Below are 72,089 nucleotides of genomic sequence, written 5' to 3'. Positions count from 1 at the left end.
TGAATGCTATTTATCTGGCAGAGAATTTAAGTACTTTTAAATATTCTATTTGTTAAACAGATATTCTGAAAATTGAAATTCAAATACTTGTTGTTAAAAACATAAAAATATCAGGGTCTTCAAAGTTTTGGTAAGTATATAGTAATTCTAAAATAAGTACATCTGAAAAAATTGCAATAATAAATACATCTGAAAATTTTGGACTTCAAGTAATTATTTTCATACTGATAAAGAACCAAACACGTCTATTGAATAAAAAAATACTACATTACATAATATACAGGTATCATTTTAATGCAAATTTCATCAAAGATATTTCCAATGGGATTGATTTGTACTTTTTACTTCTAATTAAAATCTAAAAAGTTTGCAATGAAGAGACTGATTAATTCTAATACTGGTGTAATACTATATTTATCCCACAGAGGGCTCATGTGTTCAAATATGAAAAGTTTGGATCTTCAACTGTCTTGTAAAACAGATCCTTAGTCTCAGTAGCATTTTGACTCATATTGCAAATTACATGAAAAATATGCTAAATGTTACCAAATTCTTGCACCTCCCTAATCATGAAGGAGGAAAATATTTCTGAACATAAAATGCAGGTATAATACTCTTAGACAAACTCTTTTCCCATAATATTGTCTTCTATGTATGATTACGTCTTGTGTTCTGAAGGTGTGTTTGAGGAAGGAGTTCTGCCTTAAATGGGTGTATTTCGTTGTGTAGTTCATGGCCTCAGCTCAGGGTTATTAAAAGGGCTGAAACTCTTCTAAACAAAACATAAAGAGGCATACTGGCAGCCGATCCAAAATGTGACTGTATAACAAACCATTTACAGCTTATTAAACTGGAGAGATGAACACTAATAGAGAGAGAAGGCATCAGTTGTAATGGAGATGAGAAAACATTCCTGCACAGAAGAATCGGTGGGGGGTTCAGGCTCAAGTGTCGTCTGGTCTGTTTCATGCTGTCGGATGTGCTTCTTCTTCAGCCTGTAGGCCTGTGACCTTTGACCTATCCTCAAAACCGCTGCCACGTGACAGAGATACAGACCTTGATTCCAAGGAAACAGTCAACAAACATCAGTAAATGTTAAAATTTCATTTCACACTCCACTTCTACGTTGTTGTTTTTTAACAGTGTGGAATTTTTCAGGAATCATTCGAGTCTCTATAATAATAATTGTACACTACCATTCAAAAATTGGTCAAATTTTAAATGTTTTTAAATGTGTATATTTACCAAGGCTGCATTTATTTCATAAACTGTGAAATATTATTACAGTTTTTCTATTTGAATATATTTTAAATTAAACTTATTTCTGTGATAGAAAGCTGAATTTTCACCATCATTACTGTGTCACATGATCCTTGAGAAATACTTGCTATTATTATAAATGCTAAAAACTTTTTATTTTTGAGGAAAGCATGATACCTTTTTTCAGGATTCTAGAAAGTCCAAAAGATCAGCTTTTATCTGAAATAGAAATCTTCTGTAACGTTATAAACTGACTTGCCTTAAAAGTGAGTTTGGATGTAGTCATTTAGCCGAACTATGTGACTATGTATTTAATTCCAGTCTTCTCTCTCCATCATAACAACACATAGCCAGTGTGACCTTCCTGTAACCGGAACATTATCCAGACACCGACTAACACCATTCCAAACCTTTCCCTGTTTTAAAATACCTTCGGTTTGAATTATGCTTGCTTTGGCACCTCCGTATCAAGAGCCAAAGTATATTTATCAAAAGTCTGACAGTCTCACATTATTCCAGGAAATAGAGATTTGCTGCGTTTGTGCTTCATACAGTGTAGTGTTTGGCACGATCACGAATTGGAAACCCTCAGTCGATAATTTAGAAAGTGTTACAAAAGTTAAATTATGCATCACTGTTTTCAAAAAGCATTTCTTGAGCAGCAAATCAGCATATTAGAATGATTTCTGAAGGCTGACACTGAAGACTGTAAAATTCAGCTTTGCATTACATTTCAAAATATATGCAATTAGAAAACAGTTATTAATAGTTCACGATACTTCTGTTTTTACTGTATTTAAAAAAATAATAATACAGCTTTGGTGAGCATATATATATATACCAATAACAAAAGACCTACTACGACATAAAAAAAACAGTTATGGATGAAAATGATCTTTCTGAGATGCTTTTCATTATCTCCTGGTATATTTGCTTGGATTAAACTCTCTGAGGTGTGTGTGACGTGCAAAAGAATATAAGCCCGTCTCTCACTGCCATGTTTCCTTCATTAGTTCAGCCTGAGTGAGACTCAAACAGCAGAACTGAGTGATAGTGAGACATTTTACAGAGATGCGAGAAATGTGAGAACATTTTGTAATGCTTACTTTTGAGGTATAATATTTTTTGTACAGTTTGTAGAATGACTAAAACGAGGATCTCAAACTTGGCTGTTACGCGGTCAAGCTAAAACAAGAAACTTATGACATTTTCACCTTCTTACATTTAATCTTAAAACTGTGGGGCGTACGACTATCGTGGCTGTCTGAAGTTTTTTGGTCTTGTTTTCTGCCTCTCTTCAAAGTAGAACAGAACTCAATAGAAGGAAGCTAGAGGCACAATAAACCCTTTTGAAAATGAACTTTTTTTTTGCATGGCCTTTCTTGAAATGAAAGTTATGCAACAGGACACAATGTATCCCAGCTCTCCCACTGAGATGTGTGTCAGTTTACATTGATTCCAGTTACATAAGTGAATGCTTACTTTGAAATTCTACACTGCAAATTACAGTGTTTTAAAGTATAAACATCTTTGTATGTGCCAAAAAAGTATGATGCCACCTTTACATTTAGGATAGTATATAATGAATTGTATACTGAGCAACTGCTACACCCTAAGTAGAAACTTCATGATAACGTGCCGTTTGAGTGCTGGTAAATACAGTAATTTAGCTAAGGCATGAGCTTTACAGGTCTTCACAGAGATTTTTCAGAGAAAATGTCTCTCTTTTAGAGATAAAATGAGCATTTCTCTCTAACGTGGAGGTTGAATTGCATACAGAGATAAATAAATAAACTACTGCTTGAAAGTTGTCACACGGTTCTTCAGGAATCATTCTAATATGCTGATTTGCTGCTCAAGAAACATTTCTTCTTATTATCAATGTTGAAAACTGTTTTTATTTTTTGTGGAAACCATGATACATTTTTCCAAGATTCTTTAATGAATAGAAAGTTGACAAGAACGGCATTAATTTGAAATAGAAATCTTTTGTAACATTATAAATGTATTTACTTGTCACATTTGATCAATTTAATGCATTCTTGCTGAATAAAAGTATTTTTTTTTAAATCTCACTTACCCACAGCTTTAAAAAAAATATATTAAGCAGCACAGCTGTTTTTAACATTGATAATAATAACAGATATTTTCTGAGCAGCAAATCAGCATATTAGAATGATTTCTGAAGGATCATGTGACACTGAAGACTGTAGTAATGATGCTGAAAATTCAGCTTTGCATCACAGGAATAAATTACATTTTAAAATATATAAAAAAATAAAAAAGTTATTTAAAACTGAAAATATTTCACAATATTTCGTTTACTGTATTTTGATCAAATGCAACCTTATTAAGCATAGGAGACGTGAAAATTCTGTCAAAAAAATTAAAATTCTGTCATTAATTACTCACATCATGTTAAACCCATAAGACCTCCGTTCATCTTCGGAACACAAATTAAGATATTTTTGATGGAATCTGAGAGCTCTCTGACCCTCTGACCTTGATCGTGTAAGGACCTTTGCTGTCTTTGGGAGAGCTCACGGGATGCATCAAAAATATCTTAATTTGTGTTCTGAAGATGAACGGAGGTTTTACGGGTTTGAAACGACATGAGGGGGAGTAATTAATGACAGAATTTTCATTTCTGGGTGAACTAACCCTTTAAGAAAACATGAATAGCTTGATGATTCCAAACTTTTGACCAGTAGTAGTGTATCACCTCAGCATGTATAACCATAGACCAATGAAACATAAGGGCCTTTCGCACTGCTTTAGTTCCAGAACTATAAGTGCAGTACTAAAGTACTGGGACGATTTTGGGACAAACTGTTTCCCAGTACCATTTAAAGGGTTGCATTCGCACCGACAGTGGGTACTAAGAAGTAACATAAGCCAGTCGACAGCGACGTTATTTGTACGTGGTGTTCAACAACGTAAACAAAGAAGAACAATGTTAACAACAGGAGGATGGAGGATGCTGTGATAGGAGCTGTGTTTTTGTTGTGTCTCACGGGTTTCACAATAATGGACATGGAATTTCGACGTATACGCCAAGTAATTGAAAGAACGGAAAGGAGGACTAAGAATCTCTAACGACAACTTGCAGTGCTACATTTCATTGAGGCTGATAGAAGCACAAAACGCCGTAGACAAAGTCTTCAGGTAAATGCCGTTTATAAATGCTCTCAGTATGATACAATGTTTACATAGTATATGTTTACACAGTGTTTTAAATCATGGCGGGTGAGGGCGTTTTCGTACGCGTTTAGCCAATCAGCGCACACTTACATCACGGATAGTTCCTAGAACTGTTTTAGACCCTACTCGGAAGTAGGAGCTAATTTAGTTCCTCATGTAGTTCCTGGAACTAAAACCGTTCCTAGTTCCCGCGGTGCGAACACGCCAAAAAGTGGGTAGTTCCACAGTTAGTTCGGGTACTATGAAAAGGTTCCTGCGGTGCGAAAGGCCCTATTATCAACCAACCAACAAGTTAGCACAAGTATTACAGGGATGCAGCATGAACGAAGAGGCTGACGAATTCAGTGTTTGGGGGCGGAACTATGTTTTTTTAACCAATGACAAACAGTGGAAGTGTTCAGGAAACCTGTTTGAAAACAGTCAGTGGTTGATTTTATAATAACTTTATTTGGCAGAAATAGAAAGAGTAGGATACTAGTATGCTTCACCTTTAGTGTACATTCAGTCAAAGAGTAGAGAATAAGTACAGCTATCTTAAGGCCAGTTGCTCAATTCAATTTCTGTGGACTTCTGCAGAAGCAGATTCCATGGAAAGTTTGAAACCTGAATGAAAAAGCATAATTTTCAAGGAAAAAGCTGAATTATGTTGCAGCTGTCTGGCACTTAGACACAGACTCTTCAGTATTGCTGCAAACAAACCTTGTACAGGACAAAGTTTGTCTTTAGGCTGTTAGCTTTTACGACCATGTAGAGCATGACCCTCTGCCTCAGTCCAGTGGCTTTATTTATGGCCGTGTTCTTTGTTTTCTCATAGGAATGTTGAGAATGCTACAGGCTACTCTCTCTCTGTCCCAACAAGACACAAACTAATAGTACTGGCATCTCCTTTTTGACACAATCTCACCCACAGCCACTCCTACTACAGGACACAATCTGAGGAATGCAAGATGCTAACAAGACAAGTCAATTTCTCTTTGTTTTTCTCCATATCCCTCATTTTTTGCTGTCCACCTACTGTTACATACTCATCTGCTACAGTATCTGACTGGTTTTATTATTTAACAATGAACCGATACACATCAAACATCATAAAGGGATCATTCAGTATGGTAAATCGGGGCAAGTTGTGACGCTTTTTACTCCAGTGAATATTTCTCTAGTTCCAGTTGGGAACAGAATTGGGACAACAGTTCCAGTTGTCCCAATTCTGAAATAACTAAAAAGAAAAACCAATCAAACAAAAATAATAAACTAAATAAGAGGGTTGTTTATTCATTTATTTATTTCATATTTAGCTTCACAACGTAAAAACATTTATGCTGTAGGTATTTGCCTTTAAGGTTTGGTAGTGTGGTTAATGAAACTGTCAGTATAAATATATCTGTGCGTGAAGGACATTGTGATGGAACATCATATATGCTTGCAGAAATGTACACATTATCACAGACTTTTGTATGATGTTGTGGATTGACAACAGTACACAAAAAAAACCTAATTTGATCTTCATGTACAACATCAAAATCTATGCATGCTTAAATTTAACTTAAAAGGCACAGTGGCTGTGTGTCAATCCCATTATTTTTGCAAAACAAGGTGTGCAAGACACTCCGAAGCTAAAGACAAAAAACTTACTCAGGGAAAGAAAGTTCAGCCTCTTCAGCTCAGTATTGCCATGTTATGTTTATGGGCTCAAGACAAACAGATTCCCTTTTATTTCTCAATAAAAATTACTTTCTAAGACACCGGCTTATTCATGATATTGAGTACATCATCCAAAATGGATGGGCCCAAGTCAAGTTTGAGAGAGAAAAGGGATCCTGTGATTTGAGTGAGTGACTCCTGTGAGTGGCTTTTGCTTTTGGAGATTTCAAAGTCCGAATCACATAGACGACCCTCTTCAACACCGCTATCTCTATCCACCCAGTCGCCCTTGATGCCGAACATCTCCTGTTCATACTCAAAGACCGAATCGCCATTGTTACCATTGTTAAAGTTCCCATTGGCATCAGCGTTCCCGTTAACAAAGACGGACAAAAATGTTTCAAGCTCATTTTCACTGCTGTGTATCTTCTTCTTTACAAGTGATTTCTCAGACATTTCAGTACGGTCGATTGAAGGTTCTTCCTCCTCTGGGACAGGGCTGGGGTCGCTCCTGAAGGCAGTGAGGGACTGAAGCAGGGTCTCCATCTGCAGGATTTCCAGATCTTCATAACCGGTTGGAGGAGTAGATGGCTCAGACAGGCGATCCTGGGTCATGGGAAAGACGGTGGTGGAAATCAAAGGTAGAGTCAGTGCTTGGCAGCCCCCGATGGTTGGGAGCGAGATTGCATTCTTCAGGACCGGCGATGGAGTTTCAATGCAAGATGCATCGGAGGCGCTATTAGCTCTTGTGAACTCCCCATGGATGCCATATTGAGGTCGAATGTGACCACCTTTCCCTGGTAGAAGCTCAAAATTTCCTTGCAGGAATGACATGTCACCGAAGGCATCGCCCTTTCCGATGTGGATAGTGTGTCGAAAGTCCCCGAGAGGTGGGCTGATCATATCCGGGGATAAAATATCCCTCAGACGGCATTTCTTTCCCTTCTTACTGTAGTTGGATTTCAGGTACATGGGCGTTTTGGCAGGCATCCCTGCTATAGAGTCCAGCAGTTATGGAGAGGAACGGGGAACGCTCTGGAAGTTCAGATCTCCTCGGTCGTGCGATAAACTTGCTGGAGTCTCGCAAAGGAGAAGTGCAGGGGTTACATTCTCAAAGAGCAGCTGTTTTAAATGCGTCCTCAATCTTCACTGAAGATAATCCAGCTCAAATGTTTGGATTAATGTCCTTTACCTGGATAGATGGAGAAATAATTTACTTTTCTTTGTACTCAGCATCAAAAACCTTTGTTGTGGTCAAAGTAAATGTTACATGTATCTTAAGCACGTACATAAGAGATCAAAGAAAATATTATCACTGTCTGAAACATCTTTTGGAGATGCTACAGACAGGTAATAGATAGATGATATATAGATAAATACAGTAGATAGATACATAGACAGACCGACAGATAAGTGATACATAAAAAAAAATCACAATAGGGATTTTGAAAAAAAAGCTAACTCAAGTTAATACAATAACAAATATTTTTTTTTTTGTAAATCAAGAATAATGAGAAGATCTGTTGTTGTTACTCATTTCAAAATGTTTTGATTAACGCCACATGAGACAAGAAGCTTTAAAGATAAAGAAAGGATTTCTAGAGATAAAGTAGAAATTGACAGAGTTTTAGAGTAGCTTTAGAGAGAGAAGGGCAGGAATAAACAGATAGGAGAGAGAGAAGGGTAACCACAGATCATAAGAGGGAGAGAGACTTCTTGCCCATTTATGGACATATTTCCTTTTGAGAGGTCTTTAAACACTGACCCTCACTGACAGACTGCAAACAATCACTAAAGCAACGACTGGGCCACAGCTAGCCAAATATGTATGACTGAAAAAACATCCACATTCCCTCGGCAGCAGAGCCCAACGTTCTCTCGCTCCTTTAAGACCCGCTGCACTAAACCGTTTGAGACCTGGGGCCATTTTCATTTCAAGAGAGAACATTTTGTGAAAATGTAAATATGCACCATATTCCAAACTTACTTCAAACTTCTGGAATATTTTAGATTTTTCTTGTAATGAATGTTGAAGTATCATGTGACTGATTGGTTGACAAATGTTCCAAGGTATGTAATTATTTTGCAGGAAATGCATGGCTAAAGTAGTTTCAGACAGGTCTTGACCACAATACATGTCTGTATCACTTAACCAAATGATTTAAGTTATTTAAAGGGTTCTTACAGTCAGCAACAGCAAAAGAACCAAACCCCACAAAGACACTGACCACGCACATTTTTTCCACAAAATTACTTTAGATTATCAGATCCACATCCCCTGAAGATCCTGGTTAGAGACAGCCAGGGAGGACACTGTTTACAAAACACTAGAAATTCCATTTCCTAGGAATACATGACTCCCCTGTGGTAACGTCCTAACAAATCACACAGCTGATAAACAACAGGAGTACGATGAAAGTGAGCTGCAGTATGGTCCTTGACAATGATGCTAGTCTGATTGAGTCTGGATAAATGGTATTATTCTGGTCATCTTACAGTCTTTGTGTTTTCTTATGTGTGCGTCTTTTTGCACCAGCTCAGAGGTCGCCTTGAGGGTTCATAGGGCTTTAAAAGCATTTTTGGACACTGATTCAGCGAAACACAAATAAACCTCAGTGAACGGAAATCTATTTTTAAATGTGACAAGCATCATCGGGATGGCTGAAGAATGTGTGGCTGCATGAGTGTGTCAGTGATAGAGGAAAACATGTGTGTGAGTGCAGAAGGAATGCTGCATTGCTTCTGGTGTCAGAGCTGTTATTGTCCCCAAATATGCCTTCTTTTCACTAGGCTACTTTCTCTCTCTCTCTCTCTCTCTCTTTTTTTTTGTAAAACCATATCCAGTAACCAGATCTCTGTACTTTATTCTTCAAATCAAAGCAGTGTTACTATTGCTAACTAAAATAATTTTTCAGTAATTCAATTTTTAAAATTCGTGTTAAGTTTTAGTAATTGTGTTGTGTGTTTCTGTCATTTATTAGTTTCAGCATTATTAGTTTTTTTAATAAAATGTGTATATAGTTTTTATTATTTTTATTTCAGTTTTAGTTGTAATGCTTTTAGTGCATTAAGATATACTAAAGGAATAACTAGCTGACTTCAAATAATTTAAATTTTATAATTTATTTCAGATAAAGTTTATTTCAAGCAACAAATAATAATAATTATAATAGTTATAATGTCTTATATTATTATTATTAAAATATCAATATAATATAAAAACCCTGATAAAAATATAGCTAATGATAAGAGTAAATTCATGAGAAGTAAAAAATTAAACTAAATTTCTAATTTATACTGAAAATATAAGAATAAAAGCAAATATAATATATTAATAAATACTATCATAGTTTATAAATAATATGAAATTAACACTTTATATAATTATTAATTAAGGTTTTGTTGCGGTTACATAAAAAGCAGCATCTAGAAATGTGCTTGTTTGGTTACACTGATGAAAATGTTCACATAAATCCTGCTGTCATGGGATGATCAAAGCAAGCAGGTGTGCAAACCCCTGGACCGGGTGAAATAAATCTCAAAGGAAGTCCAAGTAATACTTAGTGTAGGTTAAAGGGTTAGGGTTTAAGGTTAAAGCTATGGTTAGTCTTCACCTAAAACCCCAGCAGGTGTGAGAAGTCTTTGAATAAATTGTTCAATGCCATGACTTGTTGAACAATAACAAACAATGCCATTCACTTCAACAGCCAGCCGCTGAGGCTTAGAAGTATGGCAGCTGCCTCTCACACCCTCTTGATATGGCTTTATCTCAGGGCCACATCCTGCCTTCATTTTAGATCTGGAATGAGTCCAGGGGCAAATGTTGCACTTCCAAGTGCCCTGACGCCCCTGTAAAATGTCGAGATGGATCTGTCTGCCCCCTTTCCCTGGGGGACCGTATCATCACACACCCCTCAGAAGTGCATGTCAGCAGGCTGGCAGCATGTCTCCCTTCTGGCAGACTGAATAAGTCGAAGCCTGAGCTCCATCCAGCAAAGACACAAAATGGAAGTGAATTGAGACTAAGACAAAATTAGACAGAATAAGGTGGATTAAATGGCGATTCCTAACAAAAATTAAAATTCTGTCACCCACCCTCGTGTCTTTCTTCTGCAAGACAGACACAAAATATATTTTGAAGAATGTTGGAAACTAAACAACATTGGACTCCATTGATTAACATTATATCATACAGTTTTGGATGGACGAGGTGAGCAAATAATAGAATATTCAGTTTTGGGTGGACTATCCCTTTAAGGTTGAACTAAATGGAATTACTGAGACAAAATGAGACTGAATAAGAAAACAAAATGAGCCTGACGTGCCAGAATGAGAAAAAAATAGACTCAATGTCCTTGAACAAACCAGACTGAGATTGAACTTGGCAGAATAAATGAGACATATTGAGAGAATATTTAGAGTCCACTCAAAAATGAAAATTCTGTCAGAAAGTAATTCATACGGTTTTAGAATGACATGAAGGTGATAAAATGATGACAGAATTTTCTTTTTTTGTGGACTATCCCTTTATGACTGAACTAGATGGAATTAATGAGATGGAATGAGACTGAATAAGAAAAAAATGAGACAGAATGTCACTGAATGAGACTAAGAAACAAGTCACATTAACACTGAACTGGGTAGAATAAATGAGAATGAATATGACCAAATGTGATACAAGACTCAAGGCGCTGGAATGAGACTGAATGCGGCAGAATGAGACTGAACAAGATGGAATGAGACAAAATTAAAAGAAAGAACAATGAAGCAAAAAAGAGTCCAAATGGGGTGAGAGGTGAGAGCAGGGGCTACAGCAGTCTGAAGACGGATATCATTGCTGCTGGCACTCAGGAAATAACTCACGTGTGAGTATGTGGGTCACATTATTATTAGAGCAAGTGCGAGCAGTGATCTAAACAAGTGCAATGATGCTATTCCCACTGTACACAGAAATGTGTTAAGACACTCTTCAGCCCCGCAACTGCGCCAATTTTGATTCTCCCTCTGACCTATTTTAGCGATAGCCTTTTTTGGCTGAAACCCTGACCACCTGGTCCTGTCTAAGTAGTTGCTGTTGCTGCTGATGCTGTATCTAAAGCACATCTGCATCATTTGGATGTTTTTGGCAGTTTCTTTTTACAGGTGCAATATCCTAGAACTTGCATGGCTAGATCATCTGGGTCGGTCAAGCTCTCCTCTCTTGGGTGGTTCGGGTTTTTCCTCCTTTCTTGGGTGTTTTAGGCCTAAGCTTTCAATCTTTTCAAATTCCTCCGACCACAAACGACCCTGTTGGACAATGTTCTAAATGATTAAAGACAATACCACAGTCGGCCCAATTTGAGGTTTCCAGTGTGTTACATAAAGCAACCCTTAATTACACTCTGCTGCTGCTTTTGGAAGAACCAGGGTGGAGCGAGGTCTCTTTCGCCTCAACTTCATGCTTTTTACACCCTACTATCCACCTCCAAGGTTTCTGTTCTCAAGCTGCTGTTGTCTTTGGCTTTCCTGCGTTCAAGAATCGAGTTGACGTTCCAAGTTCTGTTGGACAGAGGAATGTATCTGAGGAATTTCAGAAGCTCTTTTCTGGTCAAGCAGTTGAGTATGTGCTTGAAGAACAGAGAGGAATCAGGTGTCGGGTTGCTTTGAGCTTGTTTTGTGGTTTGTGGGAATTTGCTCGACATATTCTGCAGTACAAAATCTCATGTCGTAATGACAGCCATGTGCATGAGTGGAAAGGGGTTTCACAAGCCTAACCAGCAAATAGCAGCCACATGGATCATGAATACAACAATTTTTCGATCTTACGTCATCTACAATCTTAAAATTGAAGGTTTCAAAAGGGGGATTTTGCAGCAATGCCAACAATGCCTTAAAAATAAAGGGTCTTCATTGGCATTAATGGTTCCATGAACACTAAGAACTGTTCACTGAAAGGTTCTTTGGGGAACCCAAAATGGTTCTTCATTGGCATCTATGCAAAAAGCCCCTTTTTGTGGAATGGAAAGATTCCACTGATGTTAAAGGTTCTTCATGGAACTAACGTACAGATGCCAATAAAGAACCTTTATTATAAGAGGTTGTACTCAAGAAACATACCCTTAAGAAAATACTATTTGTATGTAATTTAAATAATCATTTGTTATCATGCACATATTCCTGGCAAAAATCATCAGTATCTAGTTTTACCTGCTCCTGTGTCTTTGCAGATGAATGTCCCTCTTTTCTTCACTCTGTGGTTGTCGTTCCGGAGGTGCCTTGACCCAAACTGTTAGTCAGCTTCTGGGTGGTGCAGTGTGTTGGCGTTTTCGTCTTCTCTCTCACTCCCTCTCTCTCTTTCTGCCCTTGAGGGTTTACTTCTCACAGGCAGGACGTCTGCTGGACAGCTGTTTCAGAATTCCTCCTCTGAAGCGTTGCGGCGTGTCTCCGCTTTGCTTTGCTCCTCCTTTCTCCTCCTGCAGCACCTGTCCCTGCCTGTCTGCAGACGGCGGTGTTGAAATCCAATTCTCTCGTCTTCTGCAATCCCGACCCGCCTGACCTGCGACAGTATTTCCTGGAGAAACAGACAGCACTCGCTCAAGGGAGGAGGAGAATTAATGTGGAGTGTGGAGTCTCTCCTACTGTGCTTCCCAGCTGCTGAGCTGCTGAACGTCAAAGTCCTTCCCTTCCAAAGCAGAGTGGAAGAAATATAAGTCCCTCTCTCACTCTCTCTGTTCGTCTTGTCACTCCCCACCTCCTTTCTCGCACTCTCTCTCACACGTTTTCCTTTCTATCACAGTTCTCACATTCATATACCTTCTTTAGAACCTGTTCTATTCTGTCATTCTGCAATTTATTTCTGCTGACTTCAGCATCTCTGCCTCATTTGTTGGCTCAGCATTTACAGACAGCATTACAACATGAGGTGAAATGCAACCTTGCTAGAGATAGATACATAGATAGATGAACATATAGAATGTTCTTGATTATTTATAGAGAAAAGCTGTTTCTCTTTGCAGCTGCACTGTAAACCTCTGTGGAGCTTCTCGTCACCCTCAACCTAAAATAGGTTTCCTTGGCAACATACAGTGCTCTGCAGTGAGCTCACATTTGACAGGATTAGGAGGGGGTGCAGTGAGTCTGTCCTGCTCTTGTGTGGGTGTGTGTGTGTGTGTGTGTGAGAGAGAGAGAGAAAGATCGGCATAAACTATGTTCCAAATGCTATATTTAGTGAGCTCCCTACCTGGACTGAAGAGACATTATATGCATGAAGCTGTTCCTAAGAATGTGATACCTTATTATGGGCAACTTATAAGGGAATAATGAATGTAAGCTTTAAAAACAACAGAATCCTACAATGAACTGAGTTGTGCACGCTGGAAAAAAATATTTCAAGATGGAGGTTAAAGCAGGAGGAATATTGATCATAAGTTTGGCTCATTTAATGCAAAAAAATGACAAATATTAAAAATAACACTAGTATAATCTAATTAAAAACAGTATATTCACATAAACTAATTTATAGAATGTTTATGCTTGAGTATCACAGTATCACACTGTTGGCAACATGCTAACAAATGGAAATGAATTAACAGTCGAGTGAGCTTGGTGTGGCAAGTGCTATTTTTGTGGTGCACGGAATAGCTGGTTATATAGAGCGTTCCAAATCAGTATCTTGTGAGGTTCCAGATCAGTTTAGATGCTGCCTTAGAAGGCAGCTGTCTGCATCGCAGTTTATTACATCGTAAAACATCCGAGTATGCTTAAATATGTCTTATTTTCCATTTTATAAAAAAATCTAAAAATCATTAAAACAAGCTTTTTTGTCTAATTTTCCATTTAAAATATCTAAAAATCATTAAAGCAAGTTTGTGTGTGTGTGTGTGTGTGTGTGTGTAAGTATAAACAAGTCACTTCAGCAAACTGTCACTCACAGCAATTAGCAAAAGACAGTGATCCAATTAATTCCTGATAGACATGTCCCAACTATTTTAGGTCAAAGTCAAGTCTGGCTTCACTGGAATATACGCCACAATAGAGAAGAAAAGATGATCTGAATTCATGTTTTACACCAACTTTAAAAACAAGTGTACAAAAATCAGCCAGTGCAGTTAAGATAAAATAAAATGCACTAATATAAAAATCATTTATCTGAAAACAAGTCCTCATTCTTATGCAGTGTTGCTTCTCAAGTAAATTTATTTTATTGTCGTTGGTGTTTTTTATATTTTATTTAAAAAAGTCGTTTTTATTATTATTATTTTGTAGTGTAGGTTTTGGAATAGCGTTCTATAGGTGCTTAAAACATACCGTATATGATGTCAGATTTAAATTTACTGTAACACTTTAGTATAGGAACCAATTCTCACTATGAACTAGTTGCTTATTAACATGCCTATTATTAACATATTGGCTGTTTTTTAGTGCTAATAAAGCACAAATTCTGCATGACCATATTCTACATCCCTAAACCTACACAATACCTAAATTGAACAACTACCTTACTAACTATTTATTGAGTTTATTGAGGCAAAAGTCATAGGTAATGGTTTGTTAATAGCGAGAATTGGATCTCAACATAAAGTGTGACCAAATTGACATTTGTGGGTTTTATCCAAAGCAACTTGCAGTGCATTCAAGGTGTACATACAGTATGTGTGTTCCCTGTGAACATCTGCTTCTTGATCCAGTGCCATACTCCTCTGTAACACATCTGACCCTTTATTGACTGCCCACAGAGAGGCTGACCGTGTTTCCCGTAGGGCTGGATCTTACACTTGTGGATGGTCTGTTAAATTTGAACAATCCTTCAGTTAAGTGAAACAGCCACTATTTGACAACAAGCTTCCTGAATGAAGTCTTTTTGTGTTTTGTGGGCATGATGTCACATGTGGAGAGCACATGGTCTCAGGAAGAATACTGAGTATTGTTCTAATGTTTGCCAAGCTGCAACAGTCATATAAATGTTTGTGGACACTAGTGTTTAGAGGAATCTGAGAGGAACACCTCCAGTTCTTCCTACCAAAAGAGACTATTTCAGTTCACATGAGTGCAGTGTTGGAAATGCTGTGATGTTTATGAAAGAATTACCTGATTTTCCCAGTTTCAAATTAGCTTGTTTTGGATCACAGAACAATCAGAGTCTGTGAAGGTATGTTTGGTCACTGAAAACCAAGAGAGCTGACTAACTGCTGCCGCTGAAGTCACTTCCTGTAATGTCAGAGGTTTTAAGGTCTTAGACAGAAACACACTGTTCATTTTTTACTCTGGGTTAGTAATTCACACTACTTACCTTTGACGTCATGAAGATGTATCACAACTAGGTACAAAGTTAATTAGTAGAACCTTAATTTTTTATAGTATTACAACTATAGAAGCAGCATACACTCTTAAAAGTGCTGGGTTATTTCTGTTAACACATTGTTGGATTAATTGTGCTGGGTCATAATTCTGGGTTGTTTGAGGTACTGTAAACATACAGTTGGGTTGTTCATGCTGGGTCAAATGGACTACAAGGGGTTCTTTCACCACTGAACACCTGGGTTGGGTTATTTTGACCCAATCGGTTTGTTTATTTTTCCTCTTCATGTATTTTCTGGATTCTTCACTCGTCTCGTCGTCAGACGGTCAAGCAACTCGCAGCAAGCAGGATTATAATGTAAATTAATATGATGATTTTTTTTATTTTCTATTTTTAATAAGCTGTAGTAAGAGCACACTGATTTCAGGCTTAATGTGATATTTGATCTGTCGCTGTGCGGGTTAATGTTAGCGTTATTCTGTGAATCAAGTAGCCGCCTACATTTTTTGTTGACAAAAAAGGCCTCAAAATATAAAAGTTATATATTTATTTATGTGTGTGTGCATGCGTGCGTGCGAGCACAGATTTATATACTTATTTTAACGCCTCATGGAAAAGGTATGAACTATAGTTAGGCCAGAAATACAAGGGTAAGTTTAGTTAACTTACTGTCTGTGTAACGTTTCTGTATGGCTTTGTAATGTTTTGTCAGAATTAGATCATTTCGTACTAAAATTGATCTTTTAAGGTCTTTTTTTTCAAGTAAATGTCTGCTGTGCCGAATCCAACAATAACTTCCATTTGCGCGCTCTTTTTTCCTCAAGTAACGTTGCATTACCCTTAACGTTAAACCACAATATTACTGGTATGTAATATTATTCTTAAATATTGTTACTTAAATGTAATGTTATCTTAGCTACAGTATGTACAGTTCGACTTAATCTCTCATGGTGTATGAGGTCCTTTTACTCTTCCTCTGTTTTAGTGAATGCTGTGTTGCTTTAATCAGGACACAAGAGGTTTATCCAGGTTAACAGTAAGTTAGAGAGGCCATGTAAAGTGTTCTTTATATGTTACTGTTAGAAATAATCATTTGTATTTGAGATTGATGAATAATAGGCAGATCCCTGGATTTCCAGGCTGGCATACTGTATGGTTTTGATAGCTTTTAACCCAGTTTTTCATCCTTATTTTACAGGATCTGTTTTGCCTCCCCCAAAAATTTGAGAAATGGTGGATTCGCAGCAATGGGTCTTCAAGCATCCCAAAAATCTTTAAGGAGTTACCCAGGCTTCTAGGAAAACTTGGCATGGTAAGAAATCATTTTGATTTTATGGTTTCGTTTACAGAAATTTGAAATGGTTAAATTGTTAGTGGGGTTGTGCAGATAGACGATAGTATAGTGTATTGACGATAGTCAGAGATATCGCTGAGAGCTGATGTCTTTGTCGATAGTCAAGGCGATATTACAGGAGCTGCCCTACATCTTTCAAATTTGAGCACATTGTTTTCTGTGAGTGTACACAGCAGCAGCACCTCTGCCAGAACGTCACTAACATCTACATATTCCTAAAAAATTACATTATGTTTGTCTCAGGAAGTCATTAATGTAGGCTGACGAAGTCACACTTCAGCCATGCCATTGTCACTTGGTCTGCCTGTGTCATTTGTTTCTGATCCAATATATTTAAATCCAATCCAGTCCGATCCAAGCTATTTAAAGGAATGAAGACATTTTCACAGGAAAAGTGTTTCAATATGTCATTTTGATTGTGAGATCAGTTTCACAGCTTGCACTGTATTATTCTTATGGTTTAGATGCTAAAAGGGAGAGTGCTTTCAAAGTCCACTCTGCTTCCCCAATCAATATACAAGAATGGAGGCAAGGTCTTCAGACCCACAACCACAGAATCCTGGAAGTCATTAATTTGACGTATTTTTTTACTTTTTCTACTCTATACACAGTACTGTGCAAAAGTTTTAGGCCACTAGTATTTTCATCAGTTAAAAAATGGGTTTAAGTCAGTTATTTCTATCTTTTGCTGTAGTGTGTCAATAGGAAATATCAGTTTACATTTCCAAACATTCAATTTGCCATTATTTGTAATAATCCAGTGAATGTCTGACAACAGCCAGTGCTCCACACAGAGATCTGATCTGATCATCATCCATTCTCTCTGGAATGACATGAAGAAACTGAGACAGACTAAATTCAGAAGAACTGTGGCAACATCTTCAAGATGCATCAAGACAGCTACCTGCTTTCACAGGGTTTTAACAGGGTTAAAGGTATTAATCAACTTCCACAGGTGCTGAACGTCACTTAACCCAAGGTTTAAGTGGGTTTAACCTGGGCTTCTTAAGTTTAAATGCCCTGCTTCTGTAGAGAGCAAGTGAAGCAGTAGCTTAACAGCAACAGTTCAACAGTTCTCCATGTTGGAAAGTTGCTGAATATATAAATAAATGTGTCAATGAATGTTGCTACAGAGGCTAAACTTTTCAAATAAACAGTGCAGACATTGTCTTGAGCTTTGATTTGTGTGGTTGCGGTTAAAGCACTGGGCGCCGATCTCACTTCCTTGTTCCTCTAAGTAAGCAAAAGCAAATATTTACAAAACTTTCCATCTTATTTTCTTTAATGAATTTTGAATTTCTGCATTTCCAAGCAGTTGCATCACACGTGTTCTTTTTATTTTCCTGACCTTTCAAAACTGTCCTGATGCCTTTGAAAGGGATGGACTGTTTGAGGTTCTGTTTGGGTCATGATTTTTCCACCTTCCTCTCCAACGGTAGAAAAAAAACTGCCGAGCAGACCGCAAGTATCAGGTGGGTGATGTTTTCTGTGCTCTTGATGTATGTAGTGTTTTTGTTCCAAATTTAATGCCACACACATACTGCAACACCTTCCTCCTAAAAATAGCTTTAACCAGCCAAAGATTTTTGCTAGTCTTAGTAGGACTCCCAATCTGCAGGCTGGTGTGTTTTACTGGTTTCAGAGGGGTTTTAGGAACTTGTTTGCAGTTGACACAGGAAGACATGTCCTGCTAACTTTTGACATCTTAGACCTGCTCGCACATTAAAAACAGTGAAAGCAAATATGAAAGTCATTATTATCAGCTTTAACACAGTAAATAGATAAAACAACATAATGAGGACAAAAGTCATGGTAGACTTGCACAATGTTGAAACTGTTATTCATATTCATTCAGTTCATGCACAAAATGTTCTCAGCCTCCCACTTTCACTGTTTACACATGCGTCCCTGAAGGCAGATCACCTCCAAACTCTAAGAGGTTGTGCTTTCCTTAAAGGGATAATTCGCTAAAAATGTCATTATTTACTCCCCCTCAAGTTCCAAACTTGTATGAGTTTCTTTCTTCTATTAAACACAACACACAATATTTTTAAGAATGTGGGAAACCAAATGTTGCTGGGAGCCTTTGACTTTCATTTGATTTGTTTTTCTTTTCTATGGCAGTCAGTGGCTACCAGGAACTTTTTAGTTATCAACATTCTTTAAAGGGGTCACCGGATGCAAAATTCACTTTACAAGTTGTTTGAACATAAATGTGTGTTGAAGTGTGTGTACACATCCATCCTGTAATGATAAAAATCCACCCAGTGTTTTTAAAAAAAATCCATATTTTAAAATCCCCTTTCTCAAATCAGGCTGTTCTGAGATTCCTGTCAATAATGACGTAGTTCTGTACAGACCCCTCCCACGAGAGTTGATTGACAAGACTGTCTTACCTTAGACCCGCCCTGAGTGAGCTGAGAGTTGTCCGCCATTGTGTCGACTCCGGTGCAGGGGAAGACAAGATGTCTCCGTTTAAGCGCTGAATGTGTTTTGTTGTTGGATGTAATAATGAATATAGCAGTCGTCATTTACTCCCGACATCTGAACCGCTGAGGACGCAGAGGATTAATATTACTTTCATTTTGAAGGGAATGCGCCAATCCCCGATCTACATAAATGCGCCTATGTTCACGTGAATCATTTGTGATCCAGCTTCATCTACAGAAGAAGTGAGTATTAGGGTTTTTATGAATCTTTGCAAATCGCTTTCCTAATAATGTGCTAGTTAACCAGTTTCACGGCTGAAGTTTACAGTCTGCTCATCACCCCACGGAAGAGAGGGGCGGGATGAGCAGAGCTCATTAGGCATGAACTGAAAAACAGCTTGCTGAAAACAGAGCTGATTTTAACAAGGTAAAAAGGTGTTTTTTACACTACCATTGAGAAATTTTAGCCAAAGTATGTTATATAATTTTCATTAAGACCCTAAAGAATCATATCAACTTGTGGAAAATGTGCATCCGGTGACCCCTTTAAAATGATCTTTTTTTTTTTCAACAGAAGAAAGAAATTCAAACCTGTTTGGAACAACATGAGGGTGAGTACATTTAATTTTTATGTTCATTTTTGGGTGAACTATGCCTTAAATTAATATGAAATTTACTAGCAATTCCTGAGTGAAAGCTGTTTAGTGTAGGCACTTCCGTTTCAAATAATGGAGGTTAATGAAGGGAGTCATGACTCTATTCCCAAAAGAATTCCAGTAGCCATTTCCGGAAGCATGTCGTCTTGTAATCAGTGTGTGGTGTGGTGAAAAGAACTGACCAGAAAGAACTACCCCAGAACGCATCTATTTATTCCATGAGAATAGGCGGCGCATGCACAGTTTATTACAGGGCGTGTGTGGTCACAGAGTGGGAGTCGTACTGATTAAAGGGTCTGACTGGCTGCTGTCAGTTCCCAGAATGCACTTCTGCAAGAGGAGGACACAAGATTGTATTTTAGAATAAGGAGTTGGGATATATGTTAAACATAAATAAATACAGATGGGGAACGTATCTAGATAGGTCACATTCTTGGCTAGATGAATAATAAATACAGTAGGCGTATTGTAAGTATGTAGGAGCATTTTTTGTCTAAACCTTAGTGGCCAATGTCTTTCAGAATGGATTTATTTTTGCTCTGTGTCTTTGTGTTCTGGGGTCATTGCTGTAATACAGTGCCTTTTGAACTCTAACTTTTCAAAAAAGTTTGTGTTGTAATTTATATAGAAGAATAAACCTATCAGAGATGTGCTATTTTAATTGCTCACAAGTTACACTTATTCATTATAACTTCATTATTTACACAATGATGACAAAAAATATACCAAAATGATGTTAATAAATTAGATTGGACGTATTTTATTCACAATTTTTTTAATGATTGCACATTTCTGTAATTTTATGAAACAGGGTGACTAATTTAGAGTGACAAAATGATGTCACTTCCTGTAGGATGATGTAATTAAGAAACTGTTTTTAAGGCATTTTTTAAAAAAAAGAAGACAAAATTGAAGGTGATATTAAAGACAGAAAAAAATGAATTTAAACAATATTCAAAACAAAACAAAATTTCTGAATTGTTTTTTCTCTAAAAAGTTTTTTTATGTTAGAAATGATGGGATATGACAACAATGTCAACATCAGCTCAAATCAATGTAGTGAAATAATTAAAAATTCACATTTATGTTCATTTAATTGTGATGTTGTGATAAAAAATAAAAAAAGAACTATAAAAAAGCTTTTAGAATTTCCATCCTCCAAATAGTGAATCTAATATTTCATATCATTTCATATTTCATATATTTCAAGTATATTAAGACAAATATATAATGGGAACATGAAGATGTGATGCATAAGAATGACCTGTAGATTATGTGCCCTGCTGGTCCTGGAAACCGTCTGGTTTGCATTAGATCAGGTCTGGGTTCAGGTTATGGTCAGAAGCCTAGGAATTGCAGCTATGTTTATGTAAAAGATTTCATAACACCTTCCTTCCACTAACTAGTTATTGTTTATTTAAAATTATTTCATGTGAATTTCTACCTGCATTCCAATGTGCTGATCCCAGATATGAGGCTAATTTTGGGATGCTCTTCTTGTCTTTGTATCCTAAGAAGGATAATTATTTTTCCATAATTATTTATGGAAAGTCATGGCCTAATGGTTAGAGAGTCAGACTCGTAATCCAAAAATTGCGGGTTCGAGTCTCGGGCCAGCAGGGATTGTAGGTGGGGGGAGTGAATGTCCAGCGCTCTCTCCACCCTCAATACCACGACTGAGGTGCCCTTGAGCAAGGCACCGAACCCCCAACTGCTCCCCGGGCGCCGCAGCATAAATGCCCACTGCTCCGGGTGTGTGTTCACGGTGTGTGTTCACTGCTGTGTGTGTGCACGTTGGATGGGTTAAATGCAGAGCACGAATTCCGAGTTACTTGGCAGTATTCTGTCCTTTTCACTTCACATTTATCAGTCCTTATCTGTAAATTCCAAACGTTTTTTCTTTTCTTTTCCTTAGTCCCATAGGGAAATAACATGTCACTCCCTTCAGGAGATTCGGAAAGTCACTCTTTATCAGTATAGTCAGTAAATAACATTCCAAAGAGGAGCAGATGGCCATCAGAAAACTCCCATCCCACTGATTTCAAACTTACATTTAAGCTCTTAGGATTTCCAAAGTGATTATTCAAATCCATGCCAGTACTCCTTGGAGCCAAACATGTTTCCCACACCTAAAAAGAAAGAAAATCAAATGAAATATAAAAGAAATATAAAAGTATAAAAGATAATATAAAAGATTTGACAATATAAATAGTCAATATTATCCATGCAAAACACAATGTGAGGTATCATTTGAGGTACCATCAGTTTGAGGCAGGACTAGATGCATGTCAATGTTTAAAGGGGTCATATAATGCTTTTTTAAAGATCATTATTTTGTGTATTATGTGTAACAGAATATGTTGACATGCTTTAATGCTGAAAAAACACATTATTTTTCAAATACTGTACATTATTGTAGGTCCTCTATGCCCTGCCTCTCTCATTGTTTTCTACTAGGTCCCTCATTCTGACAAGTGCAGTCTGCTCTGATTGGCCAACTGACCCAGTGCATTGTGATTGGCAATGCACTGGGTCAGTGCATTGGTGTGATTGGCCGAACACCACAAGCATTCGTCGGAAATGTAACGCCCCTTTCCGTAATAATTTCAAAATAAAATAAAAGAAAGTTAATAATGTCCTTAGTTTTACCATCAGTTCAAGCCCGAGAGGGGAACAGAGTCGCATGACAGACACAGTGATGATGCTTATAAGTATTTTTATAAGTTACCAACATTCTTCAAAATACATTATTTTGTGTTCAACAGAAGAAAGAAACTCATACAGGTTTGGAATGACGTGAGGGTGAGTAAATGATGACAGCATTTTTATTTTTGGGTGGACTGCGCCTTTAATACAAAACATTTGTTACAGCATTTATTCTTAAAGGAATAGTTCACCCAAAAATGAACATTTACTGAAATTTCACTCACCCTCAGGTCATCCAAGATGTAAATGAGTTTGTTTATTCATCACAACAGATTTGGAGAAATTTATGACATCAAAAACATCTTGATTTTTTTCTTACAAAAACAGTGTTAGATCATGCCTCCACGCCAGATAATTAAGGCCCTGCCCCGTCAGAACATATCTGATTTGACTGCTAACAGAACAACTGGAATATGGAAATGAACAAACTAATAAATGCTTTAAAAGTATTTTTCTTAGTTTATGTTAATTAAAGAAAGGATAACAAATGGAACCTTACTGTAATTTTTACCAAGATGCTTACCATTAAATAAGCAAGGACCATTAAAAAGTAAAGGAACGTGCATATATAGTCTTAGGATATAAATCCCTTCAACCTTGAATTCAGTGTGTCTGTGTCTGATCAAGACTTTACACTTAACTTGTAAAATGTGTGTGCGCATGCCTGAGGGGTCGAGGGCAGGCTACATGCCACAGATACTTGAACATTCACTGTATCAATGGTCGCTGAGCGTTTGTCAGGAGCACACGCAGAGCCACAGAGCACGTGCAAGACAGCTGCTCCGAAGCGTGTGCGGTTGAACCGAACATGTGACAGCATACATACAACCACTGGATACTGAAGCATCATGTGCATCAATAGAATAAGAACATCTGACCATCTGTACAAAAGGAATCACATGGTCAGTGTCATAAAAATGCTTATTTGATCAATGACCTTTAGTGTGATATCATAAATATTTAGTCTTCATTGTACGTCATAAGGTTTTTTGTTTTAAATATTTCAAAGGACTTCTGGCAGACTGTTTCACGTAAGTGTTAAGAACTTCCGATGATTGAATTCTGCGGGTTATTGTGAGGTAGTTTAAACTACTTCCAGTTTCAGCTTGACAAACCGATTTATGACCTTTTCCTCTAACTGAAAAATGATGGGAGAGTTTCTACATTGACTGAAATAGTTTGGAATATTGCCCCAACATAGTGAGCGAGGAAAGTAAATAAATATGCCTGTGGAGGATGTCATTAACATTCCTTTAGTGTTTGTAAAAGTTATCATGGGTTTTAAGAGGGAGACATTAGATTATCCTACAGCCGTCACGCCACACATTAACCAAGGGACTATTCATAAAAGGAGATTTGAGCATTTCGTAATAAGAATTTCATCCTATTTCCCAGTAAAAATGTCTAAACATTATTAAAATGAGGAATCTACTTGAAGTTTTCAGAGAATGTCTTGAATCATTGTTTATTTAATAATTAACAGCTGTTTAATTTTGTTCCATGCTGCAAACCTTTCTAATTTTTGTTCGATTTATGTTTAAAAAATTAGTTTGGCAGTGAAGTAAGTACAATAAACTGAATTCAATAATCGCTTAATTGATTTAATTACGCAGCTGTTTCCTGCATTTGCTGTATTGCACTTGATGGTTTGTTTTCCGAAGAAATTATGTTCGCATGGTAGAAACAAGTAGGTGTTTATCTGTTGTATGATGTGAAATGAACCAAAGAAGATGCAATGAATTGCATTCCTGTAATCTGACATGCTGTTTATCCCTGGCAGCCAATATGAGCAGATCTCTATCACAGATGGTGAATCAGACTATATTGCTTTTCATTTAATGATTAATTTTAAACAAATACTGTAATTACTCCATTCTCACACATCTGGCCACCACTTATATGCAAAAGTCCTTAATTCAATAGATATGTACAAATGTGCACAGAAATTCACATTTTTAACATTTGTCTAAAAATTGTTTATGGATAATCAAGTAAACCTATAAATTGCTTAGGTTTAGGTCCAAAATGAAAAAAAACATGTCGTCAGTTACTTTGAACAGTGGGCTCTTTTTGATGGACCGCTGTTTATGATTGGACAGGCAGATCCTTGAGAAGTACTGTCTGAAAAATCTGACTGTGTTATCTTGCAATCTACCCACAAAAGCCCCAGAGGGTCAGTCTGAGTCTCCTGTGGCTCACCCAAATCATTTTTGCTTTGTTTTACATCTGTTACATCATGAGGAAGCTGCATTCTGGATGGCGTCGGGTCTCGTCTGCAGCTGTTCGGCGTGTGTGAAGCACATTCCCCCTGATCCGTCATTCAGTGTTCATGTAAAAGAAAACAGATGCTTTACTATGTGCAAATCCATGCGGCTCTTTCAGAGCAGAGCAGCCTCGTCAGAGAAAAGACCCTTTAGCAACTTATATCCACACACTGCACAACACAAATCCACAAGTCCTGGATATAATCATGGGAACATTAAGTGGCTTTAAAAAGTAAAACATACTAGTTTAATTACATTATATTATATACCATTCAAACGTTTGGTGTCAGTAAGATTTTATGTATTTATTCATTTTATTTTATTAATTCATTAATTAATTTAACAGAAATGATTGCTTTTATTGAGCAAAGGTGCATTCAAGTGATCAAAAGTAACAGTATAGATTTCAAATAAATGCTGTTCTTTGACATTTCTTTATCAAATAATCCTGAATAAATTGTATCCAAAATATTAAGCACCACAACTGTTTTCAGTATTGATGATAATAATGTTAAATATTTATTTAGCAGCAAATCAGTATATTAGAATGATTTCTGAAGGATCATGTGACACCGAAGACTGGTGTAATGGTGCTAAATATTCAGCTTTGGCAGATATAAATTACATTTGAAAATATGCTGAAACAGAAAACTGTAATAATATTTTACAATGTATTTTTGGCTATTGCTCCAAATATAACCCCAGAAACTTAAGACTGCTTTTGTGGTCCAGGGTCACATATTTGACATGTAATTGTATTTGTATTTGGTGACCACTTACATTGTATGGAAAAGAGCAGCTCAGACATACTAGAAAAACTCTGTTACACAAAAGAAATTCATACGCGTGAAGGTGAGTAAATGACTTTGTATCCTGTGTCTCATTGTTCTTGCTGTTACTTCTCTCTGTGTTTTGTGTGTGAGGCTGGAGAGGAGCAGAGCGAGGGAAAGACAGAAATATCTGAGGGTGTGTAGGCCAAGGTCTAACCACCGGCATGCAGCAGGAAACAGGCCTCTCTCTCCAGCAGTTTGCTTCCCAATAAGAAAGAGAGATGCTTGTGATTACTCAAATGATTCACAGAAGACACTCGCACATCTTTTCTAACGTCAAAAACCTTCCAGTCACGTACAGTTACACAACAGTAAAATTACATTTACAGATATGTTAACAGCAGATGTTGACACTGTAACTGCAATCTCGCTTTGTTTTACACCAATTTTCATGTACTGTATATGTATATGTGTTCATGTATATGTGCTTTGCATTTATACTATATATACTCCTACTTCAATAGAAAGTGTCGAAATGTTAATGTTGAATATATACAGTGTTGGGGGTAACGTATTAATCAAATTACTTACTGCTTAAGTAACTCAAGTAAATCTTTACTTTTAAAGTTACTTTTTTCTAATAAGTAATGCAAGTTACTTTGTTTTCCCATTCATTGACTGACAGCTCTCCTGTCCCCATGTTGAGAGAAATCGGAAGTAGAGGAACACTTTTGGTGTGAAAGGGCCTTTACAGTCACTAATATAACACAAATAAGCAAGCCCAGCCCAGCCCAGCCCAGGTGACAAAAAGTAATGTAATGCATTACTATCCTATTTACTTTTTTATGGAGTAATGCTGTATCGTAATGCATTCATTTTAAAAGTAGGCTAAGTAAGTATTTTTCTGACACAAAAACAATATATTTCTGCTCTGTGTGACAAGTTTAAACAGATACATTTGTGACCCTGGACCACAAAGCCAGTCTTGAGTCGCTGGGGTATATTTGTAGCAATAGCCAAAAATACATTCTATGGGTCAAAATTATTGATTTTTATTTTATGCCAAAAATCATTAGGATATTAAGTAAAGATCATGTTCCATGAAGATATTTTATAAGTTTCCTACTGTAAATATATCAAAACTTAGTAATATGCATTGCTAAGAACTTCATTTGGACAACTTTAAAGGCGATTTTCTAAATATTTAGATTTTTTGCACCCTCAGATTCCAGATTTTCAAATAGTTGTATCTCAGCCAAATATTGTCCTAACAAACCATACACCAATGGAAAGCTTATTTATTCAGCTTTCAGATGATGTATAAATCTCAATTTTCGAAAAATTGACACTTGAGACTAATTTTGTGGTCCAGGGTCATATATATAAAAATAGAATTAACATTATTAGAAAAATAACACAAAAAGATGAACCACTTCATTTGCAGTTTCTGTTCAAAGAAACCAATTCACTAATATTAATCAGACTTTCCAACATATCAGCAAAAACAAAGAAAGGACAGTTTATTGGAACAAATTCAGTTCAAACAATATGACCAAATGTGGTGTTTATTCACACTCCACAACTAATTGAAAAAGGCAACTTGTTAACTGACTGAAAAAGCTACTTTATGTCACTGGGGAGTAAAATGTTAAATCAAAAATAAATGCTCAGTGGTCTGTATTAAAACTTCCAAGTGTTGTTTTGCTTTTTTTTTCATGATTTTACTCCTTAGGAGTCATTTTAGGTGAAAACACCACCGATCTATGATGGACCAAAAGCTTGGCTCTTCTCGACAGGGTTGTTTGGCCTTTCTAAATCAAAATGACCTTAAAACTAACACAGGGCTGGTCATAACAGCTCCGTTAATAGACTCTGCCCCTCCTACGACTGTAGACAAACTTACAAAATAAGAATAAACTCTCTTTGCAAATGTCAGCGTCTCTGTGCAACCAGATTCCTGCTGGAATAAATTTGTCATCATTCACACGCAAATACACACTCATGCTGGGTGAATCTCTGTCTTGTTTGTGGGAAGCTGAAGCGTTTAATGCTAAACTGAGTTGACCGCAGAAAGAGCATGCAGTCAGAGAAAATACACCACAAAACACAGCAGGATCTCAGGAGTCAGGGCGGCCGGTTTAGCAGAGATGACAGTCAATGACAGTAATGCAAGCGTCCCCTGCTGGGATATGTCTGCATGTGCACCCTTTTACTCTAAGTTCACTCTTATCCATTTTAAAGTACTACTAATTTACAGCCAAATCAACACCAAGCTGCTATATACAAGCTCACAGTTGTAAGAGTGAAGAGTTTTGAAAACTTCATATTTTAAAATCAAAAATATATTTTACTGTCACTGACATTCATCAGAGTTTCAGGTAAAATCAGTTAAATGAGCTGGACGATACAAGGAAAAACCACTGTTTTGCACTGGTCAGTTTTGAGATTTTGGGATATTTTGCTTCCATAACATGTTTTATTTCAGACTAGTGGAAAGAAAACATCCAAAACATCCATGATTTTTTACACTTTATGTAATCTGTACAAATTCATTTCTTTAAAGGTCATTTTCGCAAAATGATTTTTTTTTTCTCCTGTACTGAGCCGGAAATCCCCACTTTTGAAGAACTTACATACACCAAAACTTTTGAAGATTTTTATGTCATTTGTCTGTTTTATAAAACACTTTATTTATTAAAAAAAAAATTGATTGGTGATTATTTTCTTGGGCTGTTGACAGTGTTCTCTGAATTGAGTGATAAAAAGCTGTCCCCTCTGCAAAAATCTTTAAATCTAATTTATTAACAGAATAAACCAAGCATTCTAATCCAATTTCTGATTTCTGATTACTGTTCTGGAAGTTTATGCACATTGTTGGATTTTTATAATGCATAATTTGCATATTTAAACATAACATTTCAGGAAGCTTGTCATACAAAACATTTGTCTTATTGTATACTGTGTACTTTTATGTTTTTATTTTTTATTTAATTTATTCATGTGATGTCAAATCTGAATTTTCATCATCATTCCTCCAGTCTTCAGTGTCACATGATCCTTCAGAAATCATTATAACATGCCAATGCAGCTCAAGAACCATTTTTATTTTTTTTTTATAGCTACAATACATTACTTAGCACAGATGTTAATATTACTTAGAGTATTAATAATACATGTAATTATTTTTGGTATCTTTCATCCTAAAATGAACAGTGTTCCATATGACCAAAATGAATCAGCCAGTGCACTACGGACAAATTTTAAAGGGAAAATACTGAGGAATGTATACATTTTTTAGCAATGCATGCAACATTTAATTCCATGACTTTCTGCTCTGATTTAAGGCCTTAATTTGTGGAAGTGTGAATTTTTAAGATGTTTTAAAGACCTGCAGACTGAGAACTCCATTAAGGTTGCTGACCAATAGAGCAATAGAGCGAATTAAACTGTTTGATCCTGTTCTGAACACATAGCTGTTTCACAGGCTTACAGACGCGGTACTGATGTGTATCATCTGCTGCTGGTATGCACTGACATGCAGCACGTACAGTCTTCCCTCCATCATTGCATGGAGAGGAGACAAGGAAGCAAACGATTCATCTCTCTCTCACTCCCGTATGGGCCTGCTGCCAACAGGAATCCTTTTTATACAGAGTTATGACGGGCACTGGGTTACAGAACGGGGTCATGGAGAGGACGATAGGATGTTTTTCTCTGAAGACATCAGGAATCTTTAATATCAGTGCATCGGTTTGTGCACATGTATGTCTGGCAGTTATTTTATCTCAGCTTTGGAATGTGAAAAGTATTTCTGGACCTAAAAATACAGCATTTTTTATTTTGTTCAGTTCAGTGTTGATTTTGACTAGTGCTGAGATCATGTTAAAGCTGATGGTCGTCCTTACATGCATGAGATATATCAGATTATATGTACCTTTCAAAACCCGTTACACGAACAGGAGGGCCTTGTGCTACTGTAAATGGGATCACTTTACACGCACCTTGTGACAATAGTTTAAAATGTAATGCATTCTTGTGATGCAAAGCTGAATTTTCAGCACCATTACTCCAGTCTTCAGTGTCATGATCCTTCAGAAATATTCTAATATGCTGATGCTGCTCAAGAGCCATTTATTTGAGATTTTAAATGAGATTTTCAAAAGAAAGTTCAAAAGAACAGCATTTATTTGAAACACAATTTTGTTTTGTAGCAATGTTAAGTATTTAAAAAGTACATCTGAGCGGTAGTGCATGTTCTATTTTGTTTCCTGGGTTTAGAGAATCAGTGCTTTTTCCTATAGTTTTGTCATCTGATGTTTTTTTGCAAGCACTAAAAGTTAACCTTTTACTTCCAGAAAAAAGTAATTTATTATAATAAATTGACTTATTTACTCGTCATTCCAAACAGAACGAAGTTTCTTCTGTGGAAAGTGAATGTTTCAACATTTTCATTGCATACACTCTTAAAAATACAGGTGCTTCAAAAGGTTCTTCAAGCGATGCCACAGAAGAACCATTTTTGGTTCCACAAAGAACCATTCAGTCAAAGGTTCTTTAAAGAACCATCTCTCTCTTACCTTCTTTCACCACAAAGAACCTTTTGTGAAACAGAAAGGCTCTTCAGATGTTAAAGGTTCTTTATGGAACCATTTAGACAAAAAGGTTCTTCTGGCATCGTGAAGCACCTTTATTTTTAAGAGTGTAGACAAAAAACATGGATTGAATGAGATTTTCATTTTAAAGTCAAATCTGTATTTAATTTTGCATCGTAACTTGATTTTAACAGTCGAAAGTACAGCTCTGACATCTCTGAGAAGAGCCAATGCTGTCTCCTTTTGGAGATGCAAATTAGTAAATGATCACAATTTTTAGAAAAACAGTAAAATATTGTGTAAAAATATCTGAGCAATATGAATTAGATGTGAACCTCAAAACCAAGATCTTTCAAGCATATCTGCACATGATCAAAATACGAATCCATTGCAAACCATTCATCGTTAGTTGATTGATGATTTAAGGGATATTTCAACCCAAAATAGGAGTTGAATGACCTCCGATTTTTATGTAGTTAAAGTCAAGATCAACTAGTTGCAACTAGTTATTAATGTCATTAATAAAACACACAAAAAATGTTTTGCGACCTGCCACAATTTGCAATTTATTTGGAAAAAAAAAATCAGATGCTGACATAATGTTGCAATGGTCACAAAGCTACAATAACACTAACTCATATTTTAGTACAAAATAAAAATGATTGATGCATAACATAATAATGATCTACATTAGAGTTAAATTAGCATGGATATGTGTCAATGAGTCATTAAAAACAGTTTTAGTTTAGTAGTACATGTTGCATAAACAACAGATTTACAATCACGCACCTGCAGTGCTTCTGTGAAATGGAGAAAAACAGAATAAAAACCAGGTTCACACACACACATCGTAACATTTCTAACTACACATTGCAGCCTTGTCACCATCAATTTAAAATGCAGTCAAATAAACAAGTAGGCTATACATCGAAAAAGATACACCACTCAATTTAAACAAATGTTGCATTGCAAATACAGTATGTAAACATTTGTGTTTGTGCTGAATGAGAGATGTACATTTCAGTTTCACTTTTGCTTTAATTCATTTGGGCTTGACATTTATTTTGCTGTTTATAAGGAATGCCATTATAATATAATGCCATTTTATAACTATATATAATTTTATTATATAGCTACTTATATTTATATTTTTAATAACTTGTTCTGTTCTGAATACCAGTAAAATTTAATGGATCAGCGACTAGTCGAGCTTAAAACCTCAAGGCAGAGCATTAAAGTCGACTCGTCAACCAATCTGTCCCTACCCAAAAATGAAAATTCTGTCATCATTTACTCACCATCATGTTGTTCCAAACCTGCATGTGTTTCTTTCTTCTGTTGAACACAAAAGACTATATTTTGAAGAATATTGGTAACCAAAAGTTGACGGTACACGGCCACTGACTTCCATAGTATTTTTTCCATACTGTGGAAGTCAGTGGCTGCCATCAACGAATTTTCATGTTTGGATGAACTATCCCTTTAAATATGCCAATTCTGAATAACAGTTCATTTTTACGAGCTGAGACATCAGACAAAACTTGCACTGATGTCTATATGCAAACAGATGACATAAAATATTACAATGATGTTACTCTTAATAATGACAGAATCTATATATGGGGCTGCATAAGCTGACCTTTATGCTGTGTTTGTATATCTTCAAAACCACTATGAGAGGTTCCAGTTGTATAAAATATCCTGAATGGCTTTATGTTAGAGTCTTTTTTCTATCTATCAGTCTTCCATTCATGCCGCAGGCGTCTGATGCTCAGATAGCCGTTGATCTTTATATGGAAACTGAGTACAGTTTCAGCATGTGTGTCTTTGAATAACATGCCGTGACTTCGAGGAAGGCGATTAATCTGGCGGTTTTGGTCTGATCAGAATGAGGTCTTGGTTGGATGACAGCTATCATTCAATCTCATGTGAGGCAGCACCTTCCTCTGCTTTGGGCTGATACTTGTGTTTATAGGCTGAGCCAATACAGGCTGGTTTGGAACAATGCAGTGTTTTCGTGAAAAGAGGCACGTCTGTGAAACTGCACGTAGCAATCGAAGCCATGCATGCAGGCTCCGCCTCGCACGCCTTCATGTGGGCTTCGCCATCACTATACTATGTTTAAATGGGACGGTACAGGTTGGGTTCATGGGTGACTGCACATTTTTCCACAAATAGCCCATGTTACATAAAGAAATAATAGCTGGAATTGGACTGGGTGTTGGCAAACATGCATACAAGAGCTGTTTTAAAGTTCACACAAAATTGAAAGTTCTGTCATTATTTATTCACCCTCATGTCATATTAAACAAAAGGAAGAATTTTAATGCAGCTTTTCCCAGTTTGTATTGACCACAATTTATATTTCACTATATTGTGTATTTTCTGTCGAGGAAAACAAGAAAAAAGGATATTTTTTTCTCTTCTTAAAATGACAAAAAAAGTGAAAAATGTGAACAATATAAAAAAATAATTATTATTTACCAAGTTTTTATCGAGAATTTGCAAAAAAGATTAGGCCTTTTTTATTACCTAATTTGTTGATGCGGTGTACAAAAAATCAATAAAAGCTTTGCATCATGTACAGTTTCTTCACAAAACAAGAATAACTATTTTTCTAATTATTTATCACTCTTAATGTGCTTATCAAAATAATAAAAGTGTCAAAAGTTTCAGTTTTAATGACAAAAACAATATTCAAAATGTATCATCCAACTTGCAAGCAACAAAGGAGAGGGAAAAATATGTTAAAATAATCCATTTATTTTCAGAGAACTTTACATAAATGCATGCCTTATAAATAAATATGCTTTGTTTCACAAAATCTATCATTTTCTGTTCCTGTTTGGATGTAGAAAAATACCCACAGATGTAGCAGAAAACATCTGGGTCATGTTTTGCACTTTCTTCTGTCACTGGCCATAATTAATAATTCAGGATTTTTCAAATTTCTAATTTTCAAACTTTTCAAATTTGGCTGAAAAGTAACAAATTGTTGTAACTTGTCTCACTGAAAGATAGGACTCATGTCTTTGTGGCGGGTTTTCTTTTGATTTAGTGATAATACAAGACTTCATCACCTTACAAATGGTTGTTGAAAGCAAAATTGCTGTAAAATGCACATAATTTATGAGAAAACAGAAAAAAAACTGCCATTTTTGCAAAATTAGTTAGAAACAAGTATTGGATTTCATTCAGCAAGTATGAGGGACAGAGTGATGTTATGAGTAAAACGTTTATGGGTGAACTCCTTAAAATTATACTCTTGCTTGTCTGAAAAAAAAGATCTCAGAGCATTCCTGATTTAAAAAAGGAATTTATGAGAACTGGCTGATTAAAACAATCATGTTTAGAAATGGATTTTAAATATGTTATTAAAAAGGGTGCAGTTTAAGGTGCTCTTTGATCATGAAACATAGAGACAAGATTGTAGCAATGATACAGAGATGTTGCAAATGACAGTACATAATGCTTTAACCCTAATATATGCAGTACAGCTAAATCATAAAAGCAAAATACTGTAAATGTAGTTTGTCAAATCAATTTAAATGTGAAATTTCTAATTATCTTTGAATAGAAATTTGCATAACTGTTACTGTACATGGGTCATCTCACCTGAAGCATGTCTGATCAAGCAGAGGATTGTCAATACAGATCATGGAAAGAACCTTTACTGTACATAAAAGAGCTTTTATATGTGCAACGATTCGTTTCATATTCAACCGGTCTGGGAGGCCAGCTGTCATCAAGGAGAGGCGTTTTCCACTGCTAAGGTTTTGGTCATCAGGATTTCAAAGGTGACACAAAAATAGGCCAATTGAGAAACACAAAAACAGTAAGTGCAAAGTTGATTCAGGTCCATTAAAGACAAAGTTGCAATTTTTATTTTTTTTCTAACGCATGACAATGTTGCTGTCATCTACAGTGGGGCAAATAAGTATTTGATGCACTGCCGATTTTTCAAGTTTTCCCACTTACAAAGAATGGAGAGATCTGTAAAAATCAGCAGTGTATCAAATACTTACTTGCCCCACTGTATGCTCTTAAATATAAAACTGAGGATGTAGGACGCACAGCAATGTTGCAGAGGGACAAAATACTTGGTGTCCAGGTTGCATTGAAAAAAAGCTGACCTCATCCCCACAATCATCTGCTTACAACATTATAAATGTTGCAAAGTTACAATGTGACATTGTCTGTAGTTTCAAGGCGAATGAGGTTTCGATCTTTTTCATTTCTCTGCATGCCATGGTATCATTCATCATATGCATGTCTTTCTCTGATCTGTCTGCAAAACATATCTGCATGTCTGCATATCATTAATGTTCATTAAAACTTATTTGGCAATGTCTGTTGGACAGGATGCATGCAAAAAAATGATAGCAAAATAATATTCACTGGAAAAGGCATAGACTGGAATATCGGATTGCTCAAGTGAATTCTAATCAGACAGTTTATGTATGATATAATTTTTAAATACATTTTTACCCAGTCACCTCAAAGGAGGATATTATTTATAAATGGCCTCCAACCTAGTTTTTATACACTTTTATATATACATTGAAAAAAAAATTGTTGGCTTAACAAAAAATGTGCACAACAGTTACAAATATTAAAGTTATGTTAATAATTAAATTTTGTTTTATGCATTTTATTCAGTTTTTTTATGTTTAGTGTTATATTTATTGATTAGTGTCATATTTAATTATCTGCTAAACAAATATGATATATATATGAGGTGGTGGTTAGAGTGCATTTTATTAAAGGAAGACTATACACGCAAAAATTAAAAGTTGCTTAAAATCTATTCGCCCTCAGACCATTCAAGATGTAGATAAGTTTGTTTCTTCATCTGAACAGAGATGGAGAAATATAGCATTACATCACCTGCTCACCAATGCATCCTCTGCAGTGAATGGGTGCCGTCAGAATGAGAGTCCAAACAGCTGATAAAAACATCACAATAATCCACAAGTAATCCAAACGACTCCAGTCCATCAGTTTACATCTTGTGATGCAATACTAAATTAATGTAAAGCTGTGATGTAATGCTAAATTTATCCAAATCTGATGCAATGAAGAAACAAACTCATCTACATCTTGGATGAGAGTAAGTACATTTTCAGCAAATTTTAATTTTTGGGTGAACTGTTCCTTTAATCTCATTATTTCAAATGAACTAACAATATGGCAACTTAATGCATAAAAGCATGCAAACATGATCAAGATGTTCAGGTGTTGCTCAAATCAGACAGCGGAATGTGGAAGGAATGGTCTTAAACTATGGAATGTTTGTCGTGTAGATAGCTTCTGGGATCGTCATGCATCACGGTGTATAGAGTTGACAGAGGAAATAAATGTTGGCAGCAGTTTTGTGGGCATTAAGGTCCACGAAAAATGACCACAATCTCACAGCAACTGAAAGAGCACAACATTACAACAAAGCTTTGATTAATTTGGATGGGCTACAGCAGCAAAGAACTGAGAGGCTAGTGGGCATATGCATAACAAAACTGGAAAGTTCAGAAGCGTGAACAAATTTTCATTTGGCATGGTCTGACCAAGGGGTCAAAGTTTCAACAGTTAGCATTATCCATTAGACGCCTGCTGGTAGATGTTGTAACTACACCATCTGGACCAAAAGGATCTCTCCACAATTAAGTATAGCAGTAAGTTGTATTTTGATAGCACTTTTCTCCAAAAATCAAGGTTGCAAGGTTACTACAAGCATTTAAAGGGATAGTCCACCCCAAAAATGAAAATTCTGTCATTTACTCACCCTCACATAGTTCCAAACCTGCATGAGTTTCTTTCTTTGGTGGAACATAGAAGAAGATATTTTGAAAGAGAACTGAAACTTGGTTGCCAACATTCTTCAAAATCTTCTTTGGTGTTCTGCAGAAAAAAAGAAAGAAAGCCCTTTTTGGAACAACTTGAAAGTAAATGATGACAGAATTTCAATTTTTGGAGTGGACTATCCCTTTAACCAAGAACATAAATACGTGGACAAATTCTATTCAGTGCAGTAGTGTCATTAAGTGAATGTTTATGCAAAGACGCTCAAAGCCAATCAGAGCAGCTGAAACAGAAATCATAGTTCAAGGTTGATCAGATATTCGTGTTTATATAGACTCACCAAAGCACTGAGCTCCACAGCAGTGAAGGCCACAGATCTGCTCCATTAAAGTAAGATATCCAGACTTGAACCAACCACTAACATTTCTTTGATGGTTAGACAGGGTTTTGGTCTTATTTTTGGTATATGCATACATAATTGTGTTCAACAGATTATTTATGCAACTGTACAGTAAATTACAGATATATTAAATGCATGATGCGTAGAGATAGTTTTTGAGCTTAACGTAGTTGTAAAATTTGTGCAAGTGTGTTCGGGAGTAGGCTAGCTTCTTGTTGTTGTAAAATGGTAAAGTACATTAACAGTGAACATGCAGGACACAAGTGCAACTCTGTTAATGAGTGATTTTCAATTAACTGATTCTTTGCCTCGTCAGTTTTTGGCAGGTCATTAAAATTGTCTAGCTGTGATCTGCAATTTTACATATGCACCACGATAAAGTGTTTCTTAACCTCTTTATAGAGACAATATTCAAAGTACAAAGTATCCAGTAGCTGCTATCTAAAGGAGAAACCGTGAGAACAAAAACAACCATGCAGGATTCCCATGTAACAGCTGAATATTGCATCAAAAATGTATTTCATATTATATTATAGTCTAGTATAAAAGACCATCTGCTACTATGGTACCATCACAGCACTTTTTCTAATAGGAACAGATGTAGGCTAGTAGTCTTTTTTTCCTGCATTCGTCCACCCCTTTTGTTAGATGATCATTAAATATTAATCTCTTAACTTCTTATCAGTATTAAACATCTTTCGTTGTTTTTGCAAAGGAAGTTGCACTGAATGGATGCATTATCAGGACGGAACCTTTAGTTATCAAGAACCGCATCGACACGGACTGTTTTTGCAGACGCACCGCTGCGCTCAGGAGAGTTTGAACAGGTAAAAGCTGCTCTTTTATAAGAATCTCGGTGATTTATGCTTGTGTTTTATGGGTTTTGCTGATGGAGCCTGCTCTGATGCTGTTACAATGTTATTTTTTTATTCTCCGCTACATTTGCTCATATATGCAGATCGCATAGTCCTGTAAAGACCTTGACAGCTGATTAATATCCTTTGCTCCGGTTTAAAATGTTTGCTGAACTTTGAGGTGAATTGAAAGGGTGTGAACTTGACTTTTTTAGCAATCTTTTGATATTTTGATCTTATATTTTTTTTGCAGTTGTATCAAACAGAATGGAATGTTTTCGAGTAAAATAAACCAACTAATACCACAAAAAAATGTGGTTTAAATCCACAAAAAATGATGTTTCTGCTGTTGTTTTGCTTCCAAAATGACGACACTTCCTTTTGTATTAGTTTAAAGTCTAACTAACAGGATGGAAAGTGAATTTGAGGTTGAACATGAGTTGAAACTGAAAAATATTTACAAGAAAGCACGTTTTGCTTGAAATATATTGAATTGAAAATAAAAAAATATAGCAAATATTTCAGATGACCACATAGATTTTTTAATGTAGTGGCTCATTAATCCATTTAAACCAATGTATGTTTATAATTAAACATATAATATGTTTTTATAAATGTTTTTAATATTATTTTAAGTTTAAAATAATATTTGTATCAATTCAGAAAAAAAAAAAGCCTATATAAAAATATACTTTTTCTCGTGTCTTCTCAGTTTAGGATGGCTCAAGCGGACAGCAGGGCTCTGGCTTTGGGAGTTCTGGCAGGGGCTGCCGGGATCAGCCTGGCGATTGTCTGCTTCCGCAAAATAGGAGCAGGCGGTGGCAGAGTCCTGCATCTGAGCAGCAACGCAGATCACACGGCAGGCAGCCTGGGTCTGCAGACGGGCCAGGCAGAGGTGCTAGATCGGCTGGGAGCTCTGATCCATTGTGTGTCTGAGCTCAAAGAGGAGGTAAAAGCCCTGAAGGATGCACTTCCACACCTGCAGGACAACGTTAGAGATCAGCTGAGGGGCCGGAGCAGGGACAACATCACCACTCGCAGAGTAAGTCCTCTTCATCGAACTCCCACCAGGAGAAAAAGAGCAGGCGTCTCAGCTAGAAGTGAAGGACAAAGCTCAGAAGAGGCAGAGAGTGAAGGAGGGTGAGTTTACTGAGATGCCAACCTGGCAGGTCATTCATTTTCATTTTTTTTATACATAGAAAGGCAAAAAATGCTTCTTCCCGACAGATATTACTAAATATGTTTGTTTAGCAAATACACCTTCTGTCTGTCAATAATTTTGCACATTCATTATGTGGCATAACAGAAAGAAGTTGAGAACATAGAAAGTTTTTTTAAGAAGTCTCTTAAGTCACTAAGGCTGTAAAACAGTAATACTTCGAAATATTATTACAGTTTCAAATACCTGTTCTATTTGAATATATTTTAAAATGTTACGTGTAATATATTTTACAAAGTCTCACATGATCCTTCAGAAATCACCAGTTAAAGCATAAATATGGTACAAATAATAAGATTATGAATTAAATAATGAAGAAGAATCATAAACATAACCAGAACCATACAATTCCCATGCTTATAGGGCTTCACGGGGCGTATTGTCAGGATTAGAACTCAAATAAAGCAATAAGCTGTGGTTTACAGTGAATTTATTACAGCTAAGGGGTGTTGTTAGGCAGAATTTATTTCATATTCTGTTCCCCCTTAGCTGTTATAAAACGGATATTCCATATTATTACATTTTATATATATAAAATGTAATAATATTAATAAAATACATTCTTCCGCCAAACAATGTAGTTCCTGAGAAACGGTTGTAGTTGCAACAAAGTTGTTGCTGAGCAACACACAGACGCAGACACAAAAAGTGTATGTTTGTAATTTACAACCGCTTCAAACATGGTTCAACCAATCAGGATCAAGGACCGGAACTATCCATTTTATAATAATTTGGATGCTTTATTTATTTGTTTGTTTAATACGTATAGCTAATCAGATAATGACTTATTATGTTTGCTGTAAAATAACGAAATCAGGGTCATGTCCTTAGTTTTGTGAATTTTCTAGCAGCTCAATTTATATGTATTTTAGTATTTAGTTTTTTCATGTCCCTACTCTGGGCAAATTGAACATAATTTAGAGTTGTAGAGGGATTAGACGTGTGTGCATAGCTGAGGTGTGATTCAGTGAGAGAGCCGTGTTGTCTGTACAGACGAGGTGAATTCCACTGCCTCCAGTCATTCATTTAAACAACTGTTAACTAAATTCTGCACTAAGCACTTTACAAGTCCATTCCAGTCTCACTAAATTCTGCTCCCAAAGCCGTTCAGAAATAATCTGCTTTGTTTTACGTAGCATTAAAATTTAGTTCTTGTTATTTTTGACACATTATGTTCTTCAGCACCTTCAATGTCCAAAAATGATTTGTTATTTTAAGCCGCTTGGTTTGTGCATCTTTGCCTCCAAATACTCCAAAGGAAACACTTGAGGCGTTCAGCTTTCATAAGTTGTTTTTGTATGTCTGTTTGGAGCATTTCTAGACCATGACTGGCTTTTGTGTTGCTCTGTTATCATGGTTTTACTTTGAGCTGGCAGGTTATGTTTTAACACTACAATCCAGTGCAGAACGATGATTCCAGTGGCCTGTAGCACGAAGCTGGTTTCAGTTTAGTTTCAGTTCAATTCACGTTTAGTTTGAGCAAACTCTTGAGTTTTCGGGCTCAAGAAGATTGGTTGGTTTTGAGCGGGTTTCGTTACCATGGTAACTTACGCTACACGGCTACCCTGCTCCAGAGCAGGTTTTATTCTGGGTTAGAGATCGCAAACCCAAGCTGGACCAATCAGCTGTGAGCAAAGTGACATATATCTGATGCAATGAAGCCACTCCCCTGTATCTCGTTTTCAAAGAATGATTGCCCGACTTTTGCAGCTACTTATTTATTTATTTTATATTAATTGTAATTGTTTATAATTCATATAATATATAAGGTGGCAATTAATTTTAAGCTTCTTATTTAAATTAAATCTATAAAGATATAGATGAGCTTTAATATATCCAACTTTTAAAATGACTAAACTTATGTTTTCCTTTTGAGCTCTGTGTGAAACTATAAATAAATAATTAAATTCAGTTGATTCCTTTGCGTAGTCATATTTTATTTCTGCTGCCAAACGTTTGAGGAGCGTCTCGCTGCAGCCTACAAGATCCAGGGGGCGTGGTTGGATCTAGATCAACTCCTCCCATCTTACACATACCTAAACCTACCCATCTTCACCCCCTGATCCCTAAACCCACCCCATCTCCACCCCTAAACCTACCAATCTCCACCCCCTAGATGTGGATCCAACCACTCCCCCTGGATCTTGTGGACGACATCTCTTAATCTTCAGCAGAATAGTGATTTGCTGACTCTCACGAGAAGTGAATCAAACCAACGCTTTGCTGATGCTCTCCACGCTTCGTGTGATTGGCTGTTCGCTGCACGTGTCACGCTTTCAGGTGCACACACTCCAGAGTTGATCACAAACTCTGGTTCAAACTCCGAGTTGTCAGAGAACGTTTATATCGAGCTTTGTGAGCCCGCTGATCCTGACCTAAACCAGGTTGGCTTTATCAGGTTTTGTCAACTCAACTTAATTCTGAAGCGAGTTTGTTCATCTCGCTTCGTGCTACAGGCCACAGAGCTTGTGTGTAGTTTGGTCCTGGAACTGCTTGGGTTTAAAAGGACTGTTCTTCTGTCAAAACAGTTTCCTCCTTTCTGTCTCTCTTGAAAGCACAGGCCGATCAATCTCAAAGAGTGACTGCTGAGTTATCACGGTCTAATTTTTACCGTTTTATGTAGGAGATTGTAATTTCTGTCACCGTTCCTAAATTGCTTGAGTGTAATCATGTCACAACTTGCCTTAGTTGCTGTAGGATGTTAATACTTGAATGTTTAAAACGATACCGTTTTATTATGTTTGATTGCTGTAGATGTAGAGAAAAGTTATTGTGTACATAGAGTACATGTGTATTAGAGAAACATTTATTTCATAATGAGATTTCCCCCCATTTAAAATTCCTATTATCCAATGAAAGGTTAGATTTTTGTAAATTTTTTTAATAAAAGATCAAAAGTATTAATAATGCAGATTAATTTTCACAGCCTTCTTTGATCGTATTTACCAAGGGTGCCGATATTTTTGGCCATGACTGTACACAATTCAGAATTTCAATATCTAGTTGACTTGATGCTAAATGCATGAAACAAAACATGATTTTAGCAACATTTAGTGCATGCACTGTAAAAAAAATAAAATAAAAAATTATATTCTAAAGATTGATTTAACTATGAAATATAGATAAAGTTAACATTACATAGAATATTAATGTAGGTGAATTTTTGGCCATTTAGTTTGAGCAACTTAAAATATTCAGCAGCATACTGAGTTTTCTCAACTTGTGATTTTTTTTATTTTTTATTTTATTTTACAGTGTGTGACTTGCTTTTATTGAGAAGATATGAGGCTATAATTGGTCATTGTTTATCAGTAATGTCTGTAGCAATATGTTTGATCTGTAAAAAGTTTGGCCCTGGTTGCACATTAACCTTGAGAAGGACATAAAGATTAGGGTTTTTTCAGGGTCTGGTAAACTATTGTTCAGAAGTTTGGGGTTAGTATGATTTTTTTTTTTGAAAGAAGTCTCTTAAGGCTGGATATATTTGATCATAAATACAGTAAAAATAGCAATAATGTATTCCTGGGTTGGCAACACTTAGTTTTCAGCATCATTACTCCAGTCTTCAGTGTCACATGATCCTTCAGAAATCATTCTAATTTGCTGCTTAAGAAACATTTCTTATCAATGTTGAAAACAGTAGCATTGCTTAATATTTTTTTATGGAAACTGTGATGCACCTTGTTCAGGATTCTTTGAATAGAAAGTTAAAAAACAGCTTTTATTTAAAATTCAACGTTAACGCGTTAATATTTTTTTTTACGCAAATTAATCGTTTGATAAGGTTTGAGCCCAACTTCTTGCCGTCATCGCAGGTAATCATTGCCTGCGTCCCAATGTGCACACTATCCATCCTAAATTCTATGTGATATAGTGATTTTCAATACTATTTAGGGCAGATAGGGTGGATAGTATGCACATTGGGACGCAGGGATTGTGTGATTGAGGCGCCAGGCTAGATAAAAGTGAAGCGAGAGAGAGCACGAGAGATATGTATACTCATATGTGATAAGGATACAGTGAACCAGTGTTGCCAGGGTCGCGATTTTCCCACACAATTGGGCTATTTTGAAAATACAGTCACGGAAAAAATGACAGAGCCGTGGGTTGCGGTTTTTTTGGGCTAAATTTATAATGTACCGCGGCCGCCAAAAGTGTATATATACATGTGATCGCAAAAGGAAGTTATTACAAACACTCTGGTGGTTTAAAGTGAGTTCTGAGTGAAAGTGTACTATTAATCTCATAAATTGTCTCATGTAGCATGATGCTAATGTTAGCTCTAATGCACTTGCAGAACAGGTCCAATTCTTCTTCATAATGCATTTTGTCATAATACTTCATGTAAGGTCGCAAGAAAATGTTTTGTTGTATTTATTTAGAAATACTTTTGATAATAGTTGGGTAAATGTATACTGAGATTGAAGCGATGTGGCTTGGTAAGCGCTTTATTGTCAGTATAATGGCTGAATTAAAACAAAAGAATAATAAGGATTATGTCTCATTCCTGGCGGAGATGTGAAAGGTTCTGTTTCCTTAAACTAGTTTGTCATGCATTCCTTTATTTTAACACATTTACAGGTAAATCCTAGTATTTTAAATTTGTGATTAATCACAGTCCAGGACTGTTTGATTGACAGCACTAATTTAAAATATAAATCCATTGTAACATTAAAAATGTCTTTACTGTCACTGTTGATCAATTTAATGTGTCCTTGATGAACAAAAGTTATTAATTTCTTAAAAAACAAAATCTCACCGACCCCTGACTTGTAGGTTTAGTACTGTTCCAGAGGAATAAAGAATGGTCTGTGTGTCCAAACTCCAGGGGCTGCGTCTGATGAAGTCATCTGAATGTGTGCACAGCCGGTGACTGTTGGGATGGTAACCGTGAACAGCTCTCCTTTTCAAAGTCTTTGTACTTTATGCATATTAAAGACTTGAGAGTTTTATTCAGCTCTGTTTGGCCAGTGGAGGTGTTTTTACCATAACGAGCACAAACCTTCACATTTCTCTGTAGGGTCTGTCTAAAACATTTTTAAATCCCAAATGTAACTTTGTGCACACTGACACATACAGCATCAGTTTTTTAAATAATGGGGTAATATGTGCCCTCTGGAGAATTTGAGTAAAATTTGGCTTTTATAAGTGTAAATATGGTGTGCCATCCATTTGTTGAAATGTTCAGCTGAATCAGAAAAAAATAAAAATAATTTAATTGATTAAACAACATTCACCTCAACGATTACATTTAATCAGTTTTAGTTCACTACAGAAACTGAAGGATTTCATTTTTGCATATGCATTTTTACAACTTTTTACCACCATTTTTTAAAGAATAAATGTAACACTTTTGTCAGATTTATGCTTAAACAAGAATAAACATAATTAATAACTAATTCAGTAATTTATGATGATAATAGTAACATAAACATCTAATATTTGATCTGGGAGAAAAATACAAAATTATAAAATAAATATTAGGAATATAGCAGAAAAAGATGCTATATTTTGCAATGTCTGTCGTTTTATTTTAATGCTGAACATTTTTTAATTCAATAGTTCGTAGCACTGCCCTCTCAGAGAAAACATGTTTGGTTCATTGTGATGTGTGACAGATGTACAGTAGTCAAATAGTGGACCGGTGCGAACCATTCTTGGATGAGAATAGAGATGAGCTTTAGTTCTGGAATATGCTGATTTACCTCATGAGCACCTCAGAGAGCATGCTCAGCAGATAAAAACAAAGACTTTAGCTGATGAATGAGGATCAATATGAATGAAATCATACAGAAAGGGACCAATGCGGCATTTTCACAATTGCATGGAACGCTTTAACAAATAGAAATGTTGGTTTAAGTGCAGGTTGGACAGTAGAAATTCATTCATATTTTTGTCATTCATCATTACAGAGGGTTATTTTGATTTCATATTCATCGGGGCTATGAGAATGAGCAAAGAGCTTTTTGAACTATGATTTTTGTGTGCAAATCAAAACTATTTGCTCTGAACATAAATGACTTAAATGACAACAGCAAAGGCAAACAATTGTTTTAGTTTGCATTTTTGTGTTTGTACGTCAAATGAAGAGATGTGGTGATTAGACTTGGTTTTCATCGCAAAGATAAACAAACAGAAGCAGAGAAGTAGTAATGCAAAGGCAAACCTTTGCGCTTATGATGTTGGTTAATGTTCATCCAAATGATGCTTGAGATCTGAGTGTTCAGCCAGATCCTTGACAGTTGTTGATCTTAGCTGAGGACGGATGTAAGACGTGCTCTCAAACAAACACTGCACTCTTCAATTTACAGTTCTGCTCATGATGGCCACACAAAGAGGGAGATAAAAGATTGGCATCAAAATAATCCCTGTGGAAGATTCAGGTTTTCCTGGGTGTGGCTGTGTCCTTCAATCCAGATAGAGGAAAGACAACTTCATTCAGACTTTAGTTAACTTTTCTTTTAAATGTTTTTGAAAGAAGTCTGTTGCGCACAAGGCTGTATTTATTTGATCAAAATTACAGTAAAAACAGTAATTATTGTGAAGCATTATTACATTTTAAAATAACTGTTTAAATGTAATTTATTCCTGTTATGGGAAAACTACATTTTCAGCATCATTACTTCAGTCTTTAGTCTCACATTATCCTTGAGAAATAATTCTAATATGCTGATTTCCTGCTCAAGTTTTACTTAATATTTTTTTGTGGGAACCGTGATATGGGTTTGGGGGTAAATAAGGTACATTTTATTCAGCAAGGAAGTATTAATTTGATCAAATGTGACAATAAATACATTAATAATGTTTCAAACGATTTCTGTTTCATCAAAGAATCCTAAAAAGTATCATAATTTCTAAATATTAAGCAGCATAAATTTCTAGAACATTGACAATAAAAAGAACCATTATAAGTAATTGAGCACCAATAATAATTAATAATTGCTTTTCTGTAAATGGTTGAATTTCACTAAGTAATTGCTGCTGAAAATTCCGCTTTGCATTACAGGAATAAATTATATTTTAAAACACAAAACTGTTCTATAAATTCTAATATTTCACAATATTACTGCTTTATTTTTGGTCAAATATATGCAGCTTTGTGAGCGTAAGAGACTTCTTCTTTCAAAAGTGATAATTTTCTAAACTTTGAATATTTGTATGTAGTATTTTGTTGTTTATTGCTTTGAGGATATCCAAATTGAGTTAGTTTTGGGATGTGATTTATAATTATGTCTGGACGACATTGCAGAAAAAGAGTTGCCAGTATATGTTTAGCCATAATGAGGGTCTGAGAATAATATCATTTCAGACAGACTGATGAGATTGGCCAACATGACTCAGATCTCTGGCAGTTAATGTGTAACTGTAGCTCCTTAAATCAAAAACACACCGGCTGTGGGTGATTTCCTTTGACTGTCATGAGCGACCGTGGTGTATGTAACATTTGAAGTGCCCTCGGAGGTTCCAGCTCCAACACATCCCTGCAGAACTATCGCTCGAAGTCTCAAATGTTCTCACGAACCGCGAATGACGCAAATGCTTCAGGTGCCAGCTCTTAATGGAAGCCTTTTATGTTTTCACTTTTTCTCAAGTCTTTAATTTGTACCTTAACCTGTAATTAATGTTTTTACACACTCCTCTCGGCTGCTGAGAGTGTTAGTGCACGCCTACAGTTATTGAAATGGGATGCTTTTCGGAGGCTTAGGCAGGTATTGCATGCCTTGTTGTAAGAAAAATAAACAACCCTCACAGAGTTTTTACATGAAAGCCTTCGGGTGTCAGTCTGAAACCGGCAATCCCAGTAAACAGTTAATTAGCCTGCTTCACATGTGCTCAGATCCTGTGGATGTTTTGCATGTAAACACTTTATGAATACATATCCATTACTGACTGCATCAGTGAGAACACCTATAAGTTTCTACATTCATTACTAAATTTGTGCTTGGCTGCCAAATAAAATTCCTTTTACCTTCTGTCTCTTGTGTAGGGAAAGCACATTTTAAGCATGTTGTTTTGCCTGAGCTTCCTGAGAGGTATCTTTTAGGTTGAGGACACTGTAAATCACTTAAAAATCCACTTTGCTTCTGTTATGTAAATGTATTTGAGTTTGTTTTTATGTCTTGAATTGAAGGAATAGTTCAGCCAAAAATGAAATTTACTGAAAAGTTACTCACCCTCAGGATATCCAAGATGTAGACGAGTTTTGTTTCTTCATCTGAACAGAGTTGGAGAAATTTAGCATTACATCACTTGCTCACCAATAAATTCTCTGCAGTGAATGGGTGCCGTCAAAATGAGAGTAAAAAGAGCAGATGATAACCTCACAATAATCCAGTCCATCAATCAATGCCGTTTCTGGTCAAAACGAGAGTCCATAATAATAAAGCTTCTTCCTGTTGTCCTCTCACATCAAAATCTACAACATATTTTATATAGAACATTTTGAGCTGGTTTTGTTTGTAAACAATGCTTAATCCATGCATATCTCTCTCCTGATTCAGACAAAACATATTATGATGGGGTTGTTTCTTAGAAACACAGCTTTTTGCTTCAAGATATTAATTGATGGACATGAGTCATATAATAGATTATGGTCTCATATTTTGGCCAGAAGCAACCGTTTAAATTTAAAATGGCTTAATAATGGATTTGTTTCTTACAATCACACAGTTATTTGCTTCACAAGATGTTAATTGATGGTCTGTGGTTGTGTGGATTATTGTGATGTTTTTATCAGATGTTTGGACTCTCATTCTGGTGGCACCCATTCACTGCAGAGGATGCATTGGTGAGCAAGTAATATGCAATTTTTTTCCAAATTTGTTCCAATAAAGAAACAAACTCATGTTGGATAGCCTTAGGGTGAGTAATTTTTCAGCAAAGTTTAGTTTTTGGGAGAATCGTTCCTTTTAGAGAGTCACTAACTTTCCAAAATACATTTAACAGAATTAACGTAAATTACGTCCTTGTTGTTAAGCCACTGGCATTCCTGCATAACAAATCAAAATGTTTTTGGTCTGTCAGGTTTGAGTCTCATAAGAAGCCGATTTCATCACAACAACAGATATAGGCTCACTGTCTTCTCTGCCGTGTGTTACAGGTATATAACGGCACTGACAGATTCTGAGGAGGAGGAAAGTGACGATGACCGAAAGTCACTGCAGGAACCAGTGGATGAGCTCACGGCCCTGCTGCAGAAAGCAGACCGATTGCACAGCTGTAACGGGGCAGAGAAAGCACAAGGCCTGGATGCTCTGCTGGAGAGGAAAGCAGAGGTATGCAAACTACAGCTCAAAATCTTGGGGTCAGTATAATTTCTTTTAATGTTTTTGAAAGAAAATAATACTTTAGTATAATAAGAATGACTTAAGAATTTAAGTGAAAACAGTTCATTTAAATCAAAATAATACTTCACAATATCACTTTATTTTTGATCAAATAAGTACAGTTTTGGTGAGCATGAGAGCAAAAACATTTAAAAATCTTACTTACCCCAAACTTTAGTGTACGGTGGCTTCTGGTTTCTTAGTAGAATGTTTTAACACACGTATGTATGTGCTTACAGTTTGATCAGAAGTGCCAGTTCCTTTGGCGGTTGTCCAGAGCCTATGCAGATGCACATGATTTTGCTGTAGACCTTGCAGAGAAGAAGAGCTGCGCTGAGAATGGTAATCACTGCTTTTTATGATTACAGGTTGACGTTTATGTATATATTGCTGACATTCGTGCCAGAATTGAATAATTTGACATAGTGGTTAAAATTTAGTGCTTGCTTTCAACTACCTTGAAATAGCATTGAATTATAATTATTTGGCAGATTTTCTCCACAAATATTGATTCATCAAAGGAAGTGTGATTTTTATTAAAATAACCATCTTGACTTATTCATGAAAACACAACTACCACTAATTGTGAAGAAGACAAGTGTTGTCTGTCTTTAGGTTATGAATGCCCGTGCGCCCTGTGTTTTGCTCTTAATCCATCTGCACTCTCCATTGTCTTTCTATTACGTATTCTTCTCTCCCTGCCAATTAAATGTAATACAATAGCAGCTTGGTCCATGTGTGTATGGAGGGACAGGATCAACTAGTTCAGTTTCCAATCTTTTTTTTTTTTTTACTATAGTGCCTTTATAATTGCTGTTCTCCAGTCATTTCTATGTATGAACACTTTAGTTTCAAAGTCTGGAAGCAGGCCAATTATCCTATTTAAATCTTTAGAGGAAGTCTCATTAGTCCAGATGTAAACTGGTGTATGATCATCTGCAAAATAAACCTTTCCATTGTTGTTTGATTTAGGAGTGAAAACACATTGGATGCTGCTGGTCTGTCACGTCTTGCTTATTTTGTTTGCATTTTTTTTTTTTTTAGGAAAAAAAGTTGGTGAAGAGGCAATTTCCATCAATCCACAGTGTGCTGAAGGTCATCAGTGGTAAGTTCATGTTAATATTAAATACATTTGTTGTCCAGTTAACTAGTTCTTTTGACTCAAGGTTTAATGAACCTGTTTAAACTGACTATAAAAGCTCATTTCCAGCCTTTCACGAACCTATTACTGACACCTTTTGGCATAGCTTAGACTTTACTGGATGTTGTGTCGCTTCAACATCCTCAAATTGGTTTCAAGAGGTTTTACATATTTCAAGAGCATTTTCAGAAATCTGGCCATCATAAGTAGAGAAACACATTTGCATACTTGTTTGTAGCACCTGGGCTCTGGTGTGTCTGTGGGTCTCTGAATGTATATGTGGGTATGCGTATGCGTGTGTGTGGGTGTCCTGCACCGGAGGTGTTTTTCAGGCTTGCCAGCTCCTCTGGATATGCTCACTCATCTTACGAAATCCTCTTGATAGCATCACCACACCCCAGGAATGTAAACACATGCAAAGACAGCCCCAAGCTAACATATAAATACTTAATTTTTTTGTTGCAGTTTTGGTGTATATATACAAGTGTTCAAAGGTTTGGGGTCAGAAAGGTGATATTTTATTTTTTATTTTATTTTAATTATTACCGGTGTATATATATATATTTTTATTTGCAATTTTATTTACCCAGAATACATTATTGATAAAAAGAGGCTGTAAAGACATTTACACTGTTAGAAAAAAGTTATATTTCAAATAAATGTTGTTCATTTGAATTTTCTGTTCAACAAATCTAGAAAAATGTATCAAAATCAGCATTCACAATAATCATGTATAATATAATAGTAATAATTATAATTTCTTGAGCACCAAATTAACACTTCAGGCTTTCCTGTAGCTCCAATAGTAGAGCATAGCGCTAGCCACGCCAAGGTCATGGGTTCGATTCCCAGCGAAAGCAAGAGCTGATCAAATGTAAAAACTGTAACTTGAATGCAATGTAAGTTGCTTTGGATAAAAGCATCTGCTAAATGCATAAATGTAAATGTAACATATTAGAATGAAGGATCATGTGACACTGAAGACTGAATTAATGATGCTGAAAATAAAATTTTACCATCACAGGAATACATTTTAAAATGGTTTAAAATTTTAAAAATATTTAATTGTAAAAATCACACTCTTTACTGTATTCATCAATTAATTCGTATTGCGTTCATTTATTCATCATACTCCTCAATGGTGAGCATAAGAGGCTCCTTTAAAAAACATGAAAAAAACCAAAACTTTCTGACACCCAACCTTTTAATAGTACAGTATTTTAAAGGCATATTTTGTCAATGCATTTAAACATTTAGTGGACTGACTGACATGATATGTGGATGCTTTTGTGCCTGTCCATCTGATATTGTTGATATAGTTTTGAAATATGAGAAACAGACAATTTCTCACATTGAAAGACACTTCATGGGCTTCATGTATTGCATGATGAAACGTATAACTTATCGCATTTTAAAAACGTGATATCATCAGAAGTTATCCTGCCTAATCCAAGTGCAGGGCAAGCTGCCTGTTAATATTTTTCCGTTGAAAGCAGTTGACTGCAAGATCAGTTTTGGCTCCCTTTAATTTAATTCTTTGTGAGTTGTAATGTTTTGACATTTTTGATGGCAGTGAATCAATTAAATATTGTAATATGAAGGGTTATTATGTTTATTGTTCAAGTCTTGCATGTATTGTAATATGCATTCTAATATGTTTACGGTGTCTAACACTGCATGTTACAGTTCCTGTGAGCTGTGCAGCATATGCTTGCATTTGTTTGGTCTTAATGAAGGCATGTTCACTGATCTCTGTGTCTGTATTTTGCCTGCGTAAAGCCCTCTGCAATGCTTTCCGTTCCCTCACAGATGCCTGGATTATTACACGGAGTGCAGAGGGTCGTTGTGACCTCCACACACACACACACACACACACACACGCATCTCAGTTACTGCTGCTCTTATCTGTGATGTGTCCTTGGCATTATGGTTTTCATTAAGGATCTGGCCTTCAGCTCTATTGAATTCTGTCCTGTCCTCAGTGCAGCAGCTCTGCTTAATGATGCAGTGTGGGAAGGATACATTATAAGAGTTTTTTTTTTACCTTACTCTTGTCATGAGCAGAGCCAGTTCCATTGTATGTAAAACTTGCATGTTTTGACATTTGGTAATTGAATTACAAATGAATTTACAAAACTGTTCAAAAAGTTTGCGGTCTTTTGGGATGAGATTTTTAATGCTTTTAAAGTTTTTGTTCATCAATATTGGAAAATATTATTGCACTTAAAAATGTATTCTATTTTAATATATTTTAATGTTGTTTATTCCTGCCTAAGGTTTTTGTAGAAATGGTGATACCTTTTTTCTGAATTCTTTGATACAAAGTTCAAAAGAACAGCATTTATTTGAAATTTTTGTAACATTCTAAATATCCTTACTGTCAGTTTTAATCAGTTTCAAGTCCTAATTTAATTGTTAAAAAAACTAAATGATCCTAAATGTTTGAACAGTAGTGCATGAATGATTTACAGAGAAATTACATTTTAGATTCGGGATTAGAAAATACAATTAAGTACTAAATATGGATGCATTACTCAGCAGACATAAATAATTTCTCAAATGGTGACACTTGTTGAGGAGAGATGTGCTAGTGCCTTTCTAAGCTTTAAGATGTTTGAATTTCTGGATGATAAATAGGGCGAAAAGGTCTTACTTTAACAGTGATTAAATATGACTCTGGTCTGTTCTTCAAAGTAAAACTTTATAATGCATTACAAGAAAATCATGAATCTGAGCTCTTAGAACAGTAATATCATACCTCGCCTAAACTGCATCATTTGCATTCTCATGGAAACTTAGAAACTACGTAGCAATGCCCTGGCAACCACAAAACACTTCAGCTTGACTTTTGCACCAGCCAGATTTTCTTCAGTAAATATAACCTGTACTTTTTGCAATTGGTAACTCTTCTCTGAATGAACCTGTATTAGAAAGTCTTGATACATTGGTCATCTTTAACTCTTCTTTTGCCGTGTAATTTGTTAGGGTTTGATGTCTATTTAGCCAGATTCCCTGAGCTTAAGGTTTCTGTCAGTGTCTCATGGTTTAAGCTGGTCATTTATCCTTCCATTCTGCAACATAGCTGTTTTCCTTGCAAACAGAGCAGCAGTTTGACCTTGAATGGCAATGGCAGCTCTTGTCATTGAGACTTTATTGAATGCTCAGCCCAAGGTGATGAGAGAGAACGTTCTGTTCTGAGCCGAGAGGTGAAAGGAATCTGTTCTTCTGTCAATCAGTTTGACTCTTAGACCTCTTTGTTTGTGACCAGTTGCTCAGGGGATTTCTCTGCCCATGAGGAAAATGCTGATTAAACTTGCATAATCTTCTGGCAGCCACAAGTCTTAGTGTTCGGCTTCTTTCTGTGTGGTTTGTGTTTTTGTGTATGCATAAGTGTGTAGGAGTCTATATAATATTTCAACTCACCGAAAGGACTCTAAGCAACCGTCAGAAACAACCCTTGGCCAAACCACACTTTTTCTTGTACAAATCCCTTCTCTGCCTCTTCTAGTGTCATTTTCATTCTGTTTTTGTCCTCTCCCACACACACATTTCAAGATAGAATAAACTTTACAGAAGTTTCACTCCAGAACACTGGAAACTGCCTGAAGCTCACAAAACCTCCCCGACCTGTTCTGAGCATGAAGAATTACACTAATAGAGTAACAAACATCTGCTTGTTTTCTTTAACACTCTTGGATTTCATGGCCGGTGAACTCCGATGAACTCGACATCATCTGCTTTAAATTGCCTTTTTAATTCTGAAACTAGAATTGCATTTCCTCCAGGAAATATCAGTGCGTGCAGGGCAGCAAATGAATTAATTTGTAGGTAAGACTAGGATTTAGACTTTAGTTCTGCATGAATGAGATGCTGCATCAAAGCCACCTTATACATGGCTGACGTCATTGTTTGAAGCGAACATGATGTTTGTTTTTCGTAAACTGTGCTCAGTCAACACAGTGACACAATCTTTGAACTTTATAGGAGGTTATCGATGGTTATTAAAGAACCAGTCACAAGTTAATATGCAAACAAATGCTTGGAAGAATGTGTTTAAAAATGCAAATGCAAATATTAAATTTACATTTCATTTAGTTATTTAGAACATCTCAAGGAATTTATGATGCAAATTTCAATGTGCGCTACTGTTCAAAATGTTGGTAAGATTTCTGATCTTATGCTCATCGATGCTGCATTTATTTGATCTAAAATACTGTAAAAACGGCAAGATTTTGATTCGAAATATTATTGCATTTTAAAATAACTGTTTTCTATTGTAATCTATTTTAAAATGTAATTTATTCATGTGATGCAAAGCGGAATTTTCAGCATCATTACTTCAGTCTTCAGCGTCACATGATCGTTCAGAAATCATGAAGCTAATATTCTAAGATGCAGAAACAAACGATTAATGTTAATATTTGGTCAGGATTTGGTCATATTGTTGTCAGTATTCATCAGCTTTCTGAGTAATATTAAAGACAGACAGTAGAGAAGTGGAGCAAATTAATGCTGTTCATGTAATAATAAAAAATGATGATTTATTTTAGCTACATTTAAATAAAAAATGTTGAAAGTTAATCAACTTAATCTGTTTATTTAAATGTAGCTAAAATAAATTGATTGCAACCACTCACCTTAAAAAAAAAAGGAAATTCAATCAATTATTTTTTTTTTTGTGTGTATAAAATTCATAAAAATCTAAAAAAAAAAAAAAAAAAAAAAAGAATTACTGAATTTGTTGAAGGAAATTCTGGAGAAGTATGAAATAAACTTCAATACATTGCTGCCTTACAAGCATACGTGTTGCTGGTATATTTCCACCGGTATTGCTTTGATACAATCAAAGTATCCACATAAGGTAAACAGTTTTTATTATTGGGATGTTTACCCGTAATGCCCCTGTGGAGGGAAACCCCAGATTCCTGGTGTGGGGAGATGTTGTCAGGTGTGTGACGTGCTCATTCAGCCAGCAGAACTTCTGCCACTGGCTTCCATCGATTTGCTGTGGTTAAATGTTCAGGCCTCCGGGCATTGCCAGAACATGACAGCAATGAATAAAAACTCTTCACAAACCAATCTGTGAAAGGAGGGGGGAAGGAATTAGCCCCGGGAACATTGAGCAACCTTCTTCCCACCTGTACTCTTTCTGCCAGAAGTTGTTATTAGTAATCACTTCTGGTATGTCTTCATGTTGCTTCAGTTCAAATTTATTTGCAATTCATCATAAGAGCTATTTTGGTTATCTTCAACTTTATGTCCATGCACTGCCATTTTTTAATAAGTAATCAGGATTGTGTTGTCAGTTTTGGCTGTTTTCACTTTAGCTCTGTTCCAAAACCAGTCTGTTGTCTACGTGGGCAGCATTCTAACTGAAATGAACCTTACAAGTGACAAGCAGCAACAAATTGCAATCGAATAGTTTCAGACTTTGATGCCAGCATGCTGCAAAGCTAAATTCATGATATTATAACGTATTGAATGAAATATATCTTTATAATCCTCTGTAATCTTGGTTCACTTAGTTTATTGCAATGCATTCTGGGAGTGTTCTGTTCATTAAGGAGATATTTGATGTGAATTCGATCAAAATTGGGTATCAGCATAATGTCGCTGCCTAGCATTGCAGCCTTCATGTCAAGAACATGACTATGATTATTTTAAAGTGCTGTCTATGTAGGCAGCAAACTTGGTTTTGGAACAGGGCTTTTGGCATTTGTCGTCTCCGTACCCAAAGATCTAATAACAGACTTTGTGATCTTCTGCTGTGGTTGGTCATCCTATTTTTGGTGTAGAGAGTTTAATATAACTGCCCAACTCTGCACCATTGAGTCACAGTAGCCAGACAGAGAAATTGCCAAAGCTTGCCCTAGTGTTTGTTTGCTTTGGGAGAAAGTACGTGAAATGTGTTCCTACACAGTCTGTCCTACAGTGATGCCAAGCTCAAAGAGCCAGCTCCTCAACAAGGTGATGCAATGTTCATGCTCAGTCATCCTCTATAAAAAAAGAAGAGAACCTGCTGTTATTCAGTCAGACTTTTGACAAAAAGTCCCAAACAAAGTGAGTTTATTACATTTTGCATGCAGTTTAGAAAGAAACTGTGTAAAATTTCTATAATAATCTATAGTTCTTATTTGGATGAAATAATTTCTGATCACACAGACAACTTAGAAAACAAAGCGGAGTATGCTGTTCAGTTTGTGCAAATCTAGATTAATGGTTGACAATCTCAATAAAATTTTTCCATTATTGCAGAAAATAAGTGACCATCAAAAGTTAATGATTCTACTTTTTTTGATCATGATACTCATCGTAAATGAACATTACTTTGAATTTGGCCTAAATACAATTGCTAGAAGTAGAAAGCTAACTACATCAGGATCACTTCAGTGCCACCACCACAAAACCTCCAACAACTCAAAAAAAGCATTTTATCTGAAAATATGAGTTAGAATAGTTTGCAACAGCTCAATTATATTCCATACATCCATTTTTCAAAACAAGTTAAAGCTTTAAAAATGTCACAAGTGGATATTACTAATGTATGTTGTAGAATAAACTGAAAATATTTTGAGCTTGTGTTCACCACAAACCTTATTTCGTTTCTGGGTTTTGGCTTAAAATAATGCCATCCCTGCAGCACTCTTTTGGTTTAGCCTTGGAAATGCAATTTGGTATCCTGATTCCAAAAAAAACTGTTCTTACTCTCAAATGTTGCGCACAGTCAGCCAATCAGATTAGATCTTGCTAGATTGAGAAGTTCAGATGGTCAGTGAGCAGACTGTGGGTGGTCCGTGGACATGCTGCCTGCAGCTGAGACTATTCAGTACAGCCCAATCTTAACTTCATCTACCAATCAATGAATTAAAATGCATGAGAGAAGTTATGTTGAGATCGATGCTCTTGCAATTTCTTCCTAGATGCATTTAATTTTCCTTTATTTTGCAGTCTAAATGGCCAGTAAAAGAGCAACTTCCCAACACACACACACACCAGTGTAACAGAGTACAGTAAGTCTGTCCATAGAGGTACGTCTATGCGGGTGTTGAGTTTCTCTCTGGTGAGCTAAAGGTTGAAAGCTTTTGGCTACAGAGTCTGTCCCCCAACCGCTCTCAGACTAACAGAGCCCCTCTCACCTCCTGTGACAGTCATTTGACCTCTTCACCTCTTTATCGTGCACATAAAAGGTGTTTGTGCCCGGCTCCATTGTCTGACTGAGTACCAGCAGGATTTACATCGCTATGCTGGAAAAGCTTTGATCGCCTCTGAACCGGCCCCTCAAAACACTATAACTACACATGTACTCACGCACATCAGTCCCTTCACTTACAGTCACGATTCTTCCTTCTTCTTTCTTTCTTTCAAGTAAAATCACTTCACAGCTTTAAGTAGCAACATGATAAAAGACAGCAATCTTCATAAAATAGCCTTGTAAAATGCGTTAATTAATCATCAGAATAATTCCTCTGCAGTTTAGTTAATTAGTTTAAACGTTTGTGGTTTAGCTAGCAATCTGGCACAGGTGTGCATTAATTAGCCATTTACAGCGGTTTTGAATGTGGTTTATTCAGACAGTAATTAGAGTCAGATTCTGTAATGAGAAATTACTTATAACTCTTATTAGATAAAATATTTATGGTTTGAAGAACTGATGTTAATTCTGTTTTTAAAGTTTTGTACTCATCTGTTCTTTGGTGCTTGATTTTGAAATCTTTTTTCATTGAGGTGTTAATACTTTTATTAATTAATGCAGATTCCAACCATTTTAAAATTGTATTTTTCAACTATTGGATAGTCTCCAGTTGCCAGTTACTCTTCAAAAGTATCTATAGAGGGTTGATAATATTCAAGTCAGGTGATTTGTCTGGCCAGAGCAGTTTTTGAAGTACATTTTGGTGCTCCAACTGTCCAGGTTTTATGATCATGACACCATCATTTTTGCATTGTAGCATTAGTGTCTGAGATTGAAGTTTTATCAATTGCAGCTTTTTCAGGGATGTTGCCATAGATCCTTCACATTCGGTTTTCACCCACTGTGTTTGTTTTTTCACTGCAGTCTACACAAATTATATAAGCTCTTATAATTAATGAAATATAGCATATCTTTTATTCATATAATTACTGTTTTCTTTTCTTTCTCTGTTTTTGTCTATCTCTGCATAGGTATGCTATACTCTGTGGGCTCCTGTCAGAATACGAATCTATTCAGAATAAAATAAAAAATGGTTATCTTTTTAAGGTGAGTGTGCATATTTGTTCTTTACACAATGTTCACCTTTCTTATGTTTTGATTGGATGTCATAAAATATAGGTTAATTGCTAGTTTTTTTTTTCTGTATATATTCAGTCCAAGCTGTTTAAAGCTTAAATACAGACAGCAAAATATTTGAGCAGTTCAGATGGACTGTTTACAGCTAGGCTCTTGTCAACATAGGAAGTTGTTCCTTCCACTTTTAATTACTTCCAGATGCTCCCACTTACAAATTTGACCCTTAATTATTTACACATTTATTCCCGTGCTTCATGTAGAGAAGAGTTTAAGGGCAGTAAAGGATATGGCACTCTCAGCATTTCAAAGGTCATTTCAGTTGATTTCAATGGTTGTATGTGTTGATAGGAGCATAGCATCAGCTTCTGTTTCATAATCTTATCTGAGACGAGAGGAAATGGAATGAGGGTACCACACGCACACAGACGTATTTCATAATAGCAGATCGGTCTCTGATACACACAGCATTTTATCTGAGCTGTCAGCTAGATTTCCAAACACCACACACCTGCAGAACCCTGGCAGGTGAGCTAGCAGAGAGAGAGAGAGGAGCTAAATGACAGATGCGTGTGGTGGGTTTTTCTATGTTCGTGCGAGACAGTTCAGGAGAAATATTTGCGGTATCTCCGCTGTAGAGATCAGCAAAAAAGACAAGTCGTGCCACATAGAAAGAATCTTCTCACTCTCTTCCTTCTGTTCTCTCTGTCTCAAGGATCATCTGGATAAGGCAATTGAGTTGAAACCTGAAGATCCTCTGTTGTATTACTTGCTGGGCCGCTGGTGCTATGCTGTGAGTGACCAAGCGTTTGGTATAGTGTGGTTGGGATATTCATTACATTGTGTTAGTTAAAGCCTGAGTCAGGGTACCCATGCTAATAAAAAACCTGGAAATATCAGATAAATATTTTTTTTTCTTTATTTTAAAGTCTGAAACCTCATGAAATAATCATTTTAATGAATAGAAATTTCTAGTGCGTGTATAATTATTAAGCACGTTGATATTCTGATCATATTTTTTTTCCAATCACATTTTAAATCACCGTGGGTGTTGGAATTGGTAAAATGTGCTTGGAAAAAAAATATGATCAGAATATCAACGTGCCTAATAATTATGCACGCACTGTAAAATGAATATACACTACCATTCAAAAGTTTGCGGTTGAAAATATTTTTTTAATGTTTTTAAAAAAAGTCTCTTATGCTCACCAAAACTCCATTTATTTAATCGTAAGTCAAGAAAAAAACAGAAATATTGTGGAAATATTATTGCAATTTAAAACAACTGCTTTGTATTTCAGTATATATTTAAATGAAATTAATTGATGTGATTTACAGCTGTATTTTCAGCATCATTACTCCAGTCTGCAGTGTCACATGATCCTTCAGAAATCATTCTAATATGCTGATTTGCTGAATGTTGAAGGTTGAGCTTACTATTTTTGTGTAAATTATTTTTGTGTGTGTGTTTTAATGATTCTTTGATGAATAGTTTAAAGTTCAAAGAATAGCATTATTTAGCATTTTATAACAACATAAATGTATTTATTGCGCTTTTTCATCAATTTAATGTATCCTTGCTGAATAAAAGTACTGATTTCTTTTTTTTTTTTTTTTATTCTTACTGACCCCAAACTTTTAAACAATAGCATACATACTGTATTTTTACAGTTCTGTGTAATAATGAAAAAATAAATAAAAAATAAATACAGTTTGGGGACATTGGTCAAAATGTGCTCTATTCTGACTGACAGTGCTGCAAAATATTTTTTTATAAAAAAAAATTTCTTTGTTCTTTCCTTGTATATTATTTTATTTATTTTTTTATTGTACTAAGAAGCTAGTCTTAGCCACACCTACGTATTAACCAGCTGTTTTTGATGATTCATTAACACCTCATTAAGAATACCTGTTTGAGCAATTGATGTGTCCTGAAGAAGGCTGTTTTTGCCAAAACGCGTAGATCTACTTTTAACTATTTTGTAATGATTTAATCCCAGTACATTAAAGCTATTAAAATTTGTACATACATAAACATGTTGTGTGCAGGTGTCACAATGTACATGGATAGAGAGGAAAATCGCTGCTACTCTGTTTGGAGAGCCACCCAGTGCCACAGTCCAGGATGCCCTGCAGAACTTCCTCAAGGTGGGACGTGCCTCTAATCATTGGAACACACTGGTGATTGACTGTCTAAAGAGCCTCTTTATTTCGAGGCCAAACAGTTGAAAGAATATATGCATGACATAAAATGTTATGTTATTAATATTTTGGTAGCTGATATGAGCTCACGGAAATAAGGAAAAAAAGTTTTAATTTTAGCTGGATACTCAAGAACAGATTTTGCATATAAACATAAAAATAGCTATTTTAGATGAAAGTTTTATAGCAAACTTGACCTAATTTTTTTTTTTTAAATCTTTTTTTTAAATTTCCATCAATTTGTCAATTTGAGGTTTCCAACAACCAATCCAGTTTCTGGATTTCCCCGCCACAGACTGAGCAGAGATTCTTTTAGTACAGTATGTGCTGTAGACGGATTTGTCTTAGAGGTCCTAGTTTAAATAACAAACCCTGTTTATTTCTGAAAGAACTTGACCTGTGTTCCTACATTCAGCGTTTTTACATAAGTTGCTCTCTCCTCTGATGTTCTCCTGTCCTTTGTATCTCACCCATCACTTCTTATTTAAGGGATCTGTGCTTAGACTTGTTGCACCCTGCCAATACAACACAGCATTCTGGAGAGTTATACAACAGCACGACTGATTAAAGGAAAGAAATAGGGAGTTGCTCTTGGCCATTAATCATAAATAGTCTAATTTTGTGCAAAAAAACAGAAATATACCAACAGCTTATGTCCAAATAACGTATTGTCTCTTCATCCACACACTGAGTGATCCACCTCCATAAAGAATCCAGTTTTACATGCTACATGGCCAAAAGTATGTGGAAACCCCCCTCACAGTAATGTTGCAGCTATACTACTAGTAGGTGCATTTTTAGTTAAATGTAACATACATGGTACTGCATTATAATTTACAATGTGAGGTTCATGCAGAAATGTCATCTAATGGATGCATTTTGGCTGCATACTTTTGTAATTTCTCAAATCTAACCACGAAATGTGCTGTCATAAATAATAGAGTTGTTCCAAAAATTATATTTAGCTCTTGGTTTTTGTTTGAAATGGCAGGATTTTGTAAATGTTTTAATAATTTTTTTTTCTTTCACCCAAGAGGAACCCCAGAAGCCAGATCAAATATTAGATGTACAATTTAAAATACAAGTAATTATTTATTTATTTTTGCTATGGTGGGTAAGATGTTAAAACTAAAGAAAGACTTTAAAAAAAGACTTTAAATTTAAAGAAAACTATGGAAAACCTAAAAATATGAGGGAAAAGCCCTAGGATTTTCTCTGTAAAATCCTCATCCAATAATCATAAGCAGCTGAAAAATGTAAATATCATTAAAATCTGTTTATCAAAAGGTGTAGGAACCCTGTAGTTTGTCAAAAGGATAACCTCATATATGTGGCTACTACAGTTTATATTTTGTGTGATTGTGTAAGTCTCCTAAATGTCAACAGTATTATCATTGCTCTGATTATAGAGTGGAGGTTTACTGTCTGCAATGGTAATTGTTTAATATCTCATTTAACACGCAAAGTGTTTGAAAAACGTACCCTGGATGTTTGCCTGCCAGCAAGAGGTGTTTTTCATGATCTCATTTAATTAACTACACCTGAAATGCAAAAAATCTGTTACATAAACGGTCTGTGTTTAGACATCAACACTCTGTAGTCAATAAATAATTTCAGTTTGACTGTGAATGACAGATTGCATTTGCTTTGTTTGATTCTACAGGCAGAAGAGATCAGTCCCAAGTATTCAAAATTCAACTATGTGTTTTTAGCCAAGGTAATGACTTCAGGTCTTGACTGTTTTATTAATGAACTGAATATTGATTAATAATGACATTCGGAATTTTATTGGCTCTGTTCCAAACCTAGTGAGCTGCCTTGCTGAAAACCACCTACATAGACGGCTACCTTCCAAAGCAGCATCCTAACAATATGAAATATTAACCAATATAGAATGTTCTACTTGTAACAAAAAAGTGATATTTCAGATAAATGCCTTTTTTTATGTTCTATTTATCAAAGGATCCTGAAAAAAGTTTCACGGTTTTCACAAAAAACTGCAAATACTTTTATCAACATTGATAATAAAATGAAATGTTTCCCCAGTTATTTTAAATTGTTATTTTAAATTGTAATAATATTCAGTATTTAGTCAGTATAATACAGTATTTAAGATTTTGCTGTATTTTTGATCAAATAAATCCAGTCTTGCTGAGCATAACGGAATTAAGTATATTAACAAATATGAATAATTAAGTGTTACCTGCTATTTACTTAAACTGAAATCTCCTAAACTATTTGTAATGGTTACATTTTAATAACATTTCAAATCCACATTCAAAGTTTACAGAAGTGGGATCATACATTTTTCTGTGTTTTTGCAGGCACGCTCAGCTAATGTTTGCTAAATACTATTTTTATTTCATTATTTTAATCTCACTGCAGTTCAACAATTTGGGGTCAGTGTTTATTTTATTTACTTACTGGAAAAAAATTTTCAGCAGGGATGCATTAAGAGCACATTTCATCTTTTATTCATCAAAGAATCTTGGAAAAGCTCGTGGAAATGTGTCATGGTTCCCACAAAGTGCACAGCTGTTTTCGATATTTAAAATGCATTCAAATAGAAAGTAGTTATTTTAAATTGTAGTAATATTTAAAATGATCACTGTTTTTACTGTATTTTTGCATCAAATAAATGTAGCATTGATGAGATTAAGAGACGACTTTCAAAAAAACATTGAGAAATCTTAACTTTTGAATGATAGTACTGTATATAATTGACATTTCTCTAATGTCTTCCAACTTCAGTGAAAGCATTTTTTTTTTTTTCACCGAGTCTTAGATAATCTTACATAAGTATGCAACACACTTATACTGTCTACATGGGCAGTGCACTAGATTTTGAAACTGAGTCAGTAGAATGAGAACATTGTAATGGGTTACTGTAACTGCGCCTATTTCACTTTTCTGTTGTCAGTGTTACAAAGACTTGGGTCAGAGGAGTCAAGCCCAACAGATGTGTGACGCTGCCTCTGCAATGAGCATTCAGACTAAAGAGGTGTTTTCTTATTCTGATGAATCAGATTTTTTTATAGTTCGAGTTTCTTGCCTTTGTAATTCTTTGTTTTTGTTTTTTGTATGTGTGTGTGTGTGTGTGTTTTCTTTAAAGGATGAGGAGGCACAGAAGGAATTTGACACTCTTGTTGCATCACTTTAACAAGACTCTAACAAAAGCTGTCTGTCTTTGTGTTCCGTCTCTTTGAACTCGACTGTGACTGGACTGTAGCTGTTTACCCAAAACCAACATATGAACTACTAATGTTGGCCAGGCCACGTTTTTCCTCTATTAAAGGGGAGACCAACAGCAATATTTTGTTAATCTTTTTTGTTTATGCACAAAATACTGTGTGTTTCTTTTTAATTTTTGTCTTTTTTTTCCCCACAGAATATTTTAGACGACATAAGTGCAATACACGACGTGGCTGTCACCTATTGAAAACCACAGTGACCATCAGTGGCTGCTGTTAATGCTGTGCATTGAAAAATGCATTGAAAAATGATATTTTGCTGAAAATCTACTCTCCCTCGGGTCATCCAAGATGTAGATGAATTTGTTTCTTCATTTAAAAACAGATTTGGATCAATTTAGCATTACATCACTTGCTCACCAATGGATCCTCTGCAGTGAATGGGTGCTGTCAGATTGAGAGTCCAAACAGCTGATCCAGAACACTATTCCAGCCACACTATCAGTCAAAAGCTGCAAGTTTGTAAGAAACAAATCCATCATTAAGACCCTTTAACTGCCATCATTTTGAGTACATCATTCAAAAAAATAACGCTTCCTCCAGTGAAAAGTCCATCCCCTGTTGTCCTCTCAAATCAAAGTCCACCCACATATTTGTTTAGAATGGTTGTTGCTTGAAATCTATGCATATTTCTCTCCTGATTCAGATGAGAGTGCTTTTTCATTGGAAAAAGCAATATTACGGATAGATGACTATTATTTTAGCCATAAATGACGGTTAAAAGTGTCTTAATGATGGATTTGCTACCAGTGCTGTCCATTGGTGAGCAGGTCATATAATGCTATAATTTCTCAAAATCTGATAAAGAAACAAACTCATCTACATCTTGGATAGCCAAGATGGATCAGCATGAAGTCTGGTGCAGTTGTGATTAATTCTGACCAATACCGAAACAAGAAAGATCTGTCCGGTTGGCATTAAAAGCATGCATTGGCAGTTCCATTTGTTTTTGTGTGCCTTTTAGGGGCATGTTTATGTGTACTTTCTAATTAGCATTTCTGTCTATTTTTGTTCATCCAAAGTTATTAATGATTATTTCATAGACATAACTTACAAAACAGCATGACTATGAAGTTATATTTATGGGTATCGAGTTTACCTCCCGATAAATGTCTGAAACAAACCTTTTGAAGAACTTTGGCACATTTAATGGTTAGTTCTTCCAAAAAAAGCTGCTGATATGAAATTGCAAAATTGAAAATCTGTCCAAAATGTTAAACCTTTCATAGCACAATCCTCCCTCACGAAATGCAGTTTTTATTAAGAGCACCTGAACAACTCCATCTGGATTTAATCTTGTTAATCACATTCTCTGGTATTTTTTAGTAGTTCAATTTTATATATTCATATGACTTGTGTAGATTTGAATCCCTAGACATTATTTTTTGACCAAATTCCCAGAGAAATTATGGGGACCATGTAAATCTAATGTAATTTTTCCCTCATGTTTTAATATCATTGGTTGGTAATCCAGCATTATGAATGTAAGCATTTCTATGTTGAAATGATGGCACTTGCTCTGTATGATACATTTTAGATGATTGGTGATTATTGAGATTGAGACGGTGATTGTAATGGTGCATATGGAGATCATCACTTCATTTCTGCTGCTCAGTACAATATACAATAAGGTGAATCAAGTCTGTGTGTTGTACGTTGATCATAGTTCATTTTTATGCTGTTTGTGTGGTATAATTGCTAACTGTTATATATCTTGTCTTTTTCATGTTTCTTTCTTTCAGTGTTAAATGCAAAGTGCTTATTTCTGCAGCTTTAGTGGCACCAAACAGAACTGCAGTCTACTTCTCATTATTTTTATTTATGCAATTCTGTTTTGTGGCATATAAGTTATACACTTCACTTTTAACTTCTTAAATGTAAGTCCGATAGTTTTCAGTCAGTATTATGCCTGTATGCTCTTGTCCAGAAAGAAGCCAATCATAGGGAATGCCAGGAAGACGGAAGAAAAAGGGCTAATTTTCAGATGTCAAGCAATGATATTACAGGGCACTCATACTGACTTAACACCCATCATTGTAAACAGAAATAACCCTTACATGTCTGGACATCTGCCTTTCCTTACATCAGAACCACAGCATGTCTTCAGCAGCAAACAGCTTCCGATCAGAGACTCTTCTGTACCGACATGTTTTATGTGGATTGACGTCATGTAACCAAAGGTACCTGAGGTGGTCTGCATTTATTCGTAATGCTTTTTGGTTATTAGTCATTTTATCGTTTCTTACTTTTTGCAGTTATATTAACACGACTGTTCAAAAGTTTGGGGTCAGTAGGATTTTTAAATGTTTTGAAAGAAGTCTCGGTAACACTTTGTATTTTAGGGTCTCTTAATTAGTTGCTTATTAGCATGCATATTACTAGAATATTAGCCATTTATTAGTACAAATTAAGCACATATTATTGCCTTATTCTACATCCCTAATCCTACCCAATACCTAAACTTAACAGCTACCTTACTACATTTACATTTATTCATTTAGCTGACGCTTTTATCCAAAGCGACTTACAATTGCTATATATGTCAGAGGTCGCACGCCTCTGGAGCAACTAGGGGTTAAGTGTCTTGCTCAGGGACACATTGGTGTCTCACAGTGGATTCGAACCCGGGTCTCTCACACCAAAGGCATGTGTCTTATCCACTGCGCCATCACCACCCAGTAACTATTAATAAGCAGCAAATTAGGAATTTATTGAGGGAAAAGTCATAGTTAATAGTGAATGTGTTCCCTATTCTAAAGTGTCACCGAAGTCTCTTATGATCACTAAGGCTCCATTTATTTGATCAAAAATACAGTAAATCAGTAATATTTAGAAAATATTATTGCAATTCATAACTGTTTTTTTTTCTGGTCCTTAATTCTGATTGGCTGAGAGCCTTTTTCAGAGGTGTGATATTCTAGTGATAACCGTTTCACCGTTTGTGTCAATAGATGGACTTACTTGTCTTTTCACGTCTTCAGCCATGTTTATGTGACTACTACTGGATTAGCTCGCTAGTTTGATGACATTAAAATAAGCGAAAAAAGTATGATGTTTACAATTATACAAGCCTTTCTGGTCCTCAAATCTGATTGGCTGATAAGAGTGAGATATTAGAGTGAGAGCTACAACCGCTTCACCGTTTGTATCATATATCACTCCGCTTGCCGTATTTCTCAAAGTGAGTGTTATGGCAGACGCCCAGATCCACTATAATTTAAGAATAATACTGTCTATGTGTCAGAATGTAAAATTTGTTTCAGCGTTTTCGGAGATGTGAGCTCCAGGCCGTCAGCGGCCGTTCAGCGCTCATGAACCCCCCGAGAGCTGCCTTACCTCCGTCAGATCTTCTGGAATTCACCTCTGGCTCTGATGTCTCTATAGTGGTAAACCATGAGATATAGTTACTTTTGAGTAATCTAATGAGCAGTCTTTGGTCTCATTAATTTATTATTTGTTCCAGAGCAAATAGTTTTGGCAATATCTCATCATGTTTATGTAAATTCAATGCCTTTGTACTTTTGACTGAATTGCCTATAGCAACTTTTATGATGGCTGTTGTTGTTTATTAAATATTATTATTCAATAAATATTTTATATAAATAATAGTACTATTTAGTTTAATTTGTCATCACAACACATAAAGAAGGTAAAGGTTCATATAGTATCCTTACTTTAATATCATTGTAATTTCTCTCTCTGTGCGTTTTACACCCCTGTGTGTGGAAGTATCATGACAGGACAACTGTTCATCCTCAAGAACTGAAAACCATCTTATAGTGTCTCATTACCTAATGTATGTAAGTCTGTTCTCTCATACAGCACAGAAATGATGCCTGCAAGACATTACCTGGATTCCTGGAGGTCTCTTCTAGATTTGATCTTAATGAATATAAATAAATATTGCCTTAGCAATTTATGCAATTATTTTTATTTCCAGTGTTTCCTTAATTTAGTTCCAAAGGGAAAAAAAACTGAGATGAAGCTAAAACTTTAATAATCAAAATAATTAAAAATAGTAATATTCAAAAGTGATAATAAAAATTGAAAAAATGCATAACAAAATGAAACTAAAATTAAAAAGAAAACTGAAAATATAACAATAAAACCTGATTTAGAATATTTTTTATTACCGTGAACACAGTTGTGCTGATTAATATTTTATGGAAACTGATCATTTTTTTTTTTTATGAATTATTTGATGAATGGGAGCAGCAGTTAGAATTTAAATTAAGACCAAAAAAAAAAAAATAAAAAATCAACCCCAAACATGACAATTACGGAAAATGAAACTTTTCTTAAAAAGCATTTCATATTTCATTGCATCTTAGTTTTTATTACTGCTGATTATTTTGTCATCTGATTTTTTTTTTAAGGAGGCACTGACAAACATGTACCGCTTAACGTTTGTACCTTAGGGTGCCATCCCAGTGACAGCTCTGTAGCTTAATTCAACACTAGTGAAGCTTGTTTTCTTTTCTTTAGCAGGGCCTGGAAGGGGAGCATGCGGCTGCTGGTGTATCAGTAATCAGTTGGCTTTATCTGGACTTGTCACGCACTCAAAGCTCGGCTGGCTACAATCCTCAGGCTTGATCAGAACAGGATGTGCTGGGAAAGCAAGATAAAGCACTTCGCAGGGATGGGTATATCCTACACACTTTCCTTCTATTTTAAATGCCCAATTGAGTGGCTGCGTGCAGATTTGATTTGTGCAATAAAATTAGAATGGTTATTTTAACTTGCCACTATTTTAAGGGCAACTTGTTTGAATACAACAAATGAGAACTTTTGTTTTACATAATCACATTGCGTCTAGGTCTTGCATTATATAATATTATAAGCTATATTATATTATAATATTATACTGCATTTATTATCATAAAAGCTTGAGTAATGATATATAGTATTGACTTACACATGTATTGAGTAATATATTTAATTATAAAAACTGGAAACTGAATGCAGTTTAGAATTCACAGAGCAGTCAAATGTCAGAGCTTATATGAAGTAGAAAAATATAATATTACATGTTGGTATCACATAATAGGAACAACATATCAAACTTACATAGCAGTCTTTTGCATATAAAATATAGTAGATCTAATACAGACAAGCAGTCTATTATTAAGTGCTATTACAGTCCAAAAATATTTTACAGCAGATCAAACATTGCGATTACAGTTCAAAAATATATTGCAGCAGTTAGAAATGAGCAAAAATGTATAATCATAACGCATATGTTAGTTAACAAGCCCTGAATTTCCCCTTCAGGATCCCCCAAACTAGAAGGGACCTGAGGGACACAGAATGTATTTCCTTTCATCTACACAACATCATGTGCCAAATATGAAATATCACATTCAACTTATAATAAACATAGATGTTCAGAATAGTTTCACTGGAGACTTCCTGTGACCTACTGTGAGGATCTCCAGACAATATTTGATTGGGAAGGATGTCGCGCGAACACAATGGAAGTGAACTGTGTTAAACCTGCCTATGTTTATTTTAATTATAGATTAATGCTAAGAAGTCTCTAATAATAAGGCACAGACTTCAACAATGCTGTAGTGAGAATCTGGAAATATTATCAAGAAGAACAATAAAGTGCTGTAAGTTATACTGTAAAAATTTCTCATTTTATGAGCTTTATATAGGGACGTTAACAATGCAGCATAGGGCTAGATTGAGCTAAAGTACCATAAGCAACAACAAAAACTTACTTTAAGCTCAATGCAATCATTTTTGAATAATAACTAAATGTTTTAAAGTCAACATGACATGTAATCAACCCTATTGTTTTCAACGAATGATTAAGTGTTGTATATTAGTCTAAATTACATTTTGATAAAATATTACAGAAAAAATATTAATGACTTGATTTTTCATGATCCAGTCAGTTTCAAATAGATCAAATCAATTACTGCACCACAGGTATTTCTCATCGAATATCTTGTTTCATTCAAAAATACGTCATGGAAGTAAAATGAGTTGCGAACAGCGTTTCACATTGACTTTAAGCCACAAAATGATTGGGATTAAAAGATTGAAGCATGATGAGAGCAAATTTTCTACAACTGAGGCTAAATATAGATCTGCTAGCTATATTTCAACTAGAAGAACTAGAATTAGTGACGCAAGCTTCTTGAATGAATAATGCTATGCATGTAATGTCTCAATACTCCATAAACCAACTTTTATTTGTTTGAATAAACATGCAGTGTCCTGTTGTGCTTTGCTACTCTTGCATAATATACCATGAATCAGTGCATCATGTCGTTACAGTAATGAATGGGTGTGTTTTTATGGCTGTAGCTCATTCTGAGCTTAAAAAAAAAAGTTTTGCCTGAGTTTTATATTTATAAATATATTGCTATAATGCAAATATGAGAGATTCTTCAGTGTTTGTTTTCTTAGCCACCTTCATTTGGCAAAGTATTTAAGTTGCATGCTTTGATTTCCCTTCAAACTTGTGGTCTCTGTCTCTTTTCAGTAGGAGTCTGAATCGTTCCTACCAAGCTCTCCAGCAGTTCTGCGCTGTTGCGGAGCGTGACAGACACTTTAAAGGATCTGGGTTTAAGCGTGAGCCCATACAGATAGTCCATGCTGGGAGTAGTTTCTGCTGTAAAACTACACTGATGGACCAGCAAGGAGGTGAAGAGGAAAAGCTGTATCTTGGACACGTCTTCTCCAATGCATCTACGCTTCCCTACGGAGAAGATCAGCACGTTGGTGGTTAAGTCTTTGTTGAGAGCTCCATCCTCATCCAGGAAGCGTTGTGGGTTGAATACCTCTGGTTGGTCCCATTTGGTCGGGTCATGGTTCAAAGACCACTGGTTGACGAAAATGATGGTATCTTTAGGAATGGGATAGCCGTTGATGGACGTGTCCGTGGTTGTGCTGTGTGGAATCGTTACAGGGACGAACGAGGTGAATCGCATGACTTCGTAGATGAAAGCCATGACATATGGAAGATGAGGCTGGTCTGCAATGGTTGGGAGGCGACTGCAATCCGCTACTTTGTCGACATCCTCCTGAAGACGTTTCTGGACTTCTGGATACCTGCAATGTAAGTGAAGGCCAACATTTTCAACTTTCTGAGTTTGCTCAATCATCAAGGATTGAATCGAATATGGGTATTTCAAACAGGCGGATTAAACAACATTACTACATTTGGTTGGTGATCTAAATGAAATTGTATTCAGTATCACTTCTATTTATAAATACACCCGGCCTCTTATCTCATCTGTGCTAATATCCTGCATGAAGCAGTCATTGTGTTTGAGTTTCACAGTGTGGCCTACATGTTTAAAAGTGTTAGTGGGTCAGATTTCATTTTGTGTTGCTGTAACCTGCCCTCATTAGTTGCTGCCAATACCTGCACGGAAGAGTTACATAACACATAAGAGCTGTTTGGTGTTATTGAGACCTGTCCGTCTCTTGTGGACGATCTCTGAGTTGCTGCATTAAACACTTAAAGTGCAAAGAAATTACAATGCTGTCATCATTCGCTCATCCCATATATATTTTTTTTCTTCTGGGCAACAAAAAAGATGTATTGCAGCGACTCTTATTCATAAAATGAAAGTGTTGATTATTGGTGTTCAAAAAAACAGAAACAAAAAACATAAAAGGTAATTATTCTAGAGAGCAAACAATTAAGGATATGCCCCTCAGGGCAAGATGAGATTTACAGTCAGACTGTAAATTTGTACATGCTATAAATCATGCACCAATGAGCAGCTTGAACATCCATATTAATTAGTAGCCTAATTTTATATTAAATATTTATATTATATTATATTAAAATGAAATAAATAATCGAACGACCAGAAGGCGAGTGAGTAAATGACATAATCCAATATAAGATGCAAATTTGTGATGGACCAAACGCATTACCTGACTAGTAACAGAATGATCCACTGTAGAGCTGTGGAAAGAGTGTCTTGACTGGCCCCAAAAATATCTGAGATGGTCGGTGGCACGTACTCTTTATCCAGAAAGACCCCCGGGCCCCCTGACAGCCCTTTATCCAGAGCAAGGATGAAAGCGTCAGTCATGTCACGGACGAGGCTCAGTAAAAGGGTCCTGCGGTGCTCCGCCACTTTAGAATAAATGAACTCGTTAAACTCCTCGTTGAGCTCTTTAAACTGGTCAAAGAGAGTTTTGATTGGGTTTGGGAAGTACTGCAGCCAGGGCATCACATCCACGATGCTTCCAGCTCCGACTGTCTTGGTGAACTGATCGTTTCTGCCCACCACCTGCTGGAATTCCTTATCATCATACGAATACCGGTTACCGAAGCAAACGGCGCTCATTGTGTTCGCCACGGACACCACCAAATACCGGTGAGGCTCGAAGTACCGCTGCTCGCGGGTTTTGGTCAGAAACAAGCGGATGAGCTCTCCGATCTCGCACACGATGTGCTTCTCAAATGTCTGCTTGGTGTGGATGTTGGCTGTGGAGAAGCTTCTCACGGTGCTGTGCGCGATCTTACGATGCAGTTTCCACCACTGGCTGTAATTACCGAACGCCATGCTTTTCCCATTGGACACGACCCGGAACGAAGCGAAATCGGGTCTGCCGGCGAAATCGACAGCTTTTTTAATTAGCGCCTCTTTAATTGCGTCTCCGTTCAGAACCACCACGTTTCGGCTGCCCAGTTTGATCTGAAACACGTCGCCGTATTTCTGAGCCATCCGGGTGAAGTAAAAGTGGGGTGAGGTACCGAGCTGAGCGGCGTTACCGATGACCGGCCAAGAGAACGGACCCGGTAACTGCCGCCGACCGGAACGAGTCCAGAACATGAGCGTTAAACACACCAGCAGCGACAGTAAAGCACTCCGCGCTGACAGCTGAATGCAATCTCCCAGAACCGACAGGACATCCATCATAGATGTATTTGCAAGCCTCACAATCAATGCAGATCCACTGTGATGAAACTCAATGAACCTGTTGAGCATCAGATCAGGGTTGAAGTTTCCAGCGCTCGCGCCGTCTCTGAGTGATGCATATGAGCTTAAGTGTTGTGATGGTCGGTCTAAAATGAATTCATCCAAGAATTTATCCACGACTAAATAACACTACCGAGAGTCCCCTCCTTTACACACACCTCTCTCTCTCTCTCTCTCTCTCTCTCTCTCTGAACGCGTGACTTATGTGATCTCATGTCATATATCTGTCATCTATCTATCTGTGGATAAATGTTATAGCTATTTAACAATGCAAAACAATTATTTGGTAATTTTACCATGGTGAAATACTGTTCAAATTATATTTAATAGTCTAAAGTTGTTCGGTAAAAGGGGATATTTAGAGTATTTAGATTTTCTCCACATAAATAATTACCCCATATAGTCGATTGATATCTATATCCTATCCCTTAATATATACATTTATTCCGTATCTTTTTAATAAACAGGTCCATGCAGCAATTAGAAACATAACAAGGTTAATTCTAAGAAAAGAGTTATACAATAAAAGA

The 72,089-nt window shown here is 36.0% G+C and overlaps 3 protein-coding genes across 6 annotated transcripts; 1 reads left to right on the top strand and 2 right to left on the bottom strand.

Annotated features, from left to right (window-relative positions):
* Positions 1 to 4,896: 4,896 nt before the first annotated feature.
* LOC306882013 (cdc42 effector protein 3-like) lies at positions 4,897 to 13,140 on the bottom strand. 3 transcript variants are annotated; one of them, XM_079436437.1, is made up of 3 exons: positions 12,289 to 12,773; positions 11,481 to 11,640; positions 4,903 to 7,294 (listed from the first exon to the last, which is right to left on the bottom strand). In XM_079436437.1, exon 3 carries the CDS (start codon positions 7,090 to 7,092, stop codon positions 6,196 to 6,198), a length of 897 nt encoding a protein of 298 aa, XP_079292563.1. In that variant the 5' UTR covers positions 7,093 to 7,294; positions 11,481 to 11,640; positions 12,289 to 12,773; the 3' UTR covers positions 4,903 to 6,195. The 3 variants fall into 3 exon arrangements, with proteins under 3 accessions (XP_079292562.1, XP_079292563.1, XP_079292564.1); XM_079436438.1 differs by having other exon boundaries at positions 11,565 to 11,640; positions 12,289 to 12,760; XM_079436436.1 differs by lacking the exon at positions 11,481 to 11,640 and having other exon boundaries at positions 4,897 to 7,294; positions 12,289 to 13,140.
* Positions 13,141 to 36,293: 23,153 nt separating this feature from the next.
* On the top strand, positions 36,294 to 70,088 carry LOC306882116 (regulator of microtubule dynamics protein 2-like). 2 transcript variants are annotated; one of them, XR_013785220.1, is made up of 16 exons: positions 36,294 to 36,336; positions 37,062 to 37,173; positions 37,913 to 38,340; positions 47,520 to 47,694; positions 47,985 to 48,087; positions 48,790 to 48,850; positions 57,050 to 57,125; positions 57,868 to 57,945; positions 59,202 to 59,300; positions 61,018 to 61,071; positions 62,275 to 62,355; positions 62,467 to 64,236; positions 64,694 to 64,785; positions 65,869 to 65,991; positions 67,091 to 67,248; positions 69,099 to 70,088. XR_013785220.1 is itself a non-coding variant. In XM_079436596.1 (12 exons), exons 3-12 carry the CDS (start codon positions 37,919 to 37,921, stop codon positions 62,512 to 62,514), a joined length of 1,197 nt encoding a protein of 398 aa, XP_079292722.1. In that variant the 5' UTR covers positions 36,294 to 36,336; positions 37,062 to 37,173; positions 37,913 to 37,918; the 3' UTR covers positions 62,515 to 64,316. The 2 variants fall into 2 exon arrangements, 1 of the variants encoding a protein (XP_079292722.1); XM_079436596.1 differs by lacking the exons at positions 64,694 to 64,785; positions 65,869 to 65,991; positions 67,091 to 67,248; positions 69,099 to 70,088 and having other exon boundaries at positions 62,467 to 64,316.
* On the bottom strand, positions 67,530 to 71,674 carry LOC306882115 (cytochrome P450 1B1-like). The gene is made up of 2 exons (XM_079436595.1): positions 70,505 to 71,674; positions 67,530 to 69,667 (listed from the first exon to the last, which is right to left on the bottom strand). Exons 1-2 carry the CDS (start codon positions 71,566 to 71,568, stop codon positions 69,070 to 69,072), a joined length of 1,662 nt encoding a protein of 553 aa, XP_079292721.1. The 5' UTR covers positions 71,569 to 71,674; the 3' UTR covers positions 67,530 to 69,069.
* Between the last annotated feature and the right edge of the window lie 415 nt (positions 71,675 to 72,089).

Source organism: Barbus barbus (genome assembly GCF_936440315.1).
Source record: "Barbus barbus genome assembly, chromosome: 16".
Classification (NCBI taxonomy): Eukaryota; Metazoa; Chordata; class Actinopteri; order Cypriniformes; family Cyprinidae; genus Barbus; species Barbus barbus.
This window is presented reverse-complemented; position numbering and strand designations above follow the sequence as displayed.

Bases quoted from the DNA above. Each gene is read 5' to 3' on its own strand.
- LOC306882013 (XM_079436436.1), bottom strand. From the start codon at position 7,092: ATGCCTGCCAAAACGCCCATGTACCTGAAATCCAACTACAGTAAGAAG.
- LOC306882116 (XM_079436596.1), top strand. From the start codon at position 37,919: ATGGCTCAAGCGGACAGCAGGGCTCTGGCTTTGGGAGTTCTGGCAGGG. The intron at 57,126-57,867 runs GTGAGTGTGCAT...CTCTGTCTCAAG, and splicing joins AAAATGGTTATCTTTTTAAG to GATCATCTGGATAAGGCAAT. The intron at 59,301-61,017 runs GTGGGACGTGCC...TTGATTCTACAG, and splicing joins CCCTGCAGAACTTCCTCAAG to GCAGAAGAGATCAGTCCCAA.
- LOC306882115 (XM_079436595.1), bottom strand. From the start codon at position 71,568: ATGCTCAACAGGTTCATTGAGTTTCATCACAGTGGATCTGCATTGATT. The intron at 69,668-70,504 runs GTAATGCGTTTG...CTTACATTGCAG, and splicing joins ATCATTCTGTTACTAGTCAG to GTATCCAGAAGTCCAGAAAC.